Source organism: Myxocyprinus asiaticus, chromosome 5 (genome assembly GCF_019703515.2).
Source record: "Myxocyprinus asiaticus isolate MX2 ecotype Aquarium Trade chromosome 5, UBuf_Myxa_2, whole genome shotgun sequence".
NCBI lineage: Eukaryota > Metazoa > Chordata > Actinopteri > Cypriniformes > Catostomidae > Myxocyprinus > Myxocyprinus asiaticus.
In genome coordinates, this window is record NC_059348.1 from 16,729,345 (window position 1) to 16,801,433 (window position 72,089).

Genomic DNA, 72,089 nt, shown 5'->3' on the forward strand with positions numbered 1-72,089 from the left:
AAAGTTAACGAGCCCCAGAAACCTCTGCAAAGCCTTGCGATAATCAGGGGTTTGACACTCAGTGACAGCCTTTACCTTAGCCAGGTCCATATGCACTCCCTTGGATGAAATGATACACCCCAAGAACAGAACTGACTGCGTATGAAATGCACACTTCTCTGCCTTGACAAACATCCGATTCTCTAGCAGTTGCTGAAGAACCTGCCTGACGTGCTGCACATGGTCTTGTATATTCTGGGAGAAGATCAGAATATCTTTGAGGTAAATGAAAACAAAGTGATCGACCATGTTTCAAAGCACATGATTCACGAGCCCCTGGAAGAAGGCGGAGGCGTTGACGAGAGTGAATACAACCATTCTCGAGACAGAGAAGTGCCAGGAAGAAATTCAATAGCGCAGTCGTACGGGCGATGAGGAGGGAGGGTCGAGGCGTGGGATCGGCTGAACACCACCCTCAAGTCGTGATATTCCAGCGGGACCCCTGACACATATGCCGGCTCATCCTGCAATGAAAATCAAGACTGGACAGGGGAGATAGCAGAGTTATGACAATGAAAAGAACAGAAAGAGCTCCAAGACAAAACAGAGTTGGTTGCCCAATCTATGTGAGAGTTATGTTTTACCAACCACGGGTGCCCCAGCACAACTGAGGTAGCTGGAGACCGGACGAGAAGGAAGGACAGCTGCTCAGAATGATTCCCGGAGACCATGGTGACAGGTTTAGTGGAATGTGTGATGACTGACAAGGGCGTTACACTGAGTGTGTGGGCTGTGATGGGTTCCTCCAGTTGGACTCTGGGAACAGAAAAGGCGCTCCAGCTCCAGCTCGGTCAAGCTTAAATAATGAAGCCACAGAGGGCGAGGAGAGTGCATTCGTCACTTCGTGTTATGTCGTGGAAGTCCAGAAAGATCCGCAGCCATTTGGTGTGATGCGAAGCAACACCCAGGCACACAAGTTCCCCAACACGCGGTGGAGTTTGTGAGAAAACCATTACCTTAATCAGCATCTCCCTGGGAGCGATCAGCATTCCCATGGAAACGCTGATTACGCACACCGACTCCACCTGTGACATGAGGGAGAGAGAAAAACAAACAACAGAATGATCCGGTAAACGCCGGAGCCATGACATATATCTATATATATTTTATTTTCCACTGGAATGTTTTTTCCTCAAGAGGTAACACATGAGATTTTTTTTTTCTTGCTAGCTAACAATTAGAATGTTGTACCGACCTTATTAGCATGAAATCTTGTGCTTACAAGGTGACAGAATGTCTGTGGTACTTATCTGTTGATTTACAGTATATGTAGCCAAGTGGAGAAATTTCATGAAATGTAACTCTTATCATAAATTGGACGTGGCCCCTTTAAGAACCAGAGTTTTGCTATGCCTGTTTTCTGGCACTCTCTCGTGTTGAGCATGTGTGCTGGTTAAAGACGTGAGAACATGTATTGCGCAAGAGAGCTCCCGGTTTTGTTCTTCGGTTGAGAATTATTTGGGTAAAATAACATTTTACACAAAATTCTTATAAATTGCATTAAATATGTTCAGAAGAGTCGTATGTTAAAATTGAGTGTATGTTATGGATCATTTTTGAAGGATGCATATTGATTGCATGTGTGGAGTTTGATCACGTTTTGTGCACATATGAGGACTATATACATTTTGTAATAATCATACTTCACTTAAATAATTCACAGCCCAGTGTTTTCCAGTTTAGTAAATAAGTGGTGACAGCATCATGTTGTGGGGGTGCTTTGCTGGAGGAGGGACTGGTGCACTTCACAAAATAGATGGCATCATGAGGAAGGAAAATTATGTGGATATATTGAAGCAACATCTCAAGACATCAGCCATGAAGCTCAGTCGCAAATGGGTCTTCCAAATGGACAATGACCCCAAGCATACCTTCAAAGTTGTGGCAAAATGGCTTAAGGACAACAAAGTCAAGGTATTGGAGTGGCCATCACAAAACCCTGACCTCAATCTGATAGAAAATTTGTAGGCAGAACTGAAAAAGCGTATGTGAGCAAGGAGGTCTACAAACCTGACACATTTAAACCAGTTCTGTCTGGAGGAATGGGCCAAAATTCCAGCAACTTATTGTGAGAAGCTTGTGGAAGGCTACCCAAAATGTTTGACCCAAGTTAAACAATTTAAAGGCAATGCTACAAAATACTAACATAGTGTATGTAAATTAATTCTGAAATAATTTTCTGACATTTCACATTCTTAAAATAAAGTAGTGATCCTAACTGACCTAAGACAGGGAATGTTTTCTACAATTAAATGTCAAGAATTGTGAAAAACTGAGTTTAAATGTATTTGGCTAGGGTGTATGTAAACTTCTGACTTCAACTGTAAGCATGTATTAAGGTGATGTCAGAGGTCAGCCACTTATGTTGGTTGTGTTTTTGTTGCCTTTGTGGCTGAGCTCGGACACCCCTGTTTAGTGTTTTGTCTAGTCTATGTGAGAATGCATGGCTCACCCTTTTGCCATTCTCATGCATTCTCTTGTCTTGTTGGTTATTGGCACGGGTGCACTGCTCTTATGTCATCCTTGCGGCATGCACTCATGTAAACTGTTTTGTGTTTGTCTCTCGCGATCTCGGGAGCACATCGCGTTGAGCTCACTTTGCGCTGTGCATCCGGGTATTGATCCATTGTCATGTTGTGCTGGGATTCAGCTGCTACGGTCTTGGTGCCTGTTTATCTGTGGCCGAACCCTCGCACAAATGTCCCCATCTTGTCTGTTGTTTGGCATGAGAGCATGTTGCCTTTGTCTCTGGCGATATGCGTTCATTCAATATGTTTTTGTCTGTGAGAGCGCATGGCTTTGTTTAGTTTCTGTATTGCCACATGTCTCTCAGTCTTGCGTGTCACCCCGCCTCCTTGTCTTTGTTTACCTGTTTTACTTCTCTCCATTTATTAGCTCCTCGAGTATGCTGTCCTGTGCTGGATTCTTTCACTTCTTTCGTTTTCTCCGGTCATCATGTGTCTGTGTTTTCTGTCTGCCTTCCCTGTTAGTTTATTCTATGTTGGTTGTTTTGTTTTGTTTTCTCCATCTAGAGAGTTTTGGTTTTGTATGTTTTCTGTTTAATAAAAGCTCATTGTTGCCTATCTGCGCTTGGGTCCTTACTTCAAACATCTCATTCCATGACAGAACAATTCAGCCACTACTGGAACAAGCAGAGGCACAATGGGCATCTTCCTTTTTCCATCTCCCCCATTGTATTTTCCATCCATCAGCACATGATCCAGGTTGTCCACCTCTGCAACATCCGTTAGAAGGGAACTAACGTGAGGGATTTTACCTGCGATTTTTTGATTGCAGTGGGCAAGCTGGATTATGATGAGACTGATCTTAAGGAGGTATTTAACATCTGCCTCGATCAGTCTCTCAGTCGGGGAAGATGGAAAAGCTGGGGCATTTGGGCTATTGGGACTTTGTGTTTCCCAGTCACTGCCAGCACTCCCGACCACGGCAGTCAGCACACAGCCTGTCCTGTTCCCCGTTGTCATCGAGTCAGTACAGTTCCCTGTGGCCATCGACGAGCCTGTCCAGTTCCCTGTGTCTATCAACAAGTCTGTCCAGTTTCCCGTTGTCGCCGACAAGTCCATACAGTTTCCTGAGGCTGTCAACGAGCCCATCTTGCTCCCTGAAGCGGTTGACGAGCCTGTCAAGTTCCCTATGGTCATCAAGTCTGTCCTCCATAAAGCCTCCTCCCTGGCCGCCGGACTCAGACACTCTCTTAAAACTTCCCCCTTGGCCACCTGACCCTAACCCACTCCGGAAGTGTCTTCCCTTGGCGCTTCGTCCAGACTGGGCTTTAGAACTCCCTCCTTGACCACCGGACTCTGGCCTTGGTCTGAATCCCCTGTCCTGTTTTCCCCCTCCCTTGGTTGGTCCTGTCAGCTCCACCCTGGATGTTCCTGCCGGCTCCTCCCTGGTTCCCTGCCCTCCCATCCCTATTTTCTGTCTGTTTTGTTGTGTGTTTGTGCCTGTTCTGTTTGGTCTTGTGTCATGTTTGACATTTCCTTTGGGACGCCTGGAGGCATCCCTTTAGGGGTTAATGTCAGAGTACAGCCACTTATGTTGGTTGTGTTTTTGTTATCTTTGTGGCTGAGCTCTGACACCCCTGTTTAGTGTTTAGAATGCATGGCTCACCCTTTTGCCGTTGTCATGCATTCTCTTGTCTTGTTGGTTATTGGCATGGTTGCACTGCTCTTATGTCATCCTTGAGGTATGCACTCATATCAATTGTTTTGTGTTTGACTCTCGCGACCTCAGGCATGCTGCGCACCCGGGTCGCAATCTGTTGTCATGTTGTGCTGGGGTTCAGACGCTTTGGTCTTGTTGCCTGTTTATCCGTGGCCGAACCCTCACACAAATGTCCCAATCTTGTGTGTCGTTTGGTATGAGCATGTGTTGCCTTTGTCTCTGGCGATATGCGCTTGTGTCATTTGGGTATTTGTGTCTGTGAGAGCACGTGGCTTTCTTTAGTTTCTGTATTGCCACATGTCTCTCAGTCTTGCGTGTCACCCCACCTCCTTGTCTCCTCATTATTAGTTCATTGGTTTCACCTGTCCCTTGTTAACCTGTTTTATTTTTCTCCCTTTATTAGCTCCTCGTGTATGTGTCCTGTGCTGGATTGTTTGACTTATTCATTCGCTTCTGTCATTGTGTGTCTGTGTTTGCTGTCTGCCTTCCCTGTTAGTTTATTCTAGTTTGGTTCATTTGTTTTGTTTTCTCCATTGAGAGAGTTTTGTATGTTTTCTGTTTTATTTAATTAAAGCTCGTTGTCTGTCTGCACTTGGGTCCTTCCTTCAAACACCCCATTCCGTGACAGGTGATGTATGCTGAAGCATATGGGTAGGCTAATGGTCTGTTCGTATTTTCATTTAACATTTGCCTCTACTGTATTTAATTTCTGTATTTCATTTCCATTTTTCATTCTACTGTGTTTCATTGTGCTGAAATGTATCATTCCTTATATATATATATATATATATATATATATATATATATATAACAGCATCGGCTGCTGTTTTTTTTCTCCTTCGTTTTTTTTATACATCGGTCATATAACACCTCTTCTTATGTATATGTGCCATGAGAGTGTCACATCCAACCATTTAGTGGTGATTTCAGCAAAGATGGGAGACATGTGGATGAATTCACTGATGAAGTAGACAGGGTAATACATGCTAGAAATCAGACCACAGAGGACCAGTTAGACCTCATACTCTCCCTCCTAAATGGTGCAGCCTTAGAAGAGGCCAGATTACAGATGGGGAATGAATCAAATTGACCATGTGACCTCTTTGTGTACCTGAGAGAAGCTTTTTGAGAAAAGTGCAGTGTGTCTCAGTTATTACAAACATTCTATAGCCATAAACAAATGGAAGGCGAGGACATTTGTGCTTACTCTCATGCTTTGTCTCAAATTCTGATTTCTATCCTGAAGCAGTCATCAAATGCAATATCAAATATGTTAGTGCTTTGTGGTCATCAGAGTGCCAATCATCATTTGAAGGACCCAAAAGCAGGAGGTGAATTGATGTTTTATTAAACAAAGAAAAACAAAATACAAAGAGGAAACTCTCACGAGGGAGAACAGAACAAAAAGCTAGACAAAAATAAAACGACACCAAAGTAGCAGGATCATGACACATAGATGTGCAGGGTACCATACATATTGTTGAGCCCCTTGAGGGTGATCCTATTAAAAGTGTTGACTTGTGCCCTTGTGTTAACTCTGTTCCTGAGCCAGAGGTGACTGAAACCCATTCTCCCACAATGCCACAATCAAGCTTCTGAGCAGCTTAAGGTTGTGCATTCTGATCCTGATTTTGTTGTGTTAGAAGAGGTCACATATCCTAGTCTGCAAGAGACAGAGAATGTGAAACTTAAACCCTGTGTCAGCCGCTGAAGCCCTTATAGGTGAACCTGTACTGATTTCAGGGAACACTGAACATTGAAAAAACTGTACCAGCACCAAGAAGAACTAAAAGAGCCAATGCTGGCATCCACTCAAACCCATTTAGTAAGCAAAAATCAGCATGCAATGCTGTTTACTCAGTCCTAAAGTCTTCTCTCAGGTGTTAACAAGCCTGGGTAGTGTATTCTTTAGAGAAGCTGTAAAAGAAGTGAAAAATATGTATTAAGTCATCAGGGACCTGTTTTCTGGCACTCTCTCTTGTTGCACATGTGTGCTGCTTAGAGCTGTGAGAACATGTATTGCACAAGTGAGCTCCCAATTTTGTTCATCAGTTGAGAATTCTTTGGGTAAATATAAAATTGTACACAAAATACTTATAAATTGCAAGAGTCGTATGTTAAAATTGAGTGTTTGTTATGTAACATTTTTGAAGGATGCATATGTATTGCATGTGTGGAGTTTGACCACATTTGTGCACATGCGAGGACTGGGTATGTAAATTTAGTATTAATTATACTTCACTTAAATGATTCATAGCCCAGTGTTTTCCAGTTTAGTGAATAAGTGTAATATGTGTTATATGTGAAAATATGAGTGGTATTGTTGAAACTGCAATACATATCCTTAAAGCCTGGTTAAAAAGGCATAAAATGCTTTGAGTGATATAAGCATGTGTTAAATGCATATAATGCTTTGAGTGACACAAGCATGTATTGAGGTGATGGGTAGGCTAATGTCCTGTTTGTATTTTCATTTAACATTAGCCTCTGCCTTATTTCATTTCCGTATTTCATTTTTGTATTTCATTTCCGTTTTTCATTTTACCATTTTTCATTCTATTGTTTCATTATGCTGAAATGTATAATTTATTTTTTAATATATATATATATATATATATATATATATATATATATATATATATATATATATATATATATATATGGCCCCATCAACTGTTTTTTTCTTCTTCTTTTTTTTAAAACAGCTGTCAGATAAAATCCCCAAAAATACTTTTGTACCTTGAGTGATTATTTACAACCCACCAGAGACATATAGATTAATTGACAAAGTATAATACAATAACAAAAATGTTTCACAAATCATAATCAATAAAAAAACATTAATAATGTTAGACAGTTTTTTAATTCATGAAATCCCAAAGTTAAATTTAGTTTACATTTTTTCAGAGAAATGTTTTTTTTTTTTTTTGGAAAAAAAGACATTTTTAGAGATTTTCTTTTTTTTTTTTTTTTTTTTTTTTAAGGACGTAGGATCAAGACACTAATGTTGGGCCTCATGTATTCAGATAGAAGACAAAGGCAGGCCTAACAGTCGTAAAAGCCTGACTGAGGCCTTCGTCATAAATCTTACTGATAAAAACCATGCCAAAATCAAACAAAGGGAGTCCAAAACAGACTACAAATCCCATGAAGCCTTGCTCACTAAAGGATCGAACTCTCAACTCCTATTGGATGAGGCACACAACACAACGCCCCTCAACCATGACGTCATCAGGAGTAGAAATATCTCTGAGATGCTTCTGGGATTTGCTTCCAGCAACTTTGCTCGCCGTGCGTAGATGCAGCTCATTGCTGCTCTCAGGTGTAGCCTCGTGGCACAAGGAAGTAACGTCCGACTTGAAACTGTTGCCATACAATCTCCATCTCACTGGACGAGTTGAGATTACTCTGTGTTCCACCGAACACCCTAACGGATCCGAAGGAGACCACTGAGCAATCCGCATCTTCATCCATTTGCCTGCAGAAGTGAAGAGAGAAAAGATTTCTCTTCCATCTTCAATCAAGTCGACGTCGCTGATCTCTCCGCTAGCCTGCCGAGAATCAGCAGCCGTACCGCCCGCCGACAATGTGAGGAAACGGCATCCCATCATCACCCGAGCCTCGAGGAACCGAGTCGGAGTCAAACGACGGATGAACACACATTCTAGCTGCATCCTCATGCGATTCAAGTAAAAGGTTTACGTCTGGGCAGAGATAGAATATTATAGTGTGTTATTCTTGTGTATCAAGGTTATTGCTTGTACAGTTTACATTGCTGCTAATAATACTCAAGGTATTACTGTAATGTACCATTATCACAAATGAGATATGCTGTGTTGTAGTCCAACCACATTGAACTGTTGTGTATTTCCACCATCGCGGGTGAGACCGGCACACTGAGTTTATCCATTAAAGAATCAAAGACTGCTGGACGGTTTACGAGCCGTCCACCGTGTCTCTGAGTGATAAACTAATAGCTGCTTTCTCTCCCACGATCGCAAAACCGGCTTTGGTGCCGCCACTTTATCCTCTCTCTCTCGTACTAACCACACACACACACACGCGACCCCTCACAAACATTCTCACACACTTTGGCTAGTAGATAACTTCGTGATAAAGCTCGGCTTTGTCCCTAAGTTATCGTACAAGCGGAGACATGCGGTAAACGGGCAGAAGCCATTGACCGGCTTCTCTCCGCCCACATTCGCGGCCATATTCTCTGGCTGGAAATCTCGCATGACATACTCTCCACGAGAGTCACGTCAGCCATTTTCTGCGTGTCCCTCCTTACACACACACACACACACACACACACACACACACACACACACACACACACACACATTCTCTCTCTCACACACACACACACACACACACACACACCTTCCTTATGTGTTATAGGATTATTTTGGTTACCATATCTAATCATATTACTGTTTAGTTTGTAGTTGTAAACAGAAGTTTATTGACTGCATTGTACTGATTATTAATTGATATTACTGCATAAATAAACTTCATAATATTTCAAAGAGAAGTGTTTTGGTTTGTTTGCATACACCTGTGTCAAATGCTGACGGGATGTCAGTGCTCGGATTCAAGCCTTCATTGTTTTTTTTTTTTGAAAATCGATATTCTTCAGATGTCGATTTTCCTAAGAGAACAATCTAATATTGAGACTGTTATACTATCTGGTTATTAGTCCCTGGTGCCCCGGAGATATTAATCCTTATTAATATTCTATTGATTTTTGATAATCGATAATTATCTTTGATGATTGTTGAATTTGAAGGATTAATAAGCTAGTGTTAATTTTAATCAATGTTTCATCGGTTAACAATTAATGATTATCTTTGATAATTGTTGATTTAAAGGATTAAAAAAAGCTAGCATTTCAAATCAAAGTTCTATTGATTTTAATAATTAATAATTATCTTTGATAATTATTAATTATTGCTAATAACCAAACCCACTCCTAAACGTAGCGCACTACATTTACTGGAGCCCCATATGAGGTTTTAATGAGTTAGATTCTATTATTTAATTTAGATATTAATTAATAACTAAATAAATAATTATTAATTATTTCTGATAGTAACACTGATCTAAACAACCAGTAAAGCCCTACATTAAGACACCTAAAAAAAAATTCAACTACTTTATTTATTTTTTTCACCTTGCAGTTCAGGGCTTCCATAAAGTTGGACTGCATCATCTGAATCTAAAGTAATAGAGTAACATATGTGTTTGGATATCAGAGTCAGCATGCCCTTGATTTCTATTGTAGCCACCTCCAAAGACCATTCACCACTGAAATGAATGCCCATATTCTCAGTGGGTGTGTGGCTACATACGGTCACATCAGATCCCAGATGTCTTGACCTGTTGTGGATTCCTGAAGCCAAAGTACATTATAAAAACTTTTGCATTAGAATACATGAGGTCAAAGGAGTCTAGACTCAAGATTTACAGTAAATACTTAAATGTATCTGTATGTGAAAGTGTACTATGGGTTTGAACAGTGCATGATGTTTGCTGTAAAGCATTCATTTTCTGTCAATGTGAGTACTCAGGCGGTAATGCTTGACCTAGCAAAGGTTAATAACAACCTATGGAACTACATAGGTTATAATTAAAAAAACTGGGACTTGGCAGTATTTCAGCTCATAACATTATGTACCTAAAGAGAAAACCACTATTACCCATAATTATCCAGCATGCAGAAGCCAAATTATTTTATAAACTCCCTGAGGCAAAAACAAAATAATGATGGTTGTCAAACAGTTTGTCCTCAGCTCCCTGCACAGGCATAAGCTGTATAGCTAGAAAAATAAACCTTTTTATCCCACATAATGCAGCAGCTATAACAAGCTATGAGTCCAACTGTCCAAGAACTATTGCCCTGAGAATTTGAAATGAAAATTCCTTCTGGTGACATTGAGTTGTAAATCATTCTCGTGTTACATATTGACCTCTATTTTGACATAACTGCATTTACGTGAAGTTGTTATCGTCACATAACAGATAGGCATGTCCCTTGGGAAAGTCAATGGTCGTTCTACAATGTGGTCAGCGCTGATATGAAGAAGAATATGGTTGTTAAATACTAAGCAATGCAGCATATGGACTGTGAATTAATGCAAACCATCGATTGTGAAATTAAAGTTTCATCATGAGAAAAGAGATGCATGGGTTTGAAAATTACACTATGTTGGATTTTATATCAAAATGTACCTAAAAATTAAAAATACGTAGTTCCCTTACGATTACAGTTCACTCAACATTGCATCAAGCTGACGCATATGGGAAATTCCTTTTCTGGCGACCTAGTTGAAACACTTCTACAATAACAGCAATTCTAAGACTGGCCATGGAAGTATAAAAGCCCTCTACATTAATCAACGTCGAAATACATGAGTGGACAGAATCTTCGCAAGATTAGAAGACTCTCCGCTCCCCTGCAGTGTTCCGGTGGACATTCTACACCTCGCCATTAGATGCTTCGTTGGTGAACGGGTCCTCATTTCAGCAACACACCTACTCCACGCAGCGCTTTGGCCTGAGTATCCTTTATTGCAATCTGCTATTTTTAATATATATAAAAGAGCCATTTATGTGTTTGTGTCTTTTTAAAGATGTCGTTCCGTAAGTGTTCTTTATTATGTGAGGGGCGCATCCTGTCATCAGATCAACATGAGAGCTGAGTTCACTGTCTGGGCCATGCCCACGCAGAGGCAGCTCTTATGGAGACAGACTGCTTTCACTGCGAGGGCATGAGTCTCAAGGCACTTTGCTCACAAATCTAAGCTGTGTCGACTAACGTCCGCACTGGCTGGAAAATCATACTCAGCAGCGGGCCAGGCTGGTTCAGCACTCCACGTGTTTTCCTCAAGCAAATGGACGAGCAAGGCTATGATCCAGAGATGTTTAAAGTGTTTAAAAAAAACTTAACGCTGCAGGCCACTAAAGTCACTGCACAGGCCATTGGCAAATCAATGGGCAACCTCAATGGGCAACCAGTCCTGGATTGTCACATCTGGTTGACCCTCACAGAAATGCGTGATGCAGAAAAAGCCACCCTCTTTGATGCTCCGGTGTCTCCAGCCTGCCTATTCGGCAGCTCTGTGAATGGGTTTGCTGAGTGCTACGTCACGGCTCAGCAATACTCACAGGCTATGAGACATTTTAGGCTGATTTTAAAATGACGGATCAAAAACAGATCTTATTGCATGTCCGCCCACACGATTGGTTTGTGTTGATAGATCTGAAAGATGCATACTTTCATGTACAAATTGTACCACATCACAGGATGTTTTTGAGATTTGCAATTGAGGGAACCACGTATCAATTCAAAGTCTTGCCCTTTGGATTGTCCCTGGCTCCTCACATGTTCACAAAGTGCATCGATGTGGTACTTGCCCCTCTGAAACTGAGTACCATGTGCATTTTGAACTACCTCGACAATTTGCTATTACTGGCCCAATCAGAAACAGTATTCTGATGTGTCAACTGTGTGAAGAGCACGCTCTCCCCCAGCCACCAAATCTCCTTTTTGGAAGTCCATCTCGACTCCATGAGCAAGTGTGCGCATCTCACAAGCAAGCACGTTCAGGCCATTCTCCAGTGTCTGTCTCAGTTCAAACTGGGGAGAACACTTCCACTGAAGCTGTTCCAAAAAGCATTGGGGCTTATGGCGGCGGCATCTGCCATCATTCCGTTAGGTCTTTTACACATGAGACCTCTTCAGTACTGGCTCAAGCACCGTGCAACATGGTGTGCCTGGTGCCAAGGACGCATGCGCATTGCTATATCTCAATGCTGTCTAGCTGCTATAGCACCTTGGACAGCTCCTGCTTTCTACCAGCAAGGTGTCATGCTGAGGCAGGTTTTCAGACAGAAAGTGGTTGGTGACCATGGATGATTCCAATATAGGTTGGGGTGCATTGTAAGACGGACGCCCGGCATTTGGCACCTGGACAGGTGAGAGGAGGGCGTGGCACATCAACCGCCTGGAGCTGTCGGCTGTTTTCCTAGCCTTGAAGGCTTTTCAATCCGAAATTGTGAATTATCATTCTGATTCGCTCAGACAACATGACAATTGTGGCATGCATAAACCGCCAAGGCACATTTCCCCTTTACTCGTCATATGCAAAGTCCGAGAGGACAAGGAAACGATTCTATTAGTTTACCTGAAGTGGCCCAATCAGTCCTGGTTTCCAGAAATGATAGAGATTCTGGATGGCCCTCTATGGAAAATACAGATGAGGAGGGATCTCCTCTCACAAGTGCAGGGCACAATCTGGCATCCCCAACCCAAGCTGTGGAACCTGCATGTGTGGAACCTGAATAGACCACGCTAAACGTGCCAGAACTGACTCAGTCGGTTCTGACACCATTTTACAGGCTAGAGCGTCGTCTGTGACTGAAATGGAATGTGTTCACTAATTGGTGCTTTTCACATGGCAAAGACCAAGTGAACTGCCCCGAACCTGAAATTCTTACATCAAGAGCGACTGGACGCAGGGCTCACTCTGTCAACGCTCAAAGTTTATGTAGCGACTATCGCTGTGTATCACACTCCTGAAGCCGGCACCTCTATAGGCAAACACGATTTAATCATAAAGTTCCTTAGGGGAGCAAGGTGGCTAAATCCCCCTCACCCGGCTACAGTCCCGACTTGGGACCTAACTTTGGTCCTAAAAGCCCTTTTTGAGCCTCTGGACTCTGTTGAATTGCATATGCTTTCTCTTAAGACCACATTACTGCTGGTTCTGGCCTTAGTAAAATGGGTCAGTGATTTGCAAGCACTGCCAGTCGACAATTCATGCCTGGAGTTTGGTCCGGGACTTTAAAAACTCACCGTCAAACCCAGAAAAAGGCTATGTGCCTAAGGTTTTATCCACACCTTTCAGAGCTCAGGTGGTTCACCTTTATGCATTTTCCCTCCTCCATTTAATTCATATGAAGAACAGTCCTTGCATTTGTTATGCCCTGTGCGAGAGCTACACACATACGTTGAGCGCACCCGCCAGTTCAGACTGTCTGACCAACTCTTTGTGTGCCATGGAGGATGTACAAAAGGAATGTCTGTCTCCAAGCAAAGATTTTTCCACTGGATCATTGATGCGATCACCCTGGCTTACGAGTCGCAGGTTGCGAATTGCCCAATTGGTGTTAAAACACACTCAACTAGAGGCATGGCCTCTTCATGTGCATGGACGAATGGTGTGTCCTTACAAGACATATGTTTTGCTGCAGGTTGGTCTTCTCAAAACACATTCGCAAGGTTTTACAACCTAGACGTAACGTCTCTCTCTTTGCAAGTCCTCTCTCTCTAGAGTGCTTGCTATTTCATTGGCCAAACATAAACTTATGCCCCCTTTTTAAGTAGGGCTCCTCCATCATTTTACACAACCATCTGCGCTCAGACCGTAGTAATTTCCCATAAAGTCACAAGCACTTTTATTGTAAATAAAATGTCCTTCCCGACTGGGTTTGTGAAGGGGTTAATTCATACTATATGACTATAGTTCATATATCCATTCTAAGTGCTTCCCTACTGGCTCACTATGAGGGTTATTCACTTGCGGCATACTCATGTCGGTCGCCGTCATGATCTTTTGAATATTATGCTTCAATATCCCTCTCTGGGAGGGTTATGTCATGTAGTGTGGCGTGATGGGACTCTGTTCCCCATATGTGTCAGCTTGATGCAATGTCAAGTGAACTGTAATCGTAAGGGAACGTCTCGGTTACGTATGTAACCTCGGTTCCCTGAGATGAGGGGAACGAGACTTTGCGTAAGCTGTCACACAGGGTATTTGGCATGAGAGCTATTTGAATAAAAATGCGGTTGTATTTTGGTTTCAAACAGCTACTTCAAATCTAGTCTTAAATTAGAATAAATGTATATTTTTGTAATAGCACTTGGGTAAACATGTGAACACATTCAAATCAAGCTTTAGCTATAATAAAATATATTTTAACTATTATCTGTCTAAATGTCAGGTCAGGGCAAGTTGTCACATGTGTTTCATATATATATGTTTCGTTATTATTATTATTATTATTATTATTATTATTATTATTTTCATAGTTGTTTTTGTGTTTAAATTGTAAAACCTATTACATTTTAATAATAATAATAATAATAAACTTTAAGAGGCTGTTTAATGACAGACTGCCATTGTGACAGCTTACCCCATCTAATCTGTGACAACATGCCCTGCTATGGGACAGCGTTCAAAAGGTCAGCATGTGCTCAATGAACTGTATTTTCTTTGCTGGGCAATTATGGTGGAAATAGCTTTTCAAAAGCTTCAATAAAGCTATAGGTTTATTAGCTTTTTGCGGCCAGTACTTTAAGGTATGTTAAGGTCACATTAATGAATGTGACTTTCTTTAAAAATATTCACTGGAGTAAAAAGTGTGACAACTATCCCCGATCTCTTCAATACAGTTTTTTTTTTTTTTTTTTCTGTACTTTTTTCAGGGATAGCATTCTACTGCACTATAATAAGCCATACATTAGCACCAGTATGTGTGACTAAATCATATAGCCATCAGGCATGATTAAACACTGACCTCAAGCTGCTTTTGGAGACCGCTTTAGTAATACATTCAAAATGTCTTCCCATTAATGCCATGTAGCACCAGCACTTGTCCATATTTAACCTAACATGCCTTGACAAGAGCTGACCTTCTGCATGGCCCTGTTGCACAGTTTTGCTGGAGGCGTTGTTCTTTGGGTGTTATTTGTTGTGATAAATTATTTTTCAGTTACAGAGTTTTGAAGAATTAGAGGCACAATGGAGCTCCTCATCATTCATCAGTTACTCACCCTCATGTCATTCTTTGTCCAATGGAACACCAAAGGAGAAGTTCAGCAGTCTTCCATACAATGAAAGTGGATGGACAAAAAAACAAAAAACAAAGCATGTAAAATTATAATTAAAGTAGTCCATGCACTATATTCCAAGTCTCCTGAAGCAATACAACAACTTTGTGTGATGAACAGGCTGAATTTTAAATTGTTATTCACTGAAAATAATGGCCATGGTCACCATTTACTGTCATTATATTGAAAAGAACACCCATGACATTCTGAAAATAAATAAATAATTATATATATATATATATATATATATATATATATATATATATATATATATATATATATATATCTGTGTGTGTGTGTGTGTGTGTGTGTGTGTGTGTGTGTGTGTTTCATGAAAGAAAGTCATCTATTTCTCAAACCATGAGGATAAAAAATCAATGACATAATTTTCATTTTTGGGTGACCTGTTCCTTGAGAGTTTGAGAATAAGATCTACTGTACGTTCAAGCATCATTATTTTAACTGCCTAATTGAATCTAAAACTCTTGTATTGCACATAGATAAATCTATTTCAAGGTATTACTTTTTAAAACTTAATTTTTCCTCAGGCTTTGCTGTGTTCATTTCACCCCCAGAACAGAGGCTGAGTAAGCAAATCAATATTGTAGCCCAGCATGTTGTCTGGGGTTTAATTTGCTGTGCAGATGACTAATGAAGGTAAACAAACAGATCCATTCACACTTAAAATACCAGAAATACTCTACTGTATTGTACTGTACTGTATGAATACTGCATATATCTACCTGAAAATATTGCATCAGATCTACTAGTATTGCACAAGATCAGAAAAACCACAGTACATTCCACTACAAAGGGTAAGCTACATTTTTAATATTAATACATTGGAATTGATTTATAAAATAATGTATAAATTGAATTGCAAAACTTCAAAAATGTTCCTATTGTTTTGTCAGTGCGTGTGTTTCTTTAGATGCTGCTCTGGCATTATTATCCATAATGCTTACATCTTTTCAAACAAGTCAGGCTTTTAAAGGGACAGTTCACCCAAATATTAAAATTCTCTCATTACTCACCCCCAGGCCATCCCAGATGTTTATGACTTTCTTTCATCTGTAAAACACACACAAAAAAAAGATTTTTAAAAGAATATTTAATCTCCGTTGGTCCTAGTGCCAGTTCTGGAATGGTGACTAGAACTTTGAAGGTCCAAAAGAATAAAGGCCGTACAAAAGTAATCTATACAACTCCAGTGGTTAAATCCATATCTTCTGAAGCAATATGAAACAAATCAATATTTAATCATTATTTACCGAAAATCGACACTTTCACTTTCAGCCACCTACTGTTTGGGGCTGCTCAAATGTGGAGTTTGATAGTAAAAAAGGACTTAAATTTGAATGTAACTTTTAACTGAGTTTTGGTCACCATTCACTTGCATTGTATGGACCAACAGAGCTGTGATATTCTTCTAAAAATCTTCATTTGTGTTTTGCAGAAGAAAGAAAGTCATACACATCTGGGATGGCATGAGGATGAGTAAATGATGAGAGAATTTTCATTTCTGGGCAAACTATTCTTTTAATATAATTTTAAAGAAGAAAGACCTAATTATCAAATGAACAGAAACAAGAGAGAGAACACACAGCAAGCTTTTATTCTGTATCTAAAACACTGTGAATTCAGAGTTTTGGGTAATGTGTATGGTACAAATATATCAAAAGATCTCTTAAGTAATCATGTATGTCATATGGTTAACCAACCCCATTTTTTGCTAAAATGTACGACTCGTTTTTCGTACTGTGGCAGTTTCCTTGTAGAGGCGCTAAAACAACAATTACTTTTATTTCCTCTCACACAAATCATGAGTAAAACAGCAAATTATCAACTCATAAACACTTTTTGCTCTTTTCCTCACAAAATGCTATATTTTGACATCAAAACATTTGTACTGCAGCGCATGTTTTGTTTTTGTATTTGTATTTGTTTTGTATTCAAGGTTATACAAGCATAATCAAGTTGCATGGAAGCTTAACTGATAGTGCATTGTACTTGCAATGCAGAGGACCCTGATTAAAAAAATCAAAATAAAAAATCAAACATTAGAGCATTAATCTTAAAAACATTATCTGTTTGGGAGAAAGTTTAACATGACAGTGGACATTTCACTTCTGAACTGCATGTTCGCATGATAGGTGTAATGAACCACAGAATTTAATTTAGCAAAAATGTTGTCACAGTCATGTAATTTTCATGAGATGGCTGGGTTAACTCCCCATAAGTATGCAGCCTACATGCTGTAATATTTGCTCATGGGAGGAAACAAAATCAGCTCTGGAGCCAATCACCTAAGCCGTAAATGCCATGTGATTAATTACTTTGGAGCCTCAGAAAAATTACATCTTGACAATGTAGACTGGCTGATGGCACCACAAGAACAACTATCTTATCGGTGAATGATCTGATGTCAAAGACAGTAGACAAAAGTAAACGAAATCCATTTCACGCTTGTAAGAGCCCTTTGGACTCAAGATGGTGCCGAGTATGGCTGCTGCGTTGCGAGCTCCGAAACATCATTGTGATTTTTTGTTTGTTTTGGTTACAATTCTTATGTTTTTTTGTCTTGGATGTTGTCTGCCTTATTGTCTATGACAGACAAACACTTTTGGACATTGGTTCTGCAATTACACACCGTAAACCGGACTTCAAATTCCTCAATGCCGACCCGCTGTTTTCAAACACGCCAGCGAAGCCTTTTTGTCTGGGCTGCCCGGCCACGAAAATGCAGAAGGAAAAGGGGAAACAGAGCCGGCGTTCTCATCACAGTAAGACGTCGAGCAAATCGACCCCCGCTACCCAGTATTCTACTGGCAAATGTTCAGTCTCTGGACAACAAGCTCTGCAAGCTGAAAGCGTGGATCTCTTTCCAACAAGAGACGATGGACTGCTGCATTATCTGCCTTACAGAAACTTGGATGACTGCGGAGATTCCAGACTCAGCCATCGAACCTGCGGGGTTCTCATTGCACCGAGCGGACAGAGCGAAAGACCTCTCAGGTAAAAGCAGAGGTGGTGGTGTATGTTTTATGATCAACAAATCCTGGTTTGATCAGAGGAACGTACATTCTATCAAGTCTTTCTGCTCTCCTGATCTGGAATTTCTCATGCTTCTGTGTCGACCATTCTGGCTACCAAGGGAATTCACAGCGGTCATTATCACTGCTGTATACATCCCCCCACAAGCCGACAAAGACCGGGCACTCAAGGAACTGTATGGGAGTATAAGTGAGCAGGAAACGCGCACCCTGAGGCCACCTTCATTGTGACCAGGGACTTTAACAAAGCCAATTTTAAATCAATCGCACCAAAATACCACCAACATATCAGTTTCAACACACGAGGGGACCGGGTTTTGGACCATTGCTACTCTCCCTTCCGGGATGGCTACAAATCCCTCCCCCGCCCACCATTTGGCAAATCGGACCACTCTTCCATTCTGCTTCTGCCTGCTTACAGGCAGTAACTGAAACAGGAAGCACCCACCCTCAGAACGATCCAGTGTTGGTCGGACCAATCAGACTCTATGCTACAAGACTGTTTTGATCACACGGACTGGGAGATGTTCCGGTCCACCTCTGATGACGACATCGAGGTGTACGATGATAGCGTAACGTGTTTCATCAGAAAGTGCGTAGAGGATGTTGTTCCGTCCAAAACAATATGGATCTACCCAAACCAGAAACCTTGGATTAATAGCGATGTTCGCATGGCACTTAATGCGCGGACCTCCACTTTTAATTCCGGGAATGCGGAGGAGCATAAACAAGCCAGTTATGTCCTCTGAAAAACTAACAGAGCAGCAAAACGCCAGTACAGGAACAAGATTGAAGGACAGTTTAACACCACCAACTCTAGAAACATGTGGCAGGGAATTAATAGCATCACGGACTTTAAAGGGAATAAAAACACTGCTGCCTCTCTCCCAGATGAGATAAATACTTTTTATGCACGGTTCAAGGGAAATAACAGCCATCGCAGAGAGAGTTCTCGCTGCTGAACCTACAGAGGTTAGTTCACTCTCCATCTCTGTAGCGGATGTAACCCGATCCTTCCGACGGGAGAATATCTGTAAAGCTGTGGGTCCAGACGGCATTCCGGGCCGCATCATCAGAGCATGCGCGAACCAACTGGCTGGTGTTTTATGGACATTTTCAACCTTTCCCTCTCTTTGTCTGTTGTCCCCACATGCTTTAAAACCATTTTGCCTGTACCAAAGCAATCCAAAATCACTTGCTTAAATGACTGGCACCCTGTTGCTCTGACCCCCATCATCAGCAAATGCTTTGAGAGACTAATCAGAGATTACATCTGCTCTGTGCTGCCTCCATCACTGGACCCATTGCAGTTTGCTTACTGCAACAACCGCTCCACTGATGATGCCATTGCATCTACAATACACACTGCTCTCTCCCACCTGGAAAAAAGGAACACTTATGTGAGAATACTGTTTGTAGACTACAGCTCAGCATTCAACACCATAGTGCCCTCCAAGCTTGATGAGAAACTCCGGGCTCTGGGCTTAAACAGCTCAATCTGCAGCTGGATCCTGGACTTCCTGTCAAGCAGATGCCAGGTGGTTAGAATGGGCAGTAACATCTCCTCATCACTGACCCTCAACACTGGAGCCCCACAGGGCTGTGTTATTAGCCCACTCCTGTATTCCCTGTACACACATGACTGTGTGGCAACACATAGCTCCAATACAATCATTAAGTTTGCTTATGATACGACGGTGGTAGGTCTGATCACTGACAATGATGAAACAGCCTACAGAGAGGAGGTGCACACTCTGACATGCTGGTGTCAGGAGCACAACCTCTCCCTCAACGTCAGTAAGACAAAGGAGCTTGACAAAGGAGCTTGTGGTGGACTTCAGGAGAAGAGAAAGGGAACACAGCCCCATCACCATCAATGGAGCACCAGTGGAGAGAGTCAGCAGCTTCAAGTTCCTGGGTGTCTACGTCACTGAGGAACTCACATGGTCCATCCACACTGAGGCCGTTGTGAAGAAGGCTCATCAGCGCCTCTTCTTCCTGAGATGGCTGAGGAAGTTTGGAATGAACCGCCACATCCTCACACGGTTCTAGCCAGCATTGTAGAGAGCATCCTGACTGGCTGCATCTCCACCTGGTACGGCAATAGCACTGCCCACAACTGCAAAGCCCTGCAAAGGGTGGTGCGAACTGCCAAACATATCATCGGAGGTGAGCTTCCCTCCCTCCAGGACATATACACCAGGCGGTGTGTGAAAAAAGCTCGGAGGATCATCAGAGACTCCAGCTACCGAAGTCATGGGCTGCTCTCACTGCTACCATCAGGCAGTATCGCAGCATCGGGACCCGCACCAGTCGGCTTCTTCCCCCAAGCAATCAGACTTTTTAACTCTTTATCTCTCATGATCAATATACATCAGCACTGCACATTATTAATCTTATTATCTCACACTGGACTGTCATAAATTATATTCTCTTAACAACACACTGACAACTGACTATCAACCAACAGCCTGAATGTCAATACAGTACAATACAACCTACTGTACATTTTATATATACTATATATACTATTTTTTTATTTTATAATGTGTATTCTATATTGTGTGTATTGTATAATGTACATTGTATGTTATTATTTGTATATTGTGTTGTGTGTAATTATGTGTATATTAGATTTTAAATTGTGTTGTGTAAATTTGATGTTTATTGTAGATTGGTATATGTCTCATCACTGTCATGAATGCTATGTTGCTCGGAACTGCACCCAAGAATTTCACACACTATTGCACTTGTGTATATGGTTGTGTGAAAATAAAAGTGATTTGATTTGATTTGATTCAGAAATCAGCACAGGTACAGCACCTACTAATATAATTAAATATTTTCAATGTTGCTTGAAAAATATTTTGTCACAATGCATGGCATTGACTTTGGCCGTCAATGGAGAAAGATGTTCCCTGTCTGTCACTCACTCCACGTTGTGTCGATATAGTGACACTAGGGGTTCGATCTTGAAAGCCCCAATCACCTTTGCTTAAAATAGAAAAGGCCAATGAGAATTGGTGAGTGGAATTTGCATGCCGCTCTCTGCCCCGGACATACGGGTATAAAAGGAGATGGCATGTACCACTCATTCAGATTTTTTCTTTGGAGCAGAATGCATGTATTGTGTTCATCCTATCACCTACGCTTACGCTGTTGGATTTATGGCACATATCAGCCATCACCCTCGCACGGTCGAGTGTTGTGCTTCCCCTGGCACTTCGACGGCCAAGTCTAAAGGTGCTAAAAGAGTATATATACTGTATCTAAAAGAGTATATTTTCTAATAAAATATCTCGCACAAACGATTGCCGTCTTTTTAAAAATGGCCTTTCGCCTTTGTGCTAATGGATGTGGCCATTATCTCTCCCCTCCGGATAGCCATGAAATCTGTCTCGAGTGCTTGGGACACCAGCACGCCGAGGCAGCTTTCGTGGAGCAGTTATGTTCTCATTGTGAGAACATGCCCATGAGAACGTTGCGGTCGTGGCTCACTTCCTTCTTCGTGAAGCAAGAAGCATCCATGGCTGCTTCCCAACCCGCTCCATCCTGGGTTGAAACTCAGGCAGCCAGGTCGGCGAGTGCCGTGGGCGACCTGGATGTAGACGTGGGAGCGTTTCCGCCAGCTCAGCCCCCACGGACCTCCCAGCATGCTCGTTCTAACCAGAAGAGCTGTCGAGCGATGCAGGTGGTCCGCCACATGGCAGATTTAATGTCTCACTCGCGGCTCGTGATGAGGATGAGTTATCGGTCGCAGCATCGGATGGTGGGCTTCTGCTGTCGGAAGTGGACGAATCATCTGAGCTACCGCTCACAGGCGGTAGAGCTCAGGATGAGGCGGACGCTGAAATAGCAGCCGTGCTTGCCTGGGCGGCTGCAAACATCAGGCTAAAGTGGAACCCTCCGCCTTGCCAAGCATTCGCGGCTGGATGATTGGTTTCTGGTTTCGGAGCGCCTTTCTTCCCGGAAGTGTATGAGGAGCTTACGAAGTCATGGAAGGTTCGCGGGCTCATCCATCCTAACTACCCTCGACGGCGGTGCGGCTAAGGGATATGTTGAGCTTCCCCAGGTAAAGCGCGCCATAGCGGTGCATTTATGCCCGCAGGGCGCAGCCACCTGGAGGGACCGATGAAGGCTCCCTTCCAAGGCCTGTAAGTTCTCTTCCTCATTGGTGACGAAGGTTTACGAGGCCGCAGGTCAGGCCGCCTCCGCCTCTGCCCTGCATGCCATGGCCATCCTGCAGGTCCACCAGGCCAAGGCATTGGAAGGTCTGCATGAGGGTAGAACCGACCCAGGGCTTGTGCAGAAACTGCATACCACGACCAACCTCGCCCTACGGGCGACGAAGGTCATGGCGTGTGCCCTGGGCCGAACAATGTCCACTCTGGTGGTCCAAGAGCGGCACCTGTGGCTCAGCCTTGCGGAGATGCGTGACACTGATGTTGGGCCACATGTATTCAGATAGAAGACAAAGGCAGGTCTAACACAGTTATAAAACCTAACTCAGGCCCCCACATAATAAGTCATAAATCTTAATGATAAAAACTACGCCAAAATCAAACAATGGGTGTCTAAAACAGACTACAAATCCCATGAAGCCTTGCTCACTAAAGGATCGAACTCACAACTCCTATTGGATGAGGCACACGACAGAACGCACCTCAACCATGACATCATCAGGAGTAGAAATACCTCTGAAATGCTTCCGGGATTTGCTTCCAGCAGCTTTGCTCGCCATGTGTAGACGCAGCTCATCGCTGCTCTCAGGTGCAGCCTCGTGGCACAAGGAAGTAACGTCCGACTTGAAACTGTTGACATACAGTCTCCATCTTGCTGGACAAGTTGAGATTACTGTGTTCCACCGAACACTCTAACGGATCCAAAGGAGACCGCTGAGCAATCCGCATCTTCATCCATTTGCCTGCAGAAGTGAAGAGATAAAAGATTTCTCTTCCATCTTCAATCAAGTCGAAGTCGCTGATTTCTCCGCCAGCCCGCCAAGAATCAGCAGCCGTACCGCCCGCTGACAGAGCGAGGAAACAGCCTCCCGTCATCACCCGAGCCTCAAGGAACCGGGTCGGAGTTAAAGGACGGATGAACACACATTCTACGTCCTCGTTCGATTCAAGTAAAAGGTTTACGTCTGGGCAGAGATAGAACATTATAGTGCGTTATTCTTGTGTATCAAGGTTATTGCTTGTACAGCTTACAGACCGCCATGTCCGCTCATTGCTAATACTCAGGGTATTAATTATCATGAATTTGATTTGCTGTATTGTAGTCCAACCACATTGGACTGTTGTGCATTTCTGCCATCGCGGGTGAGACCGGCAAACTGAGTTTATCTATTAAAGAATCAAAGACCACGGGACGGTTTACGAGCCATCCACTGCGTCTCTGAGTGATAAACTAACAGCTGCTTTCTCTCCCACGATCGCGAAACCGTCTTTGGGGCCGTCACTTAATTCTCTCTCTCTCTCTCTACCATTGACTGGTTTCTCTCCGCCCACATTCACGGCCATATTCTCTGGCCGGAAGTCTCACGTGACATACTCACCACGAGAGTCACGTCCGCCATTTTGTGCGCGTCCCTCCTTACACACACACACACACTCTCACACACACACACCTTATGTGTTATAGGATTATTTTGATTTCCATATTTAATCATATCACTGTTTAGTTTGTAGTTGTAAGTCGGAAGTTTATTGACTGCATTGTATTAATTATTAATTGATATTGCTGCATAAATTAATTTTGTTACAATACAAAAGAAGTGTTTTGGTTTGTTTTTGCATACACCTGTGTCATGCTTACGGGATGTCAGTGCTCGGATTCAAGCCTTCATTTTTTTTCCCGAAAATCGATATTCTTCGGATGTCGAAGAAAACAATCTAATATTGAGACTGTTATACTATCTGGTTATTAGTCCCTGATTCCAGGGTGGTGCCCCGTCAATGTTAATCCTTATTAATATTCTGTTGATTTTTGATAATTGATAATTATCTTTGATGATTGTTGAATTTGAATGATCAATAAGCTAGTGTTAATTTTAATTAATGTTTCATCGATGTTAAGGATTAGTGATTATCTTTGATAATTGTTGATTTAATGGATTAAAAAAGCTAACATTGATTCTCATCAATGTTCTATTGATTTTAATAATTAATAATTATCTTTGATAATTATTAATTATTGCTAATAACCAAACCCGCTCCTAAACGTAGCACACTACATTTACTGGAGCCCCATATGAGGTTTTAATGAGTTAGATTCAATTAATTAATTAAATATTAATTAATAACTAAATAAATAATTATCAATTATTTCTGATAGTAACACTGGTCTAAACAACCAGTAAAGCCCTACACTGAGAAGGTTTGCTTTCTCGATGCAGCCATCTCCCAAGGGAGGCTTTTTGGCGACACGGTCGAGGACTTCGCCCATCAGTTCTCGACGGTGAGGAAGCAGACCGAGGTGATCAAACACATCCTGCCGCGGTGGGTCTTGGCTGCCTTCAGGCCTCCGAAGTCCCGCACCCGTCTGCTTCTCGCCAGGGCCGTCCTCCTGCGGTGCCGGCCCTGGCTCCCGAACCATCGGAGCCCGCCCTCCTGCGGGAAGGCGGCTCCACCTGCCTGTCAGTCGGCCCCCAATAACCCCGGACGGGCTTCGAGGTGACCCTGACACGGGCGACCCAGGGATGAGATGTATGACTCTGACAGGTCTGGCCGGGTGAACTTACCAGCCCCACAATCACTCTTGGGCCAGCGCGTGGTAAGTATGAAATCGGCGGGTGCCCTCTGGGCCTCGGCACCCGCATGGTCAATAAAAGAGCAGTTCTCTCATTCCCTGGGTCAGCGCGCTCGTGACTGCCAGGCCCTGGAAGACTTTCCGGTCCACCGGTCTGACGCAAATACCTCGCATGACCTTGTTCTATATTGAAAGACGGCCAGCGAACAGGTAAGTATGCTGGTCTCTGGGGCTGCTTGCCTGCCACCGGCCGCCGCTGCAGGCTTGCAGAGCAGTAGGTCCCCCCTGAGTTGTCTTTCCAACGGGGCGCCTGCTCTGCCTTGCCATGAACCACCCTCCCCGGGCGTGGTAAATCCAGTCGTCCCCTTGGAGGCCTGGTTTGCATTCTCCAGCCCCTTGCAGTGGCTCATCAGGACGATTTGTCTCGGCTATGCGATCCAGTTCGCCAGAAGCCCGTCCAGGTTCAGTGACACCCTCGGTGTGGAGTTGGACTCGGTCACTCTCATGGCATGTCTTACGACCAAGCGTGCTCAGTCAGTGCTGTCCTGCCTGAAAACCTTCAGGAAGAAGGTAGCAGTGTCAGTGAAACAATTTCAGAGGCTGCTGGGGCATATGACATCCTCGGCGGTGGTTCTCCCCCTCGAGTTGATGCATCTGAGACTGCTTCAGCACTGGTTACAGACTCGAGTCCCAAGATGGGCATGGTGCCACAGCACCCAGCGTGTGACTATCACGCCACATTGCCATCAGACTTTCAGCCCTTGGTTGGACCTGGCATTTCTACGGGTGGGTGTTCCCTTAGAGCAGGTCTCAAGGCAGGTCGTAGTCATGACAGACACCTTGAACTTGGGCTGGGGTGCCATATGCAACGGGCAAGCAGTATCGGGGCTCTGGACAGGGCCCAACTCCAATGGCATCAACTGCTTACAGTTATTGGCAGTATTGCTCACCCTGTGGAAGCTTCGGCTGTTGATTCAGGACAATCATGTGTTGGTCTGGACCGACAACATGGCGACTGTGACATACATAAACCGCCAAGGTGGCGTACACTCACGTCGCATGTTGCAACTCGACCACCGCCTCCTCCTTTGGAGTCAGCAGATGTTAAAGTCTCTGCGAGCCACTCACCTTCCGGGCATCCTCAACCATGCAGTGGACGCACTCTCATGGCAGGTAACACTCCGTGGGGAGTGGAGACTCCACCCCCACATAGTCCAGCTGATTTGGGAGAGATTCGGGGAGGCGCAGGTAGACCTGTTCACCTCCCGAGAGTCCTCTCACTGCCCCCTTTTGGTACTCTCTGTTCGAGGCTTCCCTCGGCACGGATGCCTTGGCGAACAGCTGGCCTCGGGGGCTACACAAGTATGCATTTCCTCTAGTGAGCCTCATTGCACAGACTCTGTGCAAAGTCAGGGAGGATGGGCAGCCTGTCCTGTTCCTTGCACCGTACTGGTCCAACCGGACTTGGCTCTCAGATCTGATGTTCCTGGCAGTAGTCCCTCCTTGGAGCATTCCCCTGAGGCAGGACCTTCTTACTCAGGGGCAGTGCACGCTCCAGCACCCGCAGCCAGACCTCTTGTACCTCCACGTCTGGCTCCTGGACGGGTCGCGGAAGACCTAGCAGATCTTCTGCCAGCGGTGGGAAATACGATCACTCAGGCCAGAGCCCCTCCACGAGGCGGCTGTATGCCTTGAAGTGGCGTCTCTTCGCGAACTGGTGTTCTCCCCATGGGGAAAACCCACAGAGGTGCGTGGTCAGGTTTGTGCTGTCTTTCCTACAGGAAGGGCTGGAGAGATGGCTGTCTCCCCCTACACTGAAGGTGTACGTGGCTGCTATGGCAGCGTATTATGATACACTGGATGGGAGACCCTCACGACAGCACGCAAGGAGGTTGAATCCTCCTAGACCGCGCCTGATTCCCTCTTGGGATCTCTCTGTGGTCCTACCTGCCCTACAGAGAGCCCCTTTGAGCCCCTGGAGCAAGCAGATCTCAGCACTTTGTCACTGAAGATGGCCCTCCTGGTGGTGCTCACTTCCATCAAGAGGGGGGGACCTTCAGGCGCGCTCTGTCACCAGCGATTGCCTGGAGTTTGGGCCGGCACACTCTCATGTGGTCCTGAGACCCTGGCCTGATTACATGCCCAAAGTTCCCACCACTCCCTTCTGGGATCAGGTGGTGAACCTGCAAGCGCTCTCTTCAGAGGAGGAAGACCCGGCCTTGTCGTTGCTATGTCCAGTTCGTGCTCTGCGCACTTATCTGGACTGCAAGCAGAGTTTCAGATGCTCAGAGCAGCTCTTTGTCTGTTTTGGAGGGCAGCAGAAGGAGAAAGCTGTCTCCAAACAGAGGTTGGCCCATTGGATTGTGGATGCCATTTCCATGGCCTACCATTGGCAAGAACTGCCGTGCCCCTTGGGAGTCCGGGCACACTCCACTAGAGGTGTTGCGTCCTCATGGGCACTGGCGAGGGGGCCCTCTCTAGCAGACATACAGTATGCAGAGCTGCAGGTTGGGCTACACCCAATACCTTTGAGAGGTTTTACAACCTACGCATGGAACCAGTTTCGTCTGTGTTATGAGGTAACAGCAGGTAGGCCAGGCAGCTGGTTGGGTGTACCGCTTGCGTTTACGCCTTTCCCCTTTTTCAAGGTGATAATGTGCGCTATTTTGTCCACAACAGTTCCCCGTAACTGGTGAAACCTGGATGCCTCTTAAAGTCTTAAGCACTGTTCAGTGACGAACTCGGCAGAGGAGTGACACCACCAGGCCCAGTACTCGTGGTATGCCCCTTTTCAGGTGAGCCCGTGTACTCGGGCTCAGTGCTCCATATGTGGTGATTCCCCCCTCGGTAATCCCATGTGATGCATTCCATTGTTCGGTTTCCCCTCAGGTGAACCCTGTGTTTCCCCTCATCAGAGCTTCGCTCTGCTTCGGCCACTGTTCCTGTGTACCCTCTCCGTAGATAGGGTCCTCCCGGTGGTATCATTCCATATGCGTACTTCCCCATTGGTAAGTCCATGTAAGGTATTCTCCACATATTAACCTCCCTCTGGTAGGATGTGGTCTCCGTAGTGCCCTCCCTCCTGGAGAAGGAAGAGCACTTCCCAGTGCTATTCTAGAAGGTGCTCGGTGGGAAATTGCTTAACAGCAAAAATCAGGAAAGGCCACCGCCTGTAGCCTCCTTGGGTAAGTGCCTCCTCCACCCTTAATGGGACTAGGGAGACACCTTACCTAACTCACTGGAAGGTCACGATGTGGTCGAGCATTCGCTGCGAGGCACGCAGCAGCTTGCCCGTGTCCACTCTTCTGTACCTCGTGACACGGTTCAGCGCCTGCGGTGTTTCCTATAGGAACTCCTAGTGTCACTACACCGACACAACTTCGAGTGAGTGACAGACAGGGAACATCTGGGTTACTGGTGTAAGCCCTGTTCCCTGATGGAGGGAACAAGACATTGTGTCCCTCCTGCCGTGGCGCTGAACTGGCCGCTGAAATGGCCGGGACTTTCTATTGGCTCCTCAGCATATATCTGAATGAGTGGTGCATGCCATCTTCTTTTATACCCATATGTCCGGCATGCAAATTCCACTCACCAATTCTAATTGGCCTTTTCTGTTTTAAGCAAAGGTGACTGGGGCTCTCAAGATCGAACCCCATATTGACACAACGTCTCGTTCCCTCCATCAGGGAACAGAGGTTACACCAGTAACCCAGACACTTTTGGCCAACATGGTGGTGTATTTACCAGCAGGGACTGCCGACCATAACTGGCCAAACCCTGACCCTTGAATCGCCACAGCTCATTTTTACTCAGAATGTTAGAAGGTATAAGTTAATTTCTTACTACTCACTTTTATGGCAATTCTTTTTTTTTTTTTTTTTTTTTGCAAAGTGCAGTATATTAATATTTTATACATGAAATCTGCTGCATTATGTTCTTAACTTGCTATGACTCTTTATAAACTCGATTTAATGTCTCACACACACACACACACACAAACTTGTTTTTATATCATTGTGTGGACTCTATATAGACTTCCATGCATTTTATACAGATCTAATGATAATTTCTATCTCCTAACCCTACCCCTGAACCTAACTCTCACAGAAACCTTTATGCATTTTTACATATTCAAAAAAACATTGTTTAGTATGTTTAATAAGCCATTTCCCTCTTGGGGACCACTGGCTGGGCCCCACAAGGTAGGTGATCTCAGGTTTTACTATCCTAGAGGGGACATTTGGTCCCCACAATGTAGCATAAACATGTACACACACACACACACACACACATGCACACACAGACCTTTGTCCTATAATAACCCAAACTTCTCCAGGAAATACATATATCTACATATTGTTTTGGTTTGGTTAAAAAGGAAGCATTGAAAAACAATCAAGCTTCTCTCCAGAATGGAAGATTCAGTGTGTTCTACTGAGGTGCAGGAGATGATTACCACACAAATAAGCTGTGTGCCTGAATCCCTCAGCTCTGCAGGCTATGTGAGGAAGATAAGAAAGGAAGGGAGCAACAAAGAGTAGGAACAGCGAACAGGGGGTAAAGTGAGGAACAGAGAGTGAAATGAACATAGGGAATGGGAAACAGGGAAGAGGGGAAGAGTAAGAGAGGGCAGAGGTTTTGGAACATTTCAATTATTGTGTAAACAGACAACAAAGACCCCAAACACTGGAGACTATAGCAGTCTTTAGCCTCAAGGGAAACTCATTTCCCCTCCCTCAACTCTGCTCCGCACTGAAATAATGTCAGAGACAGGCAGAGCAAACATTTGATGTTCTGCTTCTACTGACAGACTTTCATTACATCTGAAATTATCTTCAAATACTTGAGGGTAATGAATTGCCTGTAAAGATTAAATGTGAGCAACTTACCAAGAGCGGAGATAACTTTTTAAGAGTACGTGGAGAATATTATAAGTGTTCGGAGTATGTTTTATTTCACTTTAATAAATGTGGTAATAGCTTATGTAATTGGTTGGAGCTTCACATGGAGTGCCATGATCTGGACAGAGCAGCTGTATTTTCATTAGGCAGAGAGAGAGAGAGAGAGAGAGAGAGAGAGTTCTGAACTTTTGCTATGGCGAGAGAATAACTAAACAAGTGTTCATTAATATCCCTCAGTTTTGCCATATACAGTATATATCCTGTATAAATGCCACTCAAAAAAATAACTCTTTGGCTGAACTTGATTCAATTATGGACTGTGGTTCCACATGTTTAAGTTTTCTTAGCTTAAAATGACTACGTAATCTCAACTCAAATACTTTGTAACGAGAGAACCTAATTTAATTTAAGTCAAAGAATCACTGATTTCTTTATATACTAGCTAGAGATAGTTAATGTTAGTATGCTAAATACATGCTGGTGCGAAGCACTATATAGTACAGCTTGGTGACTACACTATGGTTATCATAGCAACTGCTCAATAAAGAGAGCAATAAGTATCATGCACTCTACATTCCGGTCTTCATCCTAAACTCAAGCTCCACTCTTCACCATAATGGTAACTCCAAAACTCCAACATAACAGAAACTCTTCTAAATCTCAACTTAACAAAACATTAAACACAAACAAGTCTCCTCTTTTATATTCATTTTGCACAAAAACACACAACATAAAACTTAATTTTAACATTTACTCTCCCTATCGAGTCTTATGCATAGCATGTTACAAACTAAAAATTGCCTGACCAGTTACAGTTACCCAAACAAAATGTATTCATGTTGTCCCAACACAATTGGATTAAAGTAAACTGATTTTTTTTTCTTTTTTTTTTTTTTCCTCATTAAAAGTTACATTGAGTTAACTTGGTTACATGCACTTTTGGAGTAGTATGAACAAGGGAAGATTAAAGTAAACCTAACATTAGTGAAAGTTATTTTGTGTGTGTGCATGTGTGTGGTTTCCGAGGACAATTTTTTAGGTTACAAACTGGTAATTACAAGGGTATTATGCTATAAATGTGGTTTATGAGGACATTTCTAGTGTCCCCATAGTTTAAATCGCTTATTAAATTGCTTCATTTTTTTTGAAAATGTAAAAATGCAAAAAGTTTTTTGTGAGGGTTAGGTTTAGGGGTAGGGTTAGGATTAGGGTTAGGGGATAGAATCTATAGTTCATACAGTATAAAAGTAATTATGTCTATGGAAAGTCCTCACAATGATAGGTAGACCAACATGTCTACCTGTGTGTGTGTGTGTGTGTGTGTGTGTGTGTGTGTGTGTGTAATGTAGGTGTGACATACAGTGGGGTCCAAAAGTCTGACCATTTTTAAAATCATGGTTTGTTTTTATTTAAACCTGGAAATAAACAATGTTTAAGAATTGTGAAACATGAAATAAATAAATACAAATAGTTTTCACATACAATGAAAAACAGTTATGTCATAAGATGAAAAACAAATATTTAAGAATCTGCTCTATTTCTGGGGTATGCTGCTTTTGCAGTATTACAAGATGCTCTTTGTAATATTCTCAGATCATGCTGGTATAACAAGGATCATCAGGTTTTGCACAAACTTGTCCAGTGCATGTTGTCGTCAAAGCACAAGGGGGACATTCCAGATACTAAAACAATTCTGAAATTCATGTACATCTTTTAATGAAACTTTTGGTATTAAATAAAAAAAGAATGCACAATAGAAATATTGTCACTAGTCATGTCAGACTTTTGGACCCTACTTTTGAGAAAAGAAAAACTAAACAAAAAATTTTAATAGAATGGGCAGTAGGGTAATGCTGCATGTAAAATGTATCAGGTTTGAAAAAGTAAAAAGTTGCACTAAAATAGACTAGCGGTATTCCACTACTTACATGCATTCCATGCTTGATTGATGAAGTCTCTTTGTGAATATAAAACATCTCCTCTCTTATACTTTCTCCTCTCTTCCCAAATATAGTTTTCAAGGTTTCATATGTAGCCTAATCAATGCTCGTAGAGATGTTCATAGTCTCCAGCACAGTTGAAATATTTATGTAGCCATACACACCAGCTGGTTTAACACATTATCCAATGGCTGTGTAAATTATGGCCACACTACAATTTTTCTGGGCACGTTTTCCAACAAAAAGGTGAGGTGAAAGTGCAGAAGAAAAAGAGAGAAAGTTAATGTGTGTGCGCAAGAGAGAGAGAGAGAGAGAGAGAGAGAGAGAGAGAGAGAGAGAGAGAGAGAGAGGGGGTATAGCTCAGAGTGAAAAGGCAGATGTTCGGGTAAGAAACAGGAATTCAAGCTCTATCATATCTTACAGCTGATCAGCACTGGAGAAAGAGAGAGGACATCCAACGTACAAACCCTAGAACAGAGGAATCTATACTTTTCGCTTTATAATGCTCCGAACAGCGTTACCCTCGCAAATTTCCCTCGTACGCAAAGACATTTTGCGGGTTTTTCCACTTTGTTCTCTGTGAGACGTGACTCAATTTCCATTGAGCGCGAGCGTGTATTTGGGAACGCCTGCGCACCTGGTTTCAACCACACCTGATATTTTGACGAATCCAGTCCCATCTATTCTGAAAGGATCGTTTATGTTGATTTTTTCCCCAGTGGATTTTTCTTTAGTTATTTTAAGTTGAATCTTTTACAGTTCGTATTTTCTATCTCTTGGATACCTATGAAGTCATATCAGGTAGTGACCCTCTTTCAGAAATGTATATGATGTTAACTTGAAATCAGCGTTTGAACACACGTAGCCTATTATTTGAGTTTCAGGAGAAAGAAGGGATTTGAAATGAAACATGTATGGCTGAAGGATGTGGGCTCGGAGTGTTGGTCCCAGACCGCCTGACCAGATGCTCTTATGGGAGGGGATGGTGATCTGTCTCCGCTGGTGCTGTGTGCTCGTCTCGCTGGCTGTGTATGTGAGCTCCGCGGAACCGCTCGACTGGCTGCTGTCCGATAAAGGTCCGTTCCACCGCTCCCAGGAATTCACTGAGTTCACCGAGAGATACCAACACGGGTTTACAACCAGATACAAAATATACAGGTATGACAGAGTAACTCCATGCGCAAGTAAATTGTCTTTTAAAAAAAAATAAATATATATATATATATATATATATATATATATATATATATATATATATATATATATATATATATATATATACACACACATTTTTTATATAAATTTCTGAAAGAAATAATTGAAAGTGTATGTCGGTTTTGTTTTTAATTAAACGTTTTATAAGTGTCTATGACATTATTTTTGCCATTCTAATTGCAAGTAGGCTATTGGTGTAGATCATGTTTGGAAATATCTCATTCATTTTTATTTAAATTTTTAATAAATTCCTTAATACCAGTGTTGGGTAAGTTACTCTAAAAAAGTAATTACTTACTACAAATTACATCTTCTACAGTGTAATTAGATTACTAATTACTCTGTCTCTAAAGTAATTGCATTACTTATTACTAATTACTTTCTAAAACCCTTATCAACCTCAACCAGATTAAAAATACAAGGATAGACATTAAACTGTTCTTTTAATTCAAATATATCATATAAAATCAAATAAATTATTCATGAACTGGCCAAAGAATTTAAGGGGGCAGCGTTAAATTAGAAAACATATATTTTAACATTAGACATTAAATTTAGATTTTAAATTCACTATTGTTATATATAGAATTTTCTATAGTCTATACAGTATTTAACACACATCAGAAGTAACTGTAATTACATTTCTGAAAAATTAAGAGTAATCCCTTACGTTTTTCAATGAAAAAGTAATTTAATTACAGTAATGAATTACTTAGTAATGCATCACACCCAACACTGCTTAATACAGAATTAACTCCAGTTAAACTTTTTCTTGTGCAAGACATTTAACATGAAAGTTCTCCGATTGACTTGCATTGTAAAATGTTTGCCATTCAAAATCATTTTGCATACAGAACTGCGATTCATCTATTTATTTGCATGCTGATTTACGTATGATGTGTGTTAGTTGCGTTCATTTGTATTTTGTTCAAAATTGAAAAAGAAAATATAAATTATGCTTTGGAGCTTCTGAGAAGTAGTGGGTGGTCACTGTGCTCCATTACGATTGTTACCAGTTTATTTCTATGGGGAAAACAACAATATATTGCCAAAACACAAGAAAGAGAAAAATTGTAGTTTTTGCATTTCAAATAAAGCAAGAAATCCAGAACTGTTTTTCTTCACCTGCAAACTGAATTTAATAAGCTGAGAAAAGACAGATTCAGTTCAGCAACAAGATGTGACGCATGTGGAATCTGATCTGAACATCTACAGTACATGTCTGCACATTTCCAAAGGAGTGTTTTTCTTTCTTAAAATAGCCAGATCTACTGGATATTTCCCTTAATTTCTCTTCTTTTCTCCATATACAATAAAGGGTAACTAGGGTTACCAGGCTTTATTTTCTTCTGTGCTAAACCACATCATCAATAAGAGCACATTGCTAATTGTATTTATGGCCACCTTTACACTGAAAAGACAAACTCAGCTAAGCCATAATAGTCTTAGAAATCAAAAATACCCTTTCAAAACTAACAATGCATAATTAAATGAACCTCCACATGTTACATGAAGCCTTGTAGCCAGCAGATCACTTGATTATTATTAGCTTCAGATTCAACTTGATCTCATCTTCATTTCTGTCTCTGGTTTCACCATCTGATTACAAAATAGCTTGTGGCTTTTGATTATATGATGCCCTCAGGTCTGCACCCAGGCTCTCAGAGAGCTCTCCAGCAAAGGAGTGGCATACTCTTTCTGGTCTGTCTGTGGTGATCAGTGGCTTAGGTGCTTAATGCTGATGCTCATCAGGCTCTTCATCTGATACTTACACCATCCCTCATTGGGTTGATTGGTGATAATGACATCCTTTATTCCTTTCATGATTGTTCTCTAGATTGGACTCTTCATGTGAGTGATTGGATTGGCTCCCATGAGTCTCTGTCACTAGTATCGAGAGTTGTGCTTTGATTGCTTATCTCCAAAGAGAGATTTCTTCTACCAAGGCTGTTTTCTCCAGTGTGGAGACTAATAGTCTTGTAATGGATGAGGAATGAGGGGAAATAGGATGAAAATAATAAATATTGATCCAACAGTGGTGCGTAGGACCCTGAGAAGAGGCATACTATTTTGCTTGCCATGCACTTTGTTAATTGCTTGTTGAAGTATTACCACATAAGGCAAAAGCATCTCCTAAAAATCTAATTTGGTGTTATTTAACAGAATGGTATTAAATTATATTAAATAAACTTGGTCAATGTAGCAGAGATGCTTATTCGAGTAGTGACCTAGAAATAGTGCAGCATCCTAAATATTTATTTTCTTTTATTTAAATATATATAAAAGAAAATATCAATAAATAAACAAATAAATAAACAAAAACTCCTAAGTTCTGAGTCACTTTTGGACCCAACTGTATAACTATTTATATGTGAAAAGTTTCTCACCCAAATTTTGCTGAAGCTCATTTATTCCACACAAGTGGGATGCTTTGTTTGAAGATCTACCATTGAGCTCTAGCTCCAGGGAAAGTAGCTAATTCTGTCAAACCTGATTGTAACAGAATATCAGATGACTGAAACTTTGAAACTGAGCTCTCTCACTCTGTAATGTTGGGTGTAAATGTATTAAATGTGAAAGTAGATTCAGTTGTCAACCCACAATACCTATTTCATAGTTTAGTGGGCGTATGCATTTTAGTTTCCTTTCTTTAGTAGTAGAACATAAAAGGTTTGGAGAGATTGTTATCTTGTGTGAGGGCATAATCAGATAGATATTAAGAGAGGAAATGTCATGCACACTGTAACAAATATAAACACCGTGTGCAACCTCAGCGTTTGATTAGAGCAGTTAAAGAAATAGTTCACCAAGAAAAAAAATGCCATTATTTATTCACCCATATGTCATTGTAAACCTCTATGCAACTACCATAAAAGTAGTCAATATGACTCATGCACTGTATTCTAAGCATTCTTAAGCTGTACGAAAGATTCGTGTGATGAACAGACCAAAACTGTAGTAATTATTCACTATCAAATCATTCATGCAAATCATTATGCAGCTCTCAAATCATTTGATGATGTTTAGTCAAAGATACTCAAGAACCAATGATGTTTTATATTATTGGTATCCAACCTGTGTCATAGGCGCTATTTTTGACTTGAGAGCTGCACCCATTTAAATTGTATCATGCTTTTATAGTGCTTTTTTATCCCTTTTGGTGCTCGACAGCCCATTTTCACCATTAACTGTTGTTTTATGAAAGAGAACTGTACAGAAATTCTTCAAGATTCTCATTTAGTTTTCATGGAAAAATAAATAAATAAAAGGAATGTTCCAAGTTCAGTATAAGTTAAGCTCAGTTGACAGCATTTGTAGCATAATGTTGATGACCACAAAAATTGATTTTGTCTCGTTCCTCCTTTTCTTTACAAAAAAAGCAAAAATCGAGTTTACAGTGAAGTACTTACAGTGGAAGTGAATGGGGACAATGAAAGTTAATGTGGCCAATTTTTGGAGAGTTTAAACATAGAAATGTGAAGCTTATAATTTTATAAAAGCACTTGCATTAAGTCTTCTATTAAAACTTGTGTATTATTTGAGCTGTAAACATTTTTACATTGTAATTTTTACAGTCGTTTTAGGGTTTGTTGACATTACATTGTCATGCAAACGAAGTTGTAAAATGGCTTTAACTTTACACATAAAAGGTTAGTAAGTTATTTGATCACACTAAAGTCATGTTTACATGCATATAGTTTATGTCTTGTGGCTATACTTTTGCAACAGTGAGTATTAAAAATAAAATAAAAATTTGGCCCCCATTCACTTCCATTATAAGTGCCTCACTGGAACCTCAATTTTTGCTTTTTTTAAAGAAATGGAGGAACGAGTCGAAATACATTTTTGTGGTAATCAACATTATGCCACAAATACTGTCGATTGAGATTAACTTGTTGAACTTAGAACATTCTTTTAATTTGGGTTTGGAACGATATGATAGTGAATAAATAATGACAGAATTTTACATTCTTGGGTGAATTATTTGTTCAAACAGAGCTCTACCTTGAACAGCATAGAGGTTGTTCAAGGTACTGATGTACAGTTAGTAAATCATTGTTCGAAATGCACAGGCACCAAACAGAGTTTAAAGGGGGATTACGGATTACATGCTCAATGCTTTGTGGAAATGTGCTCAGATTGTGCACCTGGCTCCCCATGGGGGCTCTTCAAGCCTCTACATGATGAAATACCACCTACCTTCCTGGCAACACTGTTCAAGTCCAAAAGGAATTTTTGGAATGGAAGTAAACATCGAGAGGGAGAGACCTGGAGAGGAGCCAGATTAAGCCGATGCATGAGAGGCTGATATGAATGTGACAGTAATGAGTATTGTGAGGGCCAGGTGGGGACGTTCTGATTATTTGTGCTTTACAACAGGCTCATACAATATCTTGTTTAAATTATTATGTACTCACAGGGAGTTTGGCCGATGGAAGGTCAACAGCCTTGCTGCGGAGAGGCAAGAAGGCAATGGGGTGGCCGTGCCCCTTGACCCTGACTTCATCCATAACATCAGGCTTCTGGGGAGAAGGCCAAGCCTGCAGAAACTAACTGACAACATCATTAAGAAATACGGGACTCATTTCCTGCTCTCTGCCACTCTGGGAGGTAAGGGAACATTATTATGTGTGAGACAGTTATTATGCCTGCAAAATAGATTTTCATTCTTGTCCTGTTCCTGAGTTAGCAAGGACATCCTTATATAGTAAGCGTTGACACAACATTATACATTATTGAACACAGAGGTTAGTGTTGTCTAATTGGTGTGTCAATCATTGTTTGACTTCATGGATTATCTCAATGGGTCAGCACCATTTATTGTCAAATACAATAATATACAACAGATTGTTTGCACAAAGCATGAAATCACATTTACTTTCCTTAATACATGTTCCTGATGTTATTGTGCACAATTCCTCTGTGTATGATTTTACAAAGAAAACAAAAATGCTTGGCTTCAGCTCCCCTAAGTTTCATCTTAGCCCCTCTAAAAATCAGTGACTATGCAATCGGCTGCAAATCTTTTAAAGAGCGGCAGCCACAACACTGCACTAATTTGAAGTGTTTTTTTTGCTTGCTTTTCCCACACTCTTCCGCATTTTGTCATCTAACTTCTGGTTTGTATTGAAGCTACTTAGAAGTCATTTTTCACCAAGAGTTGATGATGTGAGTCTATGTCAGGGGCGGAATGGGAAGAGAAATCGGCCCGGGATTTTACATAGAAACTGGCTCAAAAGTTGTTGGGGGGGTGGGGTTTGAGGGAAATCTGGCCCAAAAGTTGTGGGGAAGTGGGGGGGGGGGGTGGTCACTGTCCTTTTCTGCATATCGCTGCCCCCTTTGGCATATCGCGGCACCATTTTGTGGCCTGTTCTGCATAACGCGGCGGCCCATTTCAGCTTAACGTGACCAATTTGGCCCCGTTTCACGGCCAGCCCACCAGGAAAAGTCCCGGTTCTCCTGATGGCTAGTCCGCCCCTGGCCTTTGTTGTCTTTTTTGTACAGTTTGATAGACATGCACAGCAGTTCACAAAATGATAGAAATGCTTATGATAGTTAAACACTCTTAGTAAACACACAGTTTTTAATTAAGTATAATTAGACTTTTTCGGTCGTGAACAAAGTGCTTTATCAATGGTTTAATGACTCACTCAAAACACATAAAAGATGTTCATTTGTTGCTGTTGCCACCAACTGGCATAAAAGTGTGACTTACAAAAATGGTCACTAAACGAACAAGAGAAAAAATCTGAACTAATCTTATTTTATTTTTATTTTATACCTTTATTTTACCAGGTTAGTCTCTTGAGATTAAAATCTCTTTTCCAAGCGATTTTCTCTTTTCTACGAATTCAAAAGACTCGAGTCAAGTGTTAATGACAGAGAAACATCATCTGGAGTTATTTCACTCCACTAAATAATGGCCAAGCTAAATGTGACATTTATTGTAATGACAGATATTTGTGGAAGTAATTATTCATGTTCTATAATTTTTGTTAATAGTAAAAATTATTCTTTAAATGGTTCTTTTAGCAGTTTCAGTTATCTGTATAACTTTATAAGTGTGTTTATTATAGAAAATGACAATATTCTAAGATTGAAATCCTAGAATCACCCATGGCATGAACTTGATGTTGGCATTCACCTACGAGTCAAAAGGCCTCCTCAAAGTGGGTGCTGGTGGTGTATCAGAAGGGGAATAGACTACAACTCTGGCTCCATTCTGGCATGGCTCACTATTAATGATTCAATTAATCCCCAATGGATAAAATCAAGTACAGCTATAGATTTTGCTTGTTGAATATCCAGTTTCAAGAAGAAATACATCATATTACGGAGGTAAAATGGGATGTGACTGGTGGTTCATGTGGAGTTTACAGACTACTTCAAAGGTACTTCAAATAATACAAAAAACTATTATCATGGTACTATATATAAAAATAAATAAATAAATAAAAACAGGGTTATTCCACACTGAAAACCCTAATAAGTTGACTTAAGTCAATTGATTGAGTAAACTCATTCCCTCTATTGAATTGAGTAATGGCATCTCCAAAACGTGTGCAATTAAGTTCACTTTACTTGGTGTTCATATAGAATTAACTTAACTATTTAAGTTAATGTAACAAGATGCAAGTAGACTTAACTCAGATTCACTATATTTACATGTTTTTATACTTAATAATTTTATTGGATGGACTCAAATTTAGGTCAAACACAGCTTAAATAAAGAAGATTATAACTGATTGTGCGTAGTGAGAGTCCCCCAGCCACTGGGGGTTGCATCAGGATGGGCATCCAACGTAAAACCTGTGCCAAGTCAATTACGCTGATCACGGATGGTCCCCTGTGGCGACCCCTAACGGGAGCAGCCAAAAGAAGAAGATGATAACTGACTGTGGGTCAGTCATTAAATAAACGTATTTCTCCACAGAAATGCATATATTCCTGAACTTCAGTTGCACATGCACAAGCAGATCTGAGATCATGTTAACAGGGTCCAAGTTGACTAAAGGGGACACAGATCACCCTAATCGTGACATCACACAAAACAACTATTTGCGACAGAACAACATAGATAAAGCCACAAAATAGCTAAAACCTCTATGAATAATTTTAAAAACCTTATAAATGTGCCCATATGTTCCCTTTGACTACACAAGCATAATTAAATAATTAAAGTGCAAGGTATTGTGGGTATTCCCCATAGCCTCAATTTTGTATTCAATCAACTGAGGTCTTAACACTTAAAACCTTAAGTCTATGGATTTTAAGAAAAATAAGTTCAAGGAACATATATATTAGTGATATTATCCCAAACTTGACTTTTCAAGTAATTTTTAATTAAAACAACTTCATTTTTCCAGTAATGACAACGCTAGGTTTACAGTGCATGGTGATTTTTGGTGCCTTTTTTGTTATGCCAAAGGTACAGCCCACCGTTAGAGACCTATGGCTCACCTTACATGTTATAGCTTGAGCTGGTGGATAGGTACATTACTTTCCCTGTCTGTTAAGCTGCTTTTCAGAGGTTTCAGCTTTGAAAACTATTTCATGTGTTGATATACTGCACCGAGAAGTCTTTCAGTAATCTATAATCTTTCATACCTTCCCTGCTGAGAGATTGTTTACAGTAAACACCTCTTCAAAAGGTATTTTCAGTCAATATTTCAGTCCATAAATATTGCTCTTTTACCATGACTAAGGCTGAAAGTCGAGATCATTTGAAGGTCTGGCTTATGCTCCACAGGACACCTTTTGACTCCAGCATTTTTTCTCTTGCATTTATTCTCTCCAAACAAACCCACCAGCTGAGTCAATTGATTTTCATTGGGTCTCTCTCACTCAGAGATGAATGATGCTCTCATCTACACCATGCATGTAATGAGAGCTGACGTGTCAGATGGTGAAGACTGCCATGGCTTTGCGGGCCCCTGACGAGCTGAGATGCGGCGAGCTCATTCTGTAGATGATTAGGGTTAATTAGCTTCTCCAGCTGAGATGATCATTTTCGTCTGCCTTTTGATCAGGCGAGGAGTCCTTGACCATTTTCGTGGACAAAAGCAAGCTTAGCAGAGGTCAGCAGAATGGCGGTGTCTCCAACAGTACGGCTGGTTCACTGACCCTTGAAGCCCTTCACCAACTGGCTGCATCCTATTTCATCGACAGGGACAGCACACTGCGGAAGCTCCATCACCTCCAGATTGCCTCCACTGCCATTAAGGTAAGACCCCACCAGAAGCGTCATGCCCATTCAACTGAGGGGTATGTGCCCCCTGCAGTTTTTTGACCCAAATGATTTGGAGTGCAACTTCCGAAAACATAAAATAATTTAAATCTTAATGAGTTTAATAAGGTTTTATCTAAAAAGCTGCATATAATAGAAAGCAGCCACTGAATGTCTTAATTTGGTCAATCAAATTGAGTCACAACCTTCCCCCGATTATATGCTTAAAGGTGAAGTGTGTCATTTCTGAGCCACTACGATCAAAGAAATGTAATCACTGCACTCTACCAGTACAGGGTGCATAGATCCATAATAAATATTTGACAGTCTCAACAGCAAGATGATCCGCACTCCTTTTTCTCAATTTCTTATATTTTATTCATATCTCACAGTACAGGAGAAGATAGACGTTTCGGCCTCGTGGCCTTCTTCAGTATGTAATTTTGTTATACATCTGCACAGAATTATTATTATTATTATTATTTAAAGTCTGATGGTTTCCCTGGTGTGGGCATCAACTTTTAATTACAGGTAATTGGAACACTCAACAAACATGATTATCTCTTTAATAACTTAACAAGCTCATTAATTAGACAGGACATCTTAGTGCATGTGAAGTGATCCAATATGTTAAGCAACTAGTGCCTTTCAAATGTCCATATCACCACCTAGAATCACATAAAGAGTTCACCAGATAGGACTGATTACATATTAATACAATCATATAAGATGCAAACATACAATTGACCCCAAAACAGTATATGATTTCTGAGCCACTACCATCAGCAAACGGAATTGCAACCATGGCTGCATCCAAAACCAGGAAAATGCTGCCTTCGGAGGCTGTATATGGAGGTAGGAAGGCATCAAGGCATGTCCGAATCCAATGTTCATGTCACATCTTGTCTACTGAGATACCTTCATCTGATTTTTTAAGGCAGCGTAGATGTATCCTTCGCTGCCTATGAAATCCTACAATCCTTTGTCCTGTTCCACAACAGTTGAGCTGAAGGGGGAAAAAAGGTGTCCGATAGGCCGTTGATAGCCAATTTGAGTATAAATGTAAGTTAATTCACTTTTTCCAACTTTTAATTCCATTTCTAGTGAGAAATTAGTATTGTAGTTATAAATATACACTTGGTCATTGCCAAAGTTCTCTTGATTTTGTTCTAGATTAGCAGTCACGTTACCTTTAGTGGACACCAGGTAGCAAAAATCAGTAGCTGGTATCCTAGCGATGATGTGACAATATGCTGCCTGAATAGCCTGTCCAAAAAAAAAACAAAGAAAAAAAAAAAAAAAAACAGTTTCTCGAGGTAACTTTGTATGCAAACGCAGTCTGTTGAGTCACTGACTGATAGGGCAGTGAGGCATCAAGTCAGCTACCTTTGGTTTCGGATGCAGCCCATGATGACTGTTTTTAAATGAACACTACTCCCCCCATCTGCTATTGGTCAGACAAAGAGGTTGTCCTGCCAAAAACTCATGCCCATTGGTTGGGCCATTATTGCTGTGTTGGGTTGTTTGGAATGCTCAAACAAACAGAGCAGCGTTTCGATAGCACCACAGGGCTGCAGTGTTACACTCTTTGGGGAAATAAACCTACGAATGGTTTACCTGTAGTTGACTCTGCATTTTAACCTGGAATAGGATCAGGTACTGTATTTTAACATGGACAAAATTACACACTTCACCTTTAAAGGGCGCCTACACACTGGAGTTTACCCTGCGTCAGAGAATGCTGCGAATGCGTTGATTTCAATGGGGATGGTGCATTGGAAGGACAGAAAGGGAAAACATAAGGGTTTGCGATAGTGACACTCCATCATGCGACCAAAAGTTGAAAGCATTTAAACTTTTGTTGACATAGGCATGAGTTGGCCAATGAGAATCTCAGAAAAGCAGGACTAGTTGTGCTGTGAAATCAAATAAACATGGCGGACAAACTCATAGATGCCGTATTCATTACCTGCCCTTTATTATTTTTCTCTGGCAGGCTAAAAAGTTAGTAACTGTACAGAGAGAGCCTGGAGAAGTGTTTCAATGTTTACTGGTGCATTGTTGAAAAGATATATTATAGATTGCCACCTCTATCTGGGATGGCCACTGGATTGCTGCTTGTTTTCAAACTGAACCACCTCCTCCCTGTGTGGTACACGCCTTCCAAACTGAACTTTCGCGTTCTCATGCATCTAACACTCCTGCGGAGCATTCCCTAGTGTGTAAGCAGCCAAAGCAGTAGTTCACCCAAAACTGTTCAAAACTGGAATGTTCAAAATTAGTTATTTTGTAAATATCTCAAACTGCTCAATTGCATGCATCAGAAGTGCATCATTGGTTGTCAAGTTCAGTTCCAATTTTGCTTGACACTCTGATATAATGTTTTTTTATTTATTTATTTATTTTTATTTTTTATTTTTTTTACATTATGTCAGGATTTGAATGAGATTTATGTCAGGGGACCATTTTCTGTTCCAGCATAACAATTCCCTGACCTAACTGATGTTTTTGTGTCTTAATGGGAGCAAATCCCAACAGCTTTGTTCCAATTTCTAGTGGAAAGCATTTTTCAGAAGAGTGGAAGCTATTATAACAGCAAAGGGAAATATTAATGTCAATGCTTTTTAATTAAATGTTCAACAAGCTAATATGGGTGTGCTGTATGGCTATACACATACTTTTGGCCATGTAATGTGGGTGCCTGCTGCCCCTAACCCTGTGGTAGTGACATAGGAAATTTTGTTTGAGATCCAACCTGAATTTATGTGAATACAATTAATTAAGTCTTGGAGGTGAGCTCATTATTCAATATGCAGTTATCAGCAGAGTACTGCAACATTGCGCCTGCAGCTTTTTTGATACACACTGCACTGATCTCATATGCTCAGGCTTTGTTTAGAGTGTTTCTGCCAAGTACAGCCTTTAAATATAAATCCATGCTTAAAGCATTGAAGTGCTTCTTATGTGAATGACCCAAGGTTTTCTATGGAAAAATTATCTCAGAGCAGTCATCAGTGAAGCAGGGTCTTAATCCCAGGCAGCACTTTTACATCCAAAAGCCATTTAGAACTCGTAGTCAATGCCGCCACATTCAGTCATTTGCAAACTCAGTCAGACAAACTGTTTTGGGGTCCGTGCCTAGTTGCAAAGAGGATCCTGGGCTAAATTGCTATTAATGAGGACAAAGCGCCTGTCGGTGTTAGCCACAGCATACATCACAATGATGGATCAACCTGGCTCTTTCATTTAGATTCCTTTCTGCAATGACTAATTCAACTCATTAGTTGCATCTAGCATGAAGCGAGCTCTAAGGCAAGCAAACATATGAATGAAAGATACATGAGAGGGCTACGAAAGGTGTTAAATGGATTCTTAAGTGTTACACTTATGGATGAGAGGGTGAGAGGAGTATTAGATGGGTGTTTGAGGGCATAAATTAGTGGTTTGATTATGATGCACTGGTTCTGAATTTATGGGTCTCATTTGTTTAGCTGGGTCTTCAGCAGAGTCACAGATGGCATCAATAACTGACCTCATTGCTTGTTTGAACGATTAGCTGTCTCTACACTCATCCACTGTGTTAAATGTCTCTAGAAGAAGAGTGATCATTTGTCTGTGTGGTATATTAGATATTTAATGTTATATACCCTTAATTCTGATTATTGATTATCTCAGCAGGTGCAAATCAGAAATATCTTGCTGTTAGAATTATTTATTTATTTATTTATTTTTTCACCTAGACAAAAGCCTCACTCGGCCTTTGTATTAATCAAAGTAGTAAATCCAGAGAGTAGCTGGAAAGAGGCATTCAAGTTCCTTCAAAACAAGTCAGTTCACTTGGTAACACCCCTGGACGTCTATTTTCTATGTAGGGAATGGCATGCAAGTACAAGTCCAGTCTACTTGAATGGGGAAAGACTGTAATGAACATTGTTTCAATAATATATTTCAAATCAGCCAAAAAAAAAAAAAAAAAATGTAAACAAAAAAGCAATGTCTCTTACAAAAAGGCGATTGGCTGTTTTAACTTGTAGATGTGACTTCCACTCCTAAAGCCCACCATATTAAGTGTTACGATTTATCCATTCATTCAATCAATTTACCATGAGTGATCACCTCCCCATTATAGTCTTTGGAGGAATTAATTACACTGTCACTGCCCTTCCTTTCTTTTACCCAAGTCAATTTAAAGCTAATGTGTAATAGTTTTTGAATGTTAAAGTTCCTTCTTGTATCCCAGCTTAATATTTAAGGAATAATGTGAACTACTTCTACTTCGCATCGGGGTCCTGATCGCCCTGTTGGGGTTTAGAGAGTTCTGTTGGTGTTTATTTTGTAATTAATGACTGTCTGACTGCTTATACATCTTATTACAAGACTACTTGCCAAATAAATGTATTAATTACTGCACATGAAATGTTGATTTGAGATCAAATTATTTTATTAGCTTACTTGTAAAGATCGCACAGTGATCTGAGAAGCCAGAGAGATGGCTTGCAATACCCAGATGAGTGGTCTGATAAGTGAATGTGTGGTTGTTACTGAAAAATATCAGACCACTAGATGACGCCATTGACCAATCTGTATTCCGGAGAGCTGTGTAATAAGCCAGCTTCTCATGAGATCGGGTTGGGTTTTACTCTTTGCTAAAGAGCAAGATGGAAGACCACAAGAACATTGACCTTCTCATGAACTCTCTGTTCATGGCGCACCTAAATGAACCCTTTCATATATAATAATTGTGCCCCTCAGAGTAGCATCACAAATATCTGCAGTTTCTGCAATAGCCAGTTACGTTACAAGCTGCCAGATTTAAATTGGCTTTCACGCCGACACAGGCTGCGCTGAATATTTATATATAATAATTATATTCACTCAAACAGTAACTCATACATTCTTTTAAACCACAGAATATGTTTATTTTATATATATACATCCAACCGATCACCAAAGTACCATGATACAAAGTTTACAGCTCTAATACGCACAGTCAATATATCAAACGCAATCTTCCTCCGATGCGTGCTGCCATTAGTTTACATTAGTAGTTGTTGTCATTCATCAAACAAACAGCTACTCAAAGAGTCTTTTCGAGCACATAATATGTTTAGTTTATGTAACAAACAGCCTAGTTGTCACCAAAGTACCACGATAACAGTTCACAGCTTGTATATGCACAGTCATCATATCTAAAGGCGATCTTCCCATATAGTAAGTTTTTTTTCTGAAACAGACACCCAGACTTTCACAAAAGCACCATGGTAACAGTTTAAAACTCGTATACTCACAGTGAAAACATGCTGATGGAGCATGATTATCCGATGCACGCAGCCAAGTCTGTTTACATAAGCTCTTGTCACACACACACACACACACACACACACACACACACACACACACACACACACACAATGTCTGAGAAGTCAAACAGTGCATATAGGCAAACCGGACTGCTGATATTATTTGTTCATTTGTTTTTTACATCTGTAAAAACGAAATAAAACATATACAATACAGCAGACATAACCCATTTGTTCACATGTTTACTATATTATTTAAAGTATTTTATTTTATTTTTTATGACAATAAATAAAAAAATAATATAAAATAAAAAATATTGCTCTACAATCTGCCCACCTCTACCAGTTGTGCAGTGTCATGTGCAAAAACAACTCACTCCAGGGGGCACTGCAGGGAATCTAGACCCTACTCATGAAAAGGGTAAATGTGACCATGAGATGTCATAATGTAGACGACTGAAATCCATTTTTACTACCAATGTGTTCCTAAGTCTGCAAAGAAAGATTTTAGCAGGTTTAAACATTGTTTACCCAATGTCTGGATAAATGCTGTCTCAGTCCTCTCCAAGAGAGATCAATATCTGTGCTTTTATGCCATAGAGAAGGATTGGAAAATGAAGAGTTACTGAGAGTGAATTAATTTCTTAAAGAATCTGCCTTCCGTAGTTGGAATACAAAGCATTTTAGGTATTCAAATCAAACCTTTATAATTTACCATGTACAGAATATAATTATCTATCCTATTTATTTATTTGACATACAGTTATATGCAGAATAAAACAAAAGGCTTATTGTTTTTTGTTTTGGTCTTTCCAGTGACATTGAGTTGGCTCAGACCTCACAGAGATTTTTGGGGATTTAATGAATCTCCCTTCAACAACATTAGCTGAAGCACAAGAGCCTGCTGTGGGTGTAATGAAGTTGCAATTTTATCTCTCCTATCCCTCTCTCTCTATCACACTCTGCTGAATTCCTGCCATTGATGAGTTTGAGTACTTTTTTATAAATTTCTTTATTCCTAGATGATGAATTATCTCAGCTTTTACATTACTTTGCTGGATTTGTAACGCCCTTGTGTACAAAATTCATAATGCTATATACTAAAGTTGGTAAAAGAGTTCAGGGAACAATTTTCCCTGAACTGCAGAAATAAAAAAGAAAAAAAAACATTGCAAAGACAATAATAATAAAAAATGTTAATTAAATACAGTGATGTTAACTTAATTAGTTTTGTGATAAATTAGGACCAGATGAAACAAACTCTTGCATCATTAGACAAACAGCATACAGCTGCTTTTACAAGGGAACATTTTTTTTTTTTTTTTGTAAAAGTTTTATATTTTTCTTATTACAGCAACTTTTCATATTTAATATTTGGAGAGTGTTTCAAAATAGTGAAAAAGAATCAAGCACATGAAAGAAGGGGCTCCACGTTCATGGAAAATCTGGCAATCACGATTTTTTTAAAAATTATTATTATTTATTTATTTTATGATTTACAAGCCTGGGAAAAACGTAATAATGGAATTAATGGAAATTAATACAATCTTTAAAAGCCATGTCATGAACAACATAAATTATACAGTAAAGACATTGAAATTCATTGGTCAAAAGGTCTGTGAACCATGGTGTGTATTGTTTAAGGTAAAGTGTGTAATTTTTCAGATGTAAAAATACTTTCTCCTGTCCCTGCTTAATAAGCAGAGATGACTGTATAAGCCATTTGTAGGTGGACTCCCCTGAGTAACACTTTGGCTCTGTGGCACTATTAAAACATTCCTCTGATTGTTTGAGCATCCCAACCAACCTAACACAGCAACACTGGCTCAACCAATAGTGTTTGTGGAGGGACTACCTGACCAATGTTCAGGAAACCTGTTTGGCAATAGCCATTATATTTGCAGTTCCATTTGGTGATGCTAGTGGCTCTTTGCCTTTTAAGATGGTTTCATTTAAAATCCTGTCATGTGTTAGTAATTTACTAGTTAAATAGCCAATCATTTTATTTTTTTTCTCTCCCCAGGTAACTGAGACTAGGACCGGCCCTCTGGGCTGCAGTAACTATGACAACCTCGACTCTGTCAGTTCCGTTCTGGTTCACAGCCAGGAGAACAAAGTTCAGTTGCAAGGTAGAGAAATACACAATCCCAGGCGACTTCACGGTACCACAGTTCCCCTCATCATGATGCTAATTCTAGAGCGTTTTCCAGAGGTTGTGGTTGTCTGAGGAGCCATGGTAGCTACATGATCAAAGCATTGATGCCATTATTGTCTAATTAGCTGGCTAATTATACACAAAACTTGAATGTTGATAGTTGACTGTACTTGCTAATTAGATTAAAGGATTTAGCAACTGACAAGAATGAGGCCCTAATGACTCTCAACCAAGGATAAACTGAGGAATGTATGGTCTGTTTCACATATTTCCTTCCTATATTTCTTCTTCTAGGACTTCAGGCCATTCTGCCTAGTTATTTAAGGAGCAGTTTTGTTCAGGCTGCCTTAGGCTATATAGGCTGCAATGCTGAAGGCCAATTTGTGTGCAAAGACAATGACTGCTGGTGCCAATGCAGTAAGGAGTTTCCCCAGTGTAACTGCCCTGAGGCTGATATCCTCTCCCAGGAAAGCTACCTGGAGCGTATGAGGGAGGCCTGGCAGCAGGACAACCAGGAATTTCAAGACTCAGGTGCCAAATCAATGAAAAGTTTCTCTCCCATCCATGACACTCTTGGTCCACCAGCTAGACCACCACCAAACCAGCACTTAGTAACCAGCACAAAACATACTGCACCAGCACAGGAATTTATGCTGGTTTAAGCTGGTCTTTCCAGCAATGTTCTAAGCAATGTGCAACCCCCAAGTGACTCAAATCTAGCTCTGTCCCAAAACCTAGTGAGCTACTTGCTGTCTGCTGCCTACATAGGCTACTGCCTTATAAGGTAGCATCAAACCTGAAATGGAACCTCATAAGTGACTGAACTACATAGACAGCAACTCTGCACGCCTTGGTAAAATAGTCAATTTTTAATTAGATCATCAGATTTTATAACAGTAAAGTTTTTTTTATTGAATGAAAAATATGAAATAAGTTTTTGAATGAAATAATTATAATTATGAATGATATTTCTTTCAACTTCTGAGCTTGTGGGAATGCATTCTTGGATTGCCTTACAGGTAACAAGCAATGTAAATGTTGGCAGCTCAATTATTGTTAGATCTTGGAACGCAGCATAATTATGCTGCCTACCTTTCGGAAAAGCCTTCGCGTCAAAAGCACATATATGCCTTAAATTGTTATCTAGATAGGCAGCTCACTAGGTTTTGGAACTGAGCTACTGATTCATAATTCTCTGTCTTTGTCATTGAAGATGTAATGGACAATTTATGTACAACACATGTAGTTATTATTGGTATATTATTTGATTGGTGTATTTTACTACTTTTAATAATCTCTGATCGGGTGCATTACATTGGTCTAAACACCTCATTTTGGGTTCCTCCTAGTTTGCTAAGAGTAGTAGGCTAATTAGAATCTAGTGTGGCTAATTTATTGTGAATGACATCTAAATTTGGGAAATGTTAAAAAACAAGTTGTATTAAGTCAGATCTCTTATTTCATCAGATGAGTTCCAGAGCTTCTTGGGTAAATTACCAACACAGAGCGCTCTAAACTCATCAATCAGTCGGCAGTTGTGGAGTGCAGATAGTGCTCTACAGCAACGCTACAGGCAGCTAGAGACCCGTGTTAGCCTCCTGCTCGCCAAGACCCGTCGAACTGCTAACAAGCTCTTCAGCCTCAGCAAGAGATGCCGCTCGCAGCCCAAAATAGTCTCTCTAAGGGAGAGGTAAAAATATTTATAGACATACATTAAACCTTTGGATCCCAAATTTTGTGTTGTATACAGTAATTATGCAAGTTATGCTAATGAAGCTACATGAAAAGCTGCACAGTTTTAACAATGTCTACAAGGAATTATGAATGTTTGGGCATCCTCTAACTCAGTAGAAGTTGGGTTTGAGATAGCTGAGATTGATTATATTTTCGATTCCATCCCATAGATGTTTGCCTAAGTCTCCAGCTTCTCAGAATGTTCTCATGAAGAAAAAAGACCCAAGTAATCTTACATGTGTCTCCTCTGAGGTTTTAGGAGAAACATCTGGGACAGATGGTTACTTTTGATAGTTGATACATAAATTAAATACAGTATAATTATGATCTCCATAAAGTGCACTAAGCTTTGAATGAATAACTCCTTTTGGATCTTAAAATCCCCTAATATGACCAATACCCTGCTCATTTTTTTCATTTGAAAGCACAATTGTTTTTCCCAGACCGACCTGCAAATGAGCATAGAAGACTAATGACTAATCTATTGTTTAACCACCCACACTGGGCTTTGAGGCTATTGCTGCTCTAATGGATTACTTTTGTCCTACCGTTGCTTTCAAAGGCAGATATTAGCAACCAAGGTTAGAAACCAATTAGCACCGTCACCAAACAAAGCTGTTTGTTGGCAGTCAGTATATCATTTGCCATTTGTTGCTAATGATTGCCTTATGATCTTTGCATTTATTTGCATACATAATAATGCATAAAATCAGTCCATTCCTCACATTGTTTGTTAACTTACTTTTGGTTTTCCAGGCCCTTGATTTATTGGCTACAATTCACCCTCTCCATCCTGTACTGCAGTGAGAATAACCAACTGGGATTTTATGCAGAGGAATTACGGAGCTGTGTCTGTCCATATGAGAGCCCCTCTTGCCAGGGTATTATCCCTTGTGAGGTGGGTGATGGCCCCCGTTGCGCTTCCTGCTCTATTGAAAACCGCACCCGCTGCTCCAGCTGCAACCCTGGTTATGTGCTCAGTCATGGAGTTTGTAAGAACGCTGTACCTAACCCCACAGACCACTACCTGGGGTTTGAGACAGACTTACAAGACCTGGAGCTACGCTTTCTACTGCAGCACCGAGATAGCCGCATCACTACAAACGCCATTTTTGTCAGCAACGATGTGCGCCTCAATGCTTGGTTTGACCCCTCCTGGAGGAAGAGGATGTTGTTAACACTAAAGAGTAACAAATTTAAATCCAATCATGTGCATATGCTCCTGGGCATCTCGTTGCAGATCTGTATGACCAAGAACTCCACCTTAGAACCTGCACTGTCTGTCTATGTCAATCCATTCGGTGGTAGTCATTCAGAGAGTTGGACCATGCCCATCAATCAAAATGGCTACCCAGACTGGGAGAAGACCAAGCTTGAAATTCCTCTGGACTGCTACAACTGGACCTTGACTTTAGGCAACCGATGGAAGAGCTTTTTTGAGACAGTCCACTTCTACTTGAGGAACCGGATTCGGACCGACACTTCTCATGGGAACGATACCATCTACTTTGAGCCTTTAGAAGTAACGGATGCCTCTCTGAACTTTGGATACATGAAGATCAACAATATGCAATTGTTTGGTTACAGCATGCACTTTGACCCTGAGGCTATCCAGGACCTGATCCTTCAGTTGGACTATCCGTACACTCAGGGATCTCAGGACTCAGCCCTGCTGCAACTAATGGAGATTCGATATCGGGTCAATAGACTATCTCCTCCTGGACCACAGCCATTAGATTTGTTCTCCTGCCTACTTCGCCACAGGCTCAAACTCTCCAGCCCTGAGGTACAGAGAATACTTACCACATTGCAGACTTTTAGTGCCAAACAACCCATCTACAAAGAGTATGAAGCTGCAAAACTTTGTAGTTAAAAAGCAAACCAATTTATTTTTGCCATTTGATGTTTTGCTTTACTGACTGGAAAACTAATTTCATTAGAATTTTTTTTTTTTTTTAAATGAGGGGGGTCATTGTGGTTGGTGTTTGATATAAAATCATTACTGTTCATATACATATATTTGATGTCTTTAGTTAAAATGGTAGTTCAGATGAAAACTTTTTGCACAGTTTTATCAATTCTGCCATGTCTGAGTTAAATACACCAAGTTAAAAATTAAGCTTGCTGATTGGAGCTGGCTGTCTCCCATCTCTGCAATGGAACATGTTGAGCATCTATTCAAAATTTAAAACTCTATCCTCCCTGTCTCATTTTTACAGGTGAACATCAGAGAACATGTCAAGAACGTGTCCTGGTTGTATTTTACTTCATATTAAAAGAAAGAAATAGGAAATTATATTTTGTTGTTCTGTCTTTAATTAATGCTGATTATACTATTTTTATACTAAATCATTGTATTACATGGAAGCTACTGAGAATCACCCTTAAGAATAATTGGAAATACAATAACAAATAAATACCCTCAAGTGTTATTTTCTGTTAGTAACACCTGAGTAGATCACTGGAATGCACAAATGTTGAAAGTGCTTAATTGTCAGGAAAATAATGGCACAATCCAAAACAAACTCAGTGGTCCAAAAACATGCTTTATTTTCTTTGTGCAAAATGTGAGTTGATATGTGACCTGGACATGTTTTTTCTGGGATTCACTCTTACCCTACTTTACATATTACCTTATAATCATGCAGTTTTCAAATACACAGTGACAAAAAAGAATTCACCCTGATCAAAAAAGTATGATGGCAGAAAACTCGATTTTAAATCCTGAATACATAATTTTTCAAAGGGAATACTGAAGTACATCATGAAGCATATCATTGAACATTACCATTTGTACTGACAGAGGTGCTTCTATATCTTCAAACGTGTCATTCCTGTTGGAACCTGGATGATTTTATTCTATAAAGATATCATGTGTAACAAACTAACTAGTAATGACATTCAGGTGTGTATAAGATATGAAAATTAATTCAGATCTTTGATGAAATATATAAAGTTGCAGGAGAACATCTTGGATGTAATAACTAATTGACCCTCCTTTGGTAGCAATAACCTTCACCAAACATTTTCTATAATTGCGGATTAGACCTGCACAATGATCAGGAGAAATATTGTACTATTTCTCTTTACATAACTGTTTCAGTTCAGCAATATTCTTGGGATGTCTGGTGTGAATCACTATCATGGGGCTGTGCAGAAGCATCTCAATCAGGTTGAGGTCAGAACTCTGATTGAGCCACCCCAGAAGCCATATTTTCCTCTTTTGAAGCCATTCTGTTGTTGTTTTACTCCTGTGCTTTGTGTCGTTGTCCTGTTGCATCAAGAAACTTCTGTTGAGTATCAACTGGCAGACAGATGGCCTCATGTTCTCTTGCAAAATGTCCCGATAAACTTGGGAATTCTTTTTTTTCTGTCAATGATGGCAAGCTTTCCAGACCTTAAAGCAGCAAAAGGAGCCCCAAACTCTGATGGCCCCTCCACCATACTTAAAGTTGGGAAGAGGTTTTAATTTTGGTGCGTTGTGCCTTGTTTTCCTCAACACATAGTGTTGTAAATTTTTTCAATCAGTTAAACTTTGGTTTCATCTGTGCAAAGAATATTTTGCCAGCAGTGCTGTGAAGCATGTTCCATAGATGACCGTAATGGGGCATCCACATAATTTGTGATGGCAAATACATTGGTGTACTTTATGGAGTGAAGCGTCAGCTTCAGCTTTACCCCCTGCATCACATTGAACTTCCGTCAAGGGTTGTAACATGGAGCTCAAAATTCAAACATTCAACTTTGATTTGTTACTGCTGACCTTTCGAAGCGACAGCCAATGATTACAAGACAATTCAGATCATGTATGCTATCATTACGTGGGCGGTGCCAAAGCTATAATCAAAACAAGATGTTCTCTCCCACGCATTTCATGTGGAGATCAAAGTGGTGCCTGATGCTGCCATTGAGCAGTGAATTGACACCCTGATGTGAATCATGTGGAAGCCCCTAAAGTCTTTAGCTGAAAATCAAGAATTCCTCTTAACATCACTGAGCATTCTGCACTGTCCATTCTTTTCTCCACTAAACTTTCTCCATTTATAGACAACTGTGGACTTACTGTGGACTGATGAACCTCAAGAACTTTTAGAGATACTTTTTTAACCCCTTCCATTAACAGTTCTTAATCTTAGGTGTTCTGAGATTTCTTTTGTTCGAGGCATGGTTCATATCAGGCAATGCTTCTTGTGAATAGCACACTCAAAATTTGTGAGTATTTTTAGAAGGGCAGAGTGGCTCTGACCTATACCTCCATTCTTGTCACATCTGGACTCGTGGTTAGTTGACTCCTGACTCCAGTTAGCTTTCTGGAGAAGTCTTTAGCCTAGAGATTCATGTACTCTTTCCACCCTGCTTTGTAAACTGTTAAAGATGTGTTAAAAAAAAAAAGAAAAAAAAAAAAAAAACATGAAAACCTATAATTGTGTGTTACTTGTTTAAGAATACTGTTTGTCTATTGTTGTGACTTAGTTGAAGACCAGATAGGCCTAACATTTTATGACAGATTTATGCACAAATCCAGGTGAATTCAAGGGTTTCTTTTCATGCAACTGTAAAAAATATATGGATCTGTCAATGACATTTTTTTTTTTTTTGTACATTTGAGATTCATTTTGAAGTTTATTATGAAATAGATTTGCATTCTGAAAAATAAATCACTAGAACATGATCACATGGAAAGTTGGCATGTTGTTTCCGAGAGTTCCGATATCCTAGGGATCGGCCACATTATGCCGACTCACCGACAAGTGGCATCTCCTATCAGACATTTTTGCATCAGCTCCATTGTGTTTACCTTCCCCTGTGGCATGACCAGAAACACACTGTGTTAGCAGCATGCAATGAAATCAAGAAGTGGTCGTGTTTGTGCAATTAGTGACAGGCACAGTTTGGAGGTTACATCCCTGTAACACTACATTTTTACTCCACTGATGGTTACCTTTAGGTTTGGGGTTTGAATTGGGGCATACCATTTATCAAATATGCATTCCTCTTCACTGTATTACTGCCTGTACAGCTGAAAAAGCCTCGCTTTCCAACTCGCTTCTGGCGCCCCTCTGTGGACATTACTCCCAGAAAATGGAGCTCACACGTGCCCATACTCCCAACAACACTTACTGCTTTGGCCACTGGGGGCAGTGTTTTTCATTTCGGTAAGCACAGACTGATTTTAGCTAAAGAAAAAATCAACCTACTGTTTCCGATTTCACTGTGAGATCTCATATCTCAGTCATTAATAAACATTTTCTTCCTGATTCACAATGCATATTCTAACTCATCTTTTAATGTCCCCTTACACTTTAATGTGTGAAGAAGCTCTTAACAATCATTAAAAATGAACCAGTGAAGATGGACTGCATAAGGTTCCTCCCATTTCCTTTGTGGCAGATTGAATGACCCAAGTGCACGGTTCCCCAGAGACAAGTGCTGGCACTTATCGGCAGGTGAATAATGATGAGGAGAGTGACCTCCCTCAGTCCTCCACTCCGTCATTGCTCCTAGTGTGATGAATGAGCACTCAGAAGATGGAGACATGTGGCGCTTGAAAGGCTGGCACCCTGGACAGAGCCCATTATCTGAGATGGTTCTCCACGGCTGCAGGAGTCTTTTTAAATCATGTGAACTATTTACCTTAGTTGCCGGGGTTTAGATGAATTTGATTTAAGCTCTGTGAAACTATCTGCAGATCCAGGGTGCTGGGTTGTGATTGACAGCAGCATTGTAAAGCAAATTTCACCATGTTTCTCTCTCTCAGGCAAGATTGACTCACAAGGTGTTGCCACATAAGGTGACCAAACTTCCAGTCTGTCAGGATGCATGTGGAGCGTGGTGGCAAAATACAAGTCCATTTCGTGCTTTAAAAAAAGGGCTTACTGGACCATGCTAACCAGCCAGCTCTTGGCCTTTTGGTAGAAAATAGCCAAATTAAGAAGGTGCCAACATGGGCAGTTATGACTTGCCCTGGTCCTAGAAAACCAATAATTAAACTATGCAAGGTAAAATAAAATATGACACAGACTTCATTAAATACATGATCACTTGCAATGAGGATAAATGTGATTTATGAGACACTGTGTTTTGTGTGGTGATGTATTAGCTGTTGAAATTACTTAATATTTTTACTAGTGCTGTTGAATTTGACACGTTAATAACGCGTTAATGGAAAATTTGTTTAACGCCACACTTTTTTTTAACACCATTAACACATACTGTAATATGACCCATTCAATAAACTGTAGTTCATGAGAAGCGAGTCAAATCAAGCAAACGCTGCTAATGTCACATGCATTGATGTCGGGAAAACAGATTGTGGGAGACATTATGCTGAGACCTGCGCCAAGGATTTTATCAATGTAGCATAGCAGTAGAACATGCCCGCAAAGCACAGATAGAGCTCTTAACTTTGAAACATGAATGCAGCAGCAAGACAGCTGCCATTTGAACACCTGCCTTGCGCTGCGCATGGCCAACGTGTCCGGGAATGATTAAGTTTGCCGGACAAATTGGAAAAAATCCAGTCATTTCATTTCTGTGTTTATTTTGTGCTGTAACGCGACAGACTAAGCATGCACATTTGAAGCTCTGTTATTTCAGGTATTTCACTAAATAACTTAGAATTCTGCTCTAAAGATCATATTTGTGCTTATAATAGATTAAATGCAAGTAGTATAATTAAGAGAAATGGTGCACTAGTGCTTTCTCTTTTTTTCTTTTATTACACTGACATAGGCTAATGATTGATGTGTCATTAAACCAGAGACTCTCCTTCGAAATCCGCAGACAAGTGAAAAAAAAAACCACTGTTATAGCTGACGGTCATGTGTCTCCATTGTCCACTTCTGATTGGATCACCCAAAATACACCTACAGGCATGAGCCATTCTTTTATGCTTGTTTACATGTTATCATGAGTAAACTCTCCCATTGACATGTGTGCGAGTTTGTGAATTAATTTCAGGATCTACTCACCTGTCAATCAACCGATGCACTAAAGCAAGCATTTTAAACCATATGCCTGATGTCCTTCTCCTCCAGAAGACAGCAACGCAAGACTGTTTTGATGTGATTGTGAAGTGAATTTCTTTTGAACTGCTTTTGCCAGTGTGACAGATACAACTTCGTAAACTGTCAGGAAAGTTAAACATGGCAGCGCAGACAATTTTTGAATATATCGCACATTGATATGTTTTAACGGTCAAAAAACGTCATGGTTACTTTCGTAACCTCCATTCCCTGATGGAGGGAACGAGACGTTGTGTCGATGTAGTGACACTAGGGGTCACTTTTGGGAGCCCCAAACACCTCTGATCTTTTTTAAAAGGCCAATGAGAATTGGCAAGTTGAATTTGCATGCCACTCCTCCGGACATACAGGTATAAAAGGAGCTGGTATGCAACCACTCATTCAGGTTTTGTGCTGAGGAGCCGAGATAAGGTCCCGGCCATTTCAGCAGGTAGCTCAGCATTGTGGCAAGAGGGACACAACGTCTCATTCCCTCCATCAGGGAATGGAGGTTACGAAAGTAACCGTGACGTTCCCTATCTGTCACTCACTCGACATTGTGTCGATGTAGTGACACTAGGGGTCCCTATACAAAAGGCACAACTAACTGAACTGTGTTACGTGAAGTGGCGGTGTGTGACGGGCAGACTGCTGTGTGCCTCGTAGCCAGCACACCAGGCCGTCACGTAACCTCCCCCAATGTACTTTATGAGAGTCGAACAGTCCTTCAGGAACAAGTCGACTGCCCAATGAATAGGTGGACAGCTCTTTTCCTTCTCTTTTCTCCCCAAAAAGTGACTGACTGGGAGCCCAAAGTGTCTACGTCGGGGGGGTGTCAATCCCAAGGAGAAGACACCGCAGAGACCACACCTTGCCCAAAAAAGGGGGGGTATTTTGAGTGGAAATACCTCACATGGCCTTTACCGAGCCTTGTCAGAACTATGTCATGTGGAGAGGTCCCATGGTAGGTCCTACCCAAAGGGGGAGGAGTTTCTACAAAGAATGGTGACCGGGGGCAGAGGGGCCCCTGCCCAAGGAAGATGCAGTTTACTGACAGGGAAACGATTTTGCGGAAAATATCACATGGGGTTGCCTTCGGGGAACCAGCGCATGCGGAGCACCTATCTCAGTACAGGGCCTCATTAGCAAACTTACTGATTTTCTCTACAAACTCGACTGCCACAGGGCTAAGGAGGAAAGTCATCCAGGGATCACAGTCTGTGAACACTACTGGGAGTCAAGAGCGCACATCTTCCCCTCAAGGGAGGGGAAGGCGCTATGCGCAAGTGGTACACCCGGTCAGTTGTCCCGGAACTTACCTGCTCGTGCCTGCCACTACTCGGGACGAGACCGGCTCAACCCGTAGATTGTAGAACCTCGCAAAGGTGTTGGGTGCTGCCCAGCCTGCTGCTCTGCAGATATCTGCAAAAAAGGCGCCACTGGCCAGGGCCCAGGAGGCCACCACACTCCTGGTAAAGTGGGCTCATAACCCCGCAGGAGGTGGCATGTCCTAAGCCTGATATGCCATCGTGATGGCGTCAATGACCCAGTGGGCGATCCTCTGTTTGGAGACAGCGCTTCCTTTCTGCTGTCCACCAAAGCAGACAAAGAGCTGCTCGGAGCTTCTAAAGCTCTGCATGCAATCCAAATAAATGCGTAAAGCTCGCACCGGACACAGCAACACCAAGGCTGGGTCTGCCTCCTTTTGGGGCAGCACTTGCAGGTTCACCACCTGATCCCTAAAAGGGGTCATAGGAACCTTGGGCACATAGCCCGGTCGGGGTCTCAGGATCATGTGAGAGTAACCCGGACCGAAATCCAGGCATGATTCGCTGACGGAGAATGCTTGCAGGTCCCCTACCCTCTTTAAAGAAGTGAGCACAGTCAGGAAGGCAGTCTTCAAAGAGAGTGCCTTAAGCTCAGCTGACTCCAAGAGCTCAAAGGGAGCTCCCTGTAGACCCTGAAGGACTGCAGAGAGATCCCACGGGGGGGGCGAGGCATGGTCTAGAGGGGTTCAACCTCCTAGCGCTTCTCAGAAACCTGTTGATCAAGTCGTGCTTCCCCAAGTACTTACCATCTACTGCATCGTGATGAGCCGAAATAGTGGCTACATACACCTTCAAGGTGGAGGGGGACAGCCGCCCCTCCAACCTCTCCTGCAGGAAGGAAAGCACCGATCCAACTGCGCATCTCTGGGGTCTTCGCGTCGGGAAGAACACCACTTAACGAACAGACGCCACTTCAAAGCATACAGGCGCCTCGTAGAGGGAGTGATCGTGTCTACCACCGTGGGCGGTAGGCCACTTAAGTCCTCCACGTCCCATCCAAGGGCCAGATGCGCCATAAAATCCAGCAGAGAGAGGTGAATGAACTCAGCAGATGAATTCAGCTCAATGAATAGAATCGCTCGGCTCCGAAGAGAAAATCTGAATGAGTGGTTGCATACCAGCTCCTTTTATACCCATATGACCGGGGGAGTGGCATGCAAATTCCACTCGCCAATTCTCATTGGCCTTTTAAAAAAGATCAGAGGTGTTTGGGGCTCTCAAGAGTGACCCCTAGTGTCACTACATCAACACGATGTCGAGTGAGTGACAGATAGGGAACAGTAATAACAGTAAAAACCCTGCTGCTATCTCCAGTGTTCTGTAACAGTGTCTCTGTTTCATAGTGCACTAGCCAATGCAGAAGTTGGAGACATTGCTTGAACCCTGCAGGTAATCTACACTGTCATTAATCCATTTAAACCCACTGGTTACAATTGTGACCGGGGTCTAAAACGAGTTTTTGATGTATTTTGCACAGAGTTGTCAATTGTAAATGACTTTTTTGCATGAGTCGTGCAAATATCACATGACCAGTGCTATTTAATTCCACTGTGCTCCTAGAAAGATTATGTCAATCAAAACTCCATAAAAAGAAGCTAATAAATCCGGTCATAATACACTTGATTTTGTACATAATTTGAATTGAGAATCATATTTTGTCCACTCATGTTTATAAAGATATTGCGATTAATCACGATTAACTAAAAAAATTTATGCGATTAATGCCGATTAAATCTTTTAATGGTTTGACAGCCCTATTTTTTACATAATAGTACTGAAGTAAAGTGTTTTTGATGTTTGAATTTAAGGATATTTCATTTGAATTTTTTCTACCATAAACAATTCTGGTAATTATTGGGTCACCACATGATGTCCAAAGTAAAATCTGAGTCCTGAAGCAAAACTAGTAGAGACCCACAGATCTAAGGCTTGGTGGACAGGAAGAAAGATCTCACAATTCTTTTTCTGTCTCACTTTTTAATGCTCTTATATCAAGCTGACATTTTTTTCAGTATCAGCACATCCAAACCTCTACTGGTCTCATGACACATTCAGCAAAAAATGTGTCTCTATTTCTCAAAAAAAGGAATGCAGAAATGCTCATATGTCTTTTTAAGAGGGAGAATTTTTTAATACCTCAGATAATCAAAATATAATAAAGAGTAAAAGATGGAGAGTTACTGAGAGATTTACTAGACCACTGAACTGACAATTCTGCAGTTCAGAATGACAGTATAATGTTGACAGACACAGGTTCTGCTGAGTAAAAACAACAACAAATCCCAGAACATAATAAGATGGAGAATAAGGACTCAAAAATAATGACAAAAAATTAATTAGAGAAAATAACTAGCGAGTACCAGTTAGGTTAAAAGATGAATGACAGACTTAAAAACAAACGTGGAATTATGCTAATAAGTGGAACACTCTGTAATAATTATATATGCATATTTTAAAGCAACAAATACTGCCATGATTTTTGCATTATGGAAATGTGTGGGTGAGTGTTTAATCGTCATGAAAATAATGTCACATTGCAAAATAATAACAATATTAATAATAATAATAATAATAATAATAATAATGGTCTTAAAATAGGCTTTATTTTATTTAAAATAAATCAAATCAAATTTCTCATTTCTTTTGTTTGATTTCATCATGACCTGGGCATGTTCTTGACATGTTTCTCAAGATTCACCAAAACACTTCTTTCTTAAAAAAATATATATATATAAAAAGCCTTTTCTAGATTTAATGGTGGCTTTTGACAGATCTGGACCAAATTCCAGGCATGAGCTGTCAGTCGACAGCACCTGCCTGTCACCACCCATTTAAATGAGGCCAAAGCCTTTAAGGAAAGCACCCACAGCTCAACAGATTCCAATGTCTCAAACGAGAAGTTTGCGAGTGCCTGCACCAGCACCAGATTTATGTCCTAAGTCAGTACCATTGCAGGGCAAGGTGGGTTCAAATGCCTCACTACCCTAAGGAACTTTATGACTAGATTATGTTTGCCTATCAAAAAGCCAGCCTCCAGGGAGTGATATGCTGAGATAGTCACTACATAAACCTTGAGCGTTTATGGGGTAAGACCAGCGTCCAGCTGCTCTTGAAGGAATGTCAAAATCTCAGCTATGGGGCAATTCACTGGGTCTTTACCACATGAAGAGCAACAATTTGCAAACACATGCCATTTCAGTACATAGAGGCATCTCGTGGACAGTGCTCTAGCCTGTAAAATGGTATTCATCACTGACTGAGCCAATTCTGGCTCGTCCGATGTGCTCCGTTCAGGGGCCACACATGTAGGTTCCACAGCTCTGGCTGGTGATGCCAAAATGTTCCTAGTGCTTGAGAGAGAAGGTCTCTCCTCAGCAGTATTTTCAATGGAGGGCCGTCTAGTATTTCTATCATCTTCAGAAACCAGGACTGATTGGGCCATTTCGGTGCAATAAACAGGACTGTTTCAATATCCTCTCGGACTTTGCAGATGACAGAATGAAGGAGGCGCTTGGGACAGTGGGCATTCTCCGTGGGGGTGAATAGGCCGACTTCCGCTTTGATGAATATTTCCCAAATCCTCATCACTGTCTGAGGATGAAGTCTCCATTCCCTTGGTAATGCTCCCTGGCGTGACAACATATCTGCTCCAAAATTCAGACAGCCCGGGACATGTGTCGCATGCAATGAGAGGAGATGACGCCCGCTCCTTTGGAGGAGGCGTTGTGTTATGCTCATTAATTGTGGCAATCAGAGTCCGCCCTGGTGATTTATTTATGCCACTACTGTTGTGTTGTCCGAACGAATCATAACATGGTGATTCACAATGTCGGAATGAAAAGCTCTCAAAGCTAGAAAGACAGCCATTAGTTCTAGGCGGTTGATGTGCCACGCCCCTTTGCACCTGTCCAGGTGCCGAAAGTCGGGCATCCATCGCACACCGCGCCCCAACCTGTGTTGGATGAATCTGTGGTCACCACTTTTCTTCTGAAAATTTGACCCAGCATAACACACTGTTGGTAGAAGGCTGGCACTGTCCATGGTGCTAGAGCAGCGCCTGAGGCTCCAGGTGTGATGTGGAACATGTCGCTTGAGCCAGTACTGGAGAGGTCTCACTTTCATGGCTCACAGTGCAAAATCTATAGAAGTGCAGAACTCTTTGAACAGCTCTGGATTGGGGCCTTGCCCATCCATTTGTTTAAGGAGCTTAGCTTGAAAAACCTAGAGCACTGACATGCTGAACCAGCTTGACCCGCTGCTGTATAAGCTCTTCCAGCCAGTGTGGACATCAGTCGTCACGGCTTAGAGTGGTGGACGGAGCGAGATTTCTATCCCATGGCAGTAATATGGCAGAGGAGAGCTGCGACTGCCTGTTCCTCCGGGGGAAGCTTTGAGTATATTTTTTCCTCGGCATGGTCCATTTTAGTAAGGACGGCAGCACCTTCAACCTGATTGCGTGAAGAGTAAGTTGCATACCATGTTTATGTGAGCTCCATATGGGCCTCAGGGAAGAATGGTGCACTCCTCCGGACCACGGTCTGTTGACGGCGGCCAGTTCACAGAAAGCATTCATCCAGGTGAGACTATTATGGTTCTTCTGGAGGGGACCACTCAAGAAGCTCTTTGTCCATGGCGTGTGCACGTTCTTCACCCTCGCTGGGGGAAGGGGCGGCAACATCCCCGTCGTCAGAGCCACCAAACATAATGAGACTGTGCTAATCAAGCGCATATTGCACAGGCAAGGACATTAGATTGAAATTTTGGGGGGCTCACAGGGCTTTCACCAGCATGAGCTCCTCCTCTAATTCTTCCATCTCAACCTCACTGCCCCACCGTGCCTTCTCATGTGGATCCTCAGCACTTAACAAAGAAGAGGTGGGTGGGAGGGCACGAAAGGCTGGATCTTCCCTCAGAGCAAGGTCGATCCTAGAGCGCAACATCCGGAGATTCATGGGCTGCTTGTGCGTGGGCCCAGGAAGAGAACACAGCTCTCATGCTCATCAGGTGGCGGGATGTGCCGTTCACATAGGGAACACCTGACGAAGTTCGCAGTCTTGAATGTCGGGGAGTGCACAGAAGGGTTTGATGCAGAGGCGGGGTCTGTCGATCGCACTCATTCTCGTGTGAAACCACGGTTACCGTAGTAAAACCAAGGTTATTTTTTTCTAAGGTAAGGTTAAGGTTAAGGTTAGGTTTAGGGGTAGGGGTCCATGTTGTTTGTCTGTGGGACTCTAATTAAAAACACAATAAACAAATTAAAAAAAAAGGTGCAAATAGCATCTGCCAAAAATGAATGTGCTCAAAATCCCCATAGCCTGTAATAATTGAATCGAAATAGCTTTGATATCAACATTTAATTATTCTAAATAGTTCGACGAAAGTATACAGAATAAGCATAAATAAATGTTTTAGAGGTGACAGAATATTTTGAGCTTTGTTGTATAGCTTGGCCTTATTACTACGTAGTATAGAACCTTTGTAAGAGCCCCCACTTGTGGAATTAAGAATAATATTGTAGTTGTCACATATTCCCTGTTTTTTGTATTGACTTTTATGTTGAAATTCTTGTTTAGTTCCCATGTTCCTGTTTCCTGTTAGTTTGTAGTCCTTTTGTAGTTTCATTTTATGATTGATTTTCCCCTGATTGTTTCCACAGGTGTTCCTTGTTCCCTTGTTTGCCCCTGTGTATTTAAGACCTTGTTTTCCCTTTTTCCTTTCCCAGTCTTCACATGTATTGTCATGTTCTGTACCGGGTTCCCTGTGTTTTGTCTTCATTTTTATTCTGAGTTACTTTGTTCATCTTTTGTTTCCATTAAAAGCTGCACTTAGATCCTCCATCCTCACCTGCAGCGTTACAGAAAAACTGACCCAAAAAATGGATGTAGCGGCCATCAGAATTCTGCTCCAATAAGGGGACCGTCCAGTTGAGGATCACGTCCATGAGTTTTTAGAGCTGGCAAATGTAGTGCACTATCCAGACCACTCTCTGGTGGTTTTCTTCCGGGCCGGTTTGAATAGTGCACTGAGTGAACTGATACCTCCGGCTGATCCTCACTGGATGATCGGTGAATATGTAGAGAAGGCTCTAGAACTTTGCGGTTCCCTTTATACAGTGGATTATGGCGGGAACCCCGGGCCAAAACCTGCGTCTTTGGCTCCCTTGTCCAAGCCTTCCACGGACCCTGTCTCGAAGCCTTCCACGGTCCCTGTCTCCAAGTTGTATGATCTGCCACTGATGTCGGTGCGTAGGTCCATGAAGACCCTAACTCAAAAATTGGCCACGCCCACGCCTGCCACAGTCAACGAGCCAATGCCCACGCCTGCCACAGCCAACGAGCTGCCAGCCTCGTCCGTCCCAGAGTCAGCGTTGCCATCCTCGTCCGTCCCAGAGCCAGCATTGCCAACTTAGGCCATCCAGAGGAGGAGGAAGAGAAGTTTCTGTTCCCAAGTCTCTTCCCATGTACACGACCACGGAGGACGTTCCCAAGTCTCTGCCCATGCCCATGACCATAGAGGTCGTTCCCAAGTCTCTTCCCGTGTACACAACCACGAAGGTCATTCCCAAGTCTCTTCCCATGTACACAACCATGGAGGTCATTCCCAAGTCCCTTCCCGTGTACACAACCACGTAGATCGTTCCCCAAGTCTCTTCCTGTGTACACAACCATGGAGGTCGTTCCCAAGTCCCTTCCCATGCCCACGACTATGGAGGTCATTCCCAAGTCTCTTCCCAGGTACACGACCACGGAGGTCATTTCCGAGTCTGTCTATGTTCACAACCACGGAGGTCGTTCCCAAGTCTCAGCCCATGTTTATGACCACGGAGGTCGTTTCCGAGTCTCTGCCCATGCCCACGACCATGGAGGTTGTTCCCAAGTCTCCTCCCATGCCCACGACCATAGAGGTCATTCCAGAGTCACTTCCCATGTTCACGACCATGGAGGTCATTTCCCATTCATCCAGGACTCTTTGTCTAAAGCCTCCCATGGCTCCGCCTTCCATGACTTCGCCCCTCGAGCCTGCCATGGCTCCGCCTTCCATGACTTTGTCCCTCGAGCCTGCCACGGCTCCGCCTTCCATGACTTCACCCCTCGAGCCTCCTACGGCTCCGCCTTCCATGGCTTCACCCCTCAAGCCTCTCCTGGCTCCGCACCCAGAGTCTTCCATGGCTCCGCCCGCTCCCCCAGTGACTATACCTCCAGCGGCTCCACCTGCTTCCCCAGAGACTCCTCCTACAGCGGCTTTGCCACATGACCCAATCCCTGTCCTGCGGCCACCTCCCAGGCCTCCTGACACTGTCTCGGCCCTGCGGCCGCCTCCCAGGCCTCCTGACCCTGTCTTGGCCCTGCGGCCACCTCCCAGGCCTCCTGACCCTGTCTCGGTCCTGCGGCCACCTCCCAGGACTCCTGACCCAGTCCCCATCTTGAGGTCATCTCCTTGGTCTCCTGGCCATCCGCCTGATCTGCTTTGGTCTCCTTGGCCTCCTGGCCATCTGCCTGATCTGCTCTGGTCTCCTGGCCATCTGCCTGATCTGCTCTGGTCTCCTGGCCATCCGCCTGATCTGCTCTGGTCTCCCTGGTCTCCTGGCCGTCCGCCTGATCTGCTCTGGTCTCCCTGTTCTCCTGGCCGTCTGCATGATCTGCTCTGGTCTCCCTGGTCTCCTGGCCGTCCGCCTGATCTGCTCTGGTCTCCCTGGTCTCCTGGCCGTCCGCCTGATCTGCTCTGGTCTCCTTGGTCTCCTGGCCGTCCGCCTGATCTGCTCTGGTCTCCTTGGTCTCCTGGCCGTCCGCCTGATCTGCTCTGGTCTCCTTGGTCTCCTGGCCGTCTGCCTGATCTGCTCTGGTCTCCTTGGTCCTCACTCCCACCAGCTCTGCCTTGGTCTTCCGAGCCCCCAGCTCCACCTCAGCCCTCTGAACCTCTGGTTCCAGCTTGATCCTACGAGCCTGCAGCGTCGCCCTGGCTCTCCATCCCTCCAGCTCCACTTTGGTCTCAAGCCTCCCTAACTTTGCCTTGTTCCTCTGCTCCTCTTGCCCCTTGTGCCCCCTTGAACTGCCTGTTTTCCCCTTTTCTCCCACACCCCATGGACACATTTTTTGAATTTTTTTTTTGAGCATCTGGAATCTGCTCCTTAAAAGGGGGGGGGGCTCTGTCACATATTCCTTGTTTTTTGTATTTACTTTTGTTGAAATTCTTGTTTAGTTCCCAAGTTTCTGTAAGTTTGTAGTCCTTTTGTAGTTTCATTTTATGATTGGTTTTCCCCTGATTGTTTCCACAAGTGTTCCTTGTTTGCCCCTGTGTATTTAAGCCCTTGTTTTCCCTGTTTCCTTTGTCAGTCTTCACATGTATTGTCATGTTCTGTACCAGGTTCCCTGTGTTTTGTTTTCATTTTTATTCTGAGTTACTTTGTTCATCTTTTGTTTCCATTAAAAGCTGCACTTAGATCCTCCATCCTCACCTGCTGCATTACAGTAGTGACATTCTGTCCCATAGTGACATCATGTAAATCAGCAATTCATCTTTAAGTCAATCCCTGTCCCGTGCAGATTTAGCCATTAAATAAATGATACTGTCCAACTTTCTTTAAGAAAATCATACATAGGCACAGTTTAAATTTGTCTATATAACTAATTTCAAGCATTTTAGCATAAATCTTCAAGATGAAAACCTTTTTAAGATCACGAGAAACATATTTAATCTAAAAATGAAAGTGTCTAACTGCACTAACTCAAAAACACTGCCATGTCTTATGAATTATTAGGATGCTTCACCACCAATGCATGTGAATGTCAGAACTATCGTACAAATACCCTCCTATGAGAATTTAGCCCAGCATGAAACATCAAAATGTCTTGTTTCTTTATAATGATTCAATACTGAATGTAATGACAACATTCAGGCAAAGGATGTTATTAATGCATTACTCACACCAACAAATGGAATCAAAAATGCTTTAGAGCATTGTGCAAATCAAGATGTGAATAATTAATCTTATCAATGATAATTTGAATGGTAACCTTTCATTATTTAACAGCCCTAGTATCTTATCTGTTAGTTGGTTTATAGAGATGAAATGTAGAGGATTCAAATCTTTACCAGCTGCAGCCTCATAGTTTATAATTCTTAGTTTATAAAAAAAAGAATTCAGAGTCAGCATTTCCAGCCTCGTCCGTCCCAGAGTCAGCGTTGTTAGCCTCGTCCATCCCAGAGCCAGTGTTGCCAATTTCGGCAATCCAGAGGAGGAGGAAGAGAAGAGAAGTTTCTGTTCCCAAGTCCCTTCCCATGTACATGACCACGAAGGTTGTTTCCAAGTCTCTGCCCATGCCCACGACTACAGAGGTCGTTCCCAAGTCTCTTCCCATATACATGACCACGGAGGTTGTTTCCAAGTCTCTGCCCATGCCCACGACTACAGAGGTCGTTCCCAAGTCTCTTCCCATGTACACGACCATGGAGGTCATTTCCAAGTCTCTGCCCATGCCCATGACTACAGAGGTTGTTCCCAAGTCTCTTCCCGTATACACGACCACGGAGGTTGTTCCCAAGTCCCTTCCTATGCCCATGACTACAGAGGTCGTTCCCAAGTCTCTTCCCAGGTACATGACCACGGAGGTCGTTTCCGAGTCTCAGCCCATGTTCACGACCACGGAGGTCATTCCCAAGTCCCTTCCCATGCCCACGACTACAGTGGTCGTTCCTGAGTCTCTTCCCAGGTACACGACCACGGAGGTTGTTTCCGAGTCTCAGCCCATGTTTAAGACCACGGAGGTCGTTTTTGAGTCTCTGCCCATGCCCATGACCACAGAGGTTGTTCCCGAGTCTCCTCCCATGCCCACGACCATGGAGGTCGTTTCCCATTCATCCAGGTCTCTTTGTCTCAAGCCTCCCATAGCTGCGCCTTCCACGGCTTTGCCCCTCGAGCCTGCCATGGCTCTGCCTTCCATGACTTCGCCCCTCGAGCCTGCCACAGCTCTGACTTCCATGACTTTGCCCCTCGAGCCTCTCCTGACTCCGCCCCCAGAGTCTTCCACGGCTCCGCCCGCTCCCCCAGAGACTATTCCTCCAGCGGCTCTGCATGCTCCCCCAGAGACTATTCTTCTAGCTGCTCCGCCCGCTCCCCCAGGGGAAATTCCTCCAGCATGTGAATGTCAGAACTACCCTACAAATACCCTCCTATGAGAATTTAGCCCAGCATGAAACATCAAAATGTCTTGTTTCTCTATAATGATCCAATACTAAATGTAATGACAACAAGGATGTTATTAATGCATTACTCACACCAACAAATGGACTCAAAAATGCTTTAAGAGCATTTGTCAAGGTGTGAATAATTAACAATCTTATTAATGATAATTTGAATCGTAACCTTTCATTATTTAACAGCCCTGGTATCTTATCTGTTAGTTGGTTTATAGAGACTAAATGTAGAGGATTAAAATCTTCACCAGCTGCAGCCTTTTAGTTTATAATTCTTGGTTTATAAAAAAAAAAAAACTCATTAAAAAATAACAACACAGAAACACCACTTCATAAACAAGCCACCTACAGGAAACAAGAAGGGACAGATTTGTAATTAAGGGACATGTATAAAATGTATTAAAAAATGTCCATGTCAGCAATCTGTGCAGACCTGAAAGTCATATCTTTCAAAACCTGGTGATAAATAATTTCACAATTCACTGCACCACAGCCAGTCACTGAATGAAAACAAGCATCACCAGAGACCACCATGCCTAATTACAGTCAGGGGATGAGGATCGTTAGATATCTAATGATTTTTATTTTGTTCATAAGAGTGTTTCATCCTGATATGACCAACAACACTGAAGCTAATGTTCTTAAAGATCCCACAGACAAAATTTTAATGCTGCTTTATTCAATTCTATTCATTTTATTTCTACTTGATATCTCAGAATTGCAACCATAAAGGCATTCCATTGAGTGACACTTGCAAAATTATGTATAAAGAAACAAAACGGCAATGCTACAGTTGACAAAGTCACCCAGTAACCAAAATGCTGATAATAATCAATGCTATGCAATGCTTGCATTTGGTCTGCAAGTTTAAAATCATCAACAGAGATAATAATTTACTGTTCTGCATTATATTAGAAGATTGTGCCAGGGATGGCCGCCTTGGTATGGAGCTCTCCAGTTCTTTTGCTGTTTTTGTTTGTTTGTCTTGTGTTTAGTAATTTATTTCTGATCAGTTTTACCAGAGACAAGTTGCTGAATATTCGGCAGCACACACTAGACAATCTTTTACTGTTTTTCGGACGTTCTGTTGGACATTTTAGTTGGAGGAGCAGTGGTGCTGTACAAGTGCGCTAAAAGACGTAAGAGAGGGAAGCAAGTCGGTGCGCTGGTCAAACTGCGTCAACGCGGCATTCGAACCGCGCTGACAACCATCCATCTAGCGAATCTCCACTCTCTTCCTAACAAAACAGACAAATTACTTCTCCTCACCCACAAAAATAAGGACTTTGCAAATTCTGCTGCATTGTGCTTTATGGAAACCTGGCTGGGTGAAGCCATTCTGGACAGTGCATTACATTTACCGGGCTTCCAGCTGTTCAGAGCGGATCACATCGCGGAGTTAACTGGGAAAACGAGAGGCAGTGGAACGTGTTTTTACATCAACAAATGTTGGTGTACAGATGTAACAATGCTAAGAAGATGTGCTGTCCTAATTTAGAGGTGCTCTTCATAAACTGCAAACCTTTCTACTCGCCACATGAGTTTTCCTTGTGTATTCATGTGAGTGTTTATATCCCTACACAAGTGTGTGTGACCGCAGTGCTGCAACAGCTGGCTGATCAGATCACAGACATGAAGCAACAACATCTGGACTCTCTTATTATTATTCTTGGAGATTTTAACAAGGCAAATCTCACACGTGAACTGCCTAAATACAGACACCACATTACATGCCCCACCAGAGACAGCAATACACTGGATCACTGCTACACAACAATAAAGGATGCATATTGCTCTGTCCCTCAAGCAGCTTTGGGACTCTCTGATCACTCTCTGGTTCATATTCTTCTGACCTACAGGCAGCAACTAAAATCAGCTAAACCTGTAGTAAAGACTGTAAAAAGATGGACCAATGAAACAGAGCTGGAACTACAAGCCTGTTTTGACTGCACTGATTGGAGTGTTTTTGAGGCTGCAGCCACCAACCTGGACGAGCTCACAGATACTGTGACATCATACATCAGTTGCTGTGAGGATATGTGCATTCCTACAAGGACTTATTTAACAAACAATGACAAACCATGGTTTACAGCAGCAGCTTTGTCAGGCCAAAGAGGATGCTTACAGAAGTGGGTATAAAATCTTGTACAATCAGGCCAAATACAGACTGACAAAGAAGATTAGAATGGCTAAAACAAGCTATTCTGAAAAGCTAAAAAACAAGTTATCAGCTAAGGACCCTGCATCAGTGTGCAGAGGCCTGAAAGACATTACCAACTACAAGACACCGTCCCCCAACTCTGTAAGGAATCAACAACTGGCTGACGATCTGAATGTGTTTTAATGTATATTTGAAAAGCCCAGTCTCACACCCACACCTGCTCCGACCTTCACATCACACAAACATTTACACCTCCTGCAACCCCCCTCCTCCCCTCTCCTGCTACTCAACCTGCACTTAGGATCTGTGAAGAGGATGTGTTCCAGGTCTTCCAGAAACAGAAGACAAGGAAAGCACAGGGCCCAGATGGTGTTTCACCCACTTGTCTAAAATCATGTGCTGACCAGCTGGCTGCCATCTTCACACAGATCTTCAACAGATCACTGGAGCAGTCTGAAGTTCCCAGCTGCTTCAAATGGTCCACCACAATCCCCGTCCCAAAGAAACCCAAAATCTTAATGACTTAATGACTACAGACCCATTGCTCTGACATATGTGGTCACAAAGTCATTTGAGAGACTGGTGTTAGCCCACCTGAAGGACATCACTGGACCTTTTCTGGATCCCCTGCAGTTTGCTTATCAAGCTAACAGGTCTGTGGAAGATGCAGTCAATATGGTACAATATGAACATACTTCAACATCTAGACAGACCAGGGACATATGCAAGGATCCTTTCTGTGGACTTCAGTTCAGCTTTTAACACCATCAGCCCCACTGAGAATGGAGAAATTCACCTCCAGCACATGTACAATCAGCACTAGCGCCCCCCCAGGGATGTGTAGTATCCACACTACTCTTCTCCCTCTACACAATGACTGCATTGCCAAGGACACCTCTGTTAAGCTCCTGAAGTTCGCAGACAACACTACTGTCATCTGCCTCATCCAAGATGATGATGAGTCTGCATACAGAAGGGAGGTTGAATAGCTGGCCATCTGGTGCAA

At 42.0% G+C, this 72,089-nt stretch overlaps 1 protein-coding gene across 1 annotated transcript; it reads left to right on the plus strand.

The window, feature by feature from the left end:
- Positions 1–32,145: 32,145 nt before the first annotated feature.
- LOC127440410 (BMP/retinoic acid-inducible neural-specific protein 3-like) lies at positions 32,146–53,030 on the plus strand. Its single transcript, XM_051696955.1, has 8 exons — positions 32,146–32,566; positions 32,650–32,923; positions 37,401–37,591; positions 41,011–41,204; positions 48,531–48,636; positions 48,957–49,193; positions 50,130–50,352; positions 51,153–53,030. Exons 2-8 carry the CDS (start codon positions 32,691–32,693, stop codon positions 52,267–52,269), a joined length of 2,301 nt encoding a protein of 766 aa, XP_051552915.1. The 5' UTR covers positions 32,146–32,566; positions 32,650–32,690; the 3' UTR covers positions 52,270–53,030.
- Positions 53,031–72,089: the final 19,059 nt, after the last annotated feature.

Bases quoted from the DNA above. Each gene is read 5' to 3' on its own strand.
- LOC127440410 (XM_051696955.1), top strand. From the start codon at position 32,691: ATGTGGGCTCGGAGTGTTGGTCCCAGACCGCCTGACCAGATGCTCTTA. The intron at 37,592-41,010 runs GTAAGGGAACAT...CCTTTTGATCAG, and splicing joins GCTCTCTGCCACTCTGGGAG to GCGAGGAGTCCTTGACCATT. The intron at 41,205-48,530 runs GTAAGACCCCAC...TTCTCTCCCCAG, and splicing joins TTGCCTCCACTGCCATTAAG to GTAACTGAGACTAGGACCGG.